The 67,976-nt window shown below is 50.1% G+C and overlaps 12 protein-coding genes across 12 annotated transcripts in view; 7 read left to right on the top strand and 5 right to left on the bottom strand.

Annotated features, from left to right (window-relative positions):
• Window positions 1-2,478, bottom strand: part of ENH_00075160 (inosine-5'-monophosphate dehydrogenase, putative) — a gene marked incomplete at both ends in the record, with an annotated part of 2,524 nt that extends 46 nt beyond the window's left edge. The window contains 8 exons of the mRNA XM_013582853.1: window positions 1-377; window positions 528-653; window positions 790-897; window positions 1,010-1,145; window positions 1,295-1,635; window positions 1,884-2,031; window positions 2,157-2,295; window positions 2,397-2,478. The exon at window positions 1-377 is cut by the window's left edge and continues 46 nt beyond it. Of these exons, the coding sequence (XP_013438307.1) occupies window positions 1-377; window positions 528-653; window positions 790-897; window positions 1,010-1,145; window positions 1,295-1,635; window positions 1,884-2,031; window positions 2,157-2,295; window positions 2,397-2,478 (1,457 nt within the window). The remainder of the gene's footprint in view (window positions 378-527; window positions 654-789; window positions 898-1,009; window positions 1,146-1,294; window positions 1,636-1,883; window positions 2,032-2,156; window positions 2,296-2,396) is intronic.
• Window positions 2,479-8,766: 6,288 nt separating this feature from the next.
• ENH_00075150 (hypothetical protein, conserved) lies at window positions 8,767-10,157 on the top strand (the record flags this gene model as incomplete). The annotated part of the gene is made up of 3 exons (XM_013582852.1): window positions 8,767-9,211; window positions 9,370-9,882; window positions 9,991-10,157. The coding sequence occupies 3 exons, from the start codon at window positions 8,767-8,769 to the stop codon at window positions 10,155-10,157; spliced, it is 1,125 nt and encodes a 374-aa protein (XP_013438306.1).
• Window positions 10,158-10,774: 617 nt separating this feature from the next.
• Window positions 10,775-13,365, bottom strand: ENH_00075140 (hypothetical protein, conserved; the record flags this gene model as incomplete). Its single annotated transcript, XM_013582851.1, has 4 exons — window positions 10,775-10,950; window positions 11,168-11,324; window positions 11,437-12,509; window positions 12,654-13,365. The coding sequence occupies 4 exons, from the start codon at window positions 13,363-13,365 to the stop codon at window positions 10,775-10,777; spliced, it is 2,118 nt and encodes a 705-aa protein (XP_013438305.1).
• Window positions 13,366-26,954: 13,589 nt separating this feature from the next.
• ENH_00075130 (endonuclease/exonuclease/phosphatase domain-containing protein, putative) lies at window positions 26,955-29,223 on the top strand (the record flags this gene model as incomplete). The annotated part of the gene is made up of 3 exons (XM_013582850.1): window positions 26,955-27,042; window positions 27,215-28,780; window positions 28,994-29,223. The coding sequence occupies 3 exons, from the start codon at window positions 26,955-26,957 to the stop codon at window positions 29,221-29,223; spliced, it is 1,884 nt and encodes a 627-aa protein (XP_013438304.1).
• Window positions 29,224-30,310: 1,087 nt separating this feature from the next.
• ENH_00075120 (protein kinase, putative) lies at window positions 30,311-32,854 on the bottom strand (the record flags this gene model as incomplete). The annotated part of the gene is made up of 1 exon (XM_013582849.1): window positions 30,311-32,854. The coding sequence occupies one exon, from the start codon at window positions 32,852-32,854 to the stop codon at window positions 30,311-30,313; it is 2,544 nt and encodes an 847-aa protein (XP_013438303.1).
• Window positions 32,855-36,158: 3,304 nt separating this feature from the next.
• On the top strand, window positions 36,159-44,924 carry ENH_00075110 (dual specificity protein phosphatase CDC14A, putative; the record flags this gene model as incomplete). The annotated part of the gene is made up of 16 exons (XM_013582848.1): window positions 36,159-36,336; window positions 36,495-37,270; window positions 37,418-37,469; window positions 37,591-37,731; window positions 37,840-37,917; window positions 38,499-38,588; window positions 38,843-39,100; window positions 39,285-39,500; window positions 39,729-39,808; window positions 42,178-42,429; window positions 42,698-43,059; window positions 43,263-43,385; window positions 43,638-43,728; window positions 43,985-44,095; window positions 44,305-44,381; window positions 44,546-44,924. The coding sequence occupies 16 exons, from the start codon at window positions 36,159-36,161 to the stop codon at window positions 44,922-44,924; spliced, it is 3,264 nt and encodes a 1,087-aa protein (XP_013438302.1).
• A 310-nt stretch (window positions 44,925-45,234) lies between these two features.
• On the top strand, window positions 45,235-46,254 carry ENH_00075100 (hypothetical protein; the record flags this gene model as incomplete). The annotated part of the gene is given in 2 exon segments (XM_013582847.1): window positions 45,235-45,918; window positions 45,922-46,254. Coding segments are annotated over 2 exon segments (1,017 nt in total).
• A 424-nt stretch (window positions 46,255-46,678) lies between these two features.
• ENH_00075090 (hypothetical protein, conserved) lies at window positions 46,679-48,104 on the bottom strand (the record flags this gene model as incomplete). Its single annotated transcript, XM_013582846.1, has 5 exons — window positions 46,679-46,796; window positions 47,114-47,171; window positions 47,288-47,349; window positions 47,465-47,608; window positions 47,704-48,104. The coding sequence occupies 5 exons, from the start codon at window positions 48,102-48,104 to the stop codon at window positions 46,679-46,681; spliced, it is 783 nt and encodes a 260-aa protein (XP_013438300.1).
• An 809-nt stretch (window positions 48,105-48,913) lies between these two features.
• ENH_00075080 (hypothetical protein, conserved) lies at window positions 48,914-50,170 on the top strand (the record flags this gene model as incomplete). Its single annotated transcript, XM_013582845.1, has 2 exons — window positions 48,914-49,545; window positions 49,702-50,170. 2 exons carry the CDS (start codon window positions 48,914-48,916, stop codon window positions 50,168-50,170), a joined length of 1,101 nt encoding a protein of 366 aa, XP_013438299.1.
• A 3,343-nt stretch (window positions 50,171-53,513) lies between these two features.
• ENH_00075070 (hypothetical protein, conserved) lies at window positions 53,514-56,950 on the bottom strand (the record flags this gene model as incomplete). The annotated part of the gene is made up of 4 exons (XM_013582844.1): window positions 53,514-53,615; window positions 54,313-54,371; window positions 54,808-55,526; window positions 56,100-56,950. 4 exons carry the CDS (start codon window positions 56,948-56,950, stop codon window positions 53,514-53,516), a joined length of 1,731 nt encoding a protein of 576 aa, XP_013438298.1.
• A 488-nt stretch (window positions 56,951-57,438) lies between these two features.
• ENH_00075060 (Chromosome III, complete sequence, related) lies at window positions 57,439-61,314 on the top strand (the record flags this gene model as incomplete). Its single annotated transcript, XM_013582843.1, is given in 6 exon segments — window positions 57,439-57,992; window positions 58,336-58,420; window positions 59,076-59,150; window positions 59,764-59,864; window positions 60,755-60,779; window positions 60,784-61,314. Coding segments are annotated over 6 exon segments (1,371 nt in total).
• A 1,176-nt stretch (window positions 61,315-62,490) lies between these two features.
• On the top strand, window positions 62,491-64,472 carry ENH_00075050 (clathrin-associated adaptor complex small chan, putative; the record flags this gene model as incomplete). The annotated part of the gene is made up of 3 exons (XM_013582842.1): window positions 62,491-62,720; window positions 63,522-63,666; window positions 64,338-64,472. The coding sequence occupies 3 exons, from the start codon at window positions 62,491-62,493 to the stop codon at window positions 64,470-64,472; spliced, it is 510 nt and encodes a 169-aa protein (XP_013438296.1).
• Window positions 64,473-67,976: the final 3,504 nt, after the last annotated feature.

Here is a 67,976-nt window from a genome sequence, read left to right as displayed (position 1 = left end):
AGCTCCTGAATGGTAGACACTCCTGCATCCTGTAGTCCATGTTTGACTCCTTGCATGACGTAAGGTATCAGGTTGCGAATTGACCCTTTATCGACAAGACACCCTGTAACGCCTTGCGCCACACGCACGTTCTGGCCCTCTGCAAAGTAACGCGCCGCGGAGCCATAGGGAGCAGCTGCTTTTGGAGTGGTGCTGCCGTCACCCTGAGGCTGCTGCGGGCCTCCTGCTCCTGATGCAGCTCGCATGGCTTCTATGCTTCCCATGCCCCGGTAGCTCTTCACGCGGGCACCGTTGTGAAAGTAGTATGCCCCTGGGGCCTCCTCCGTGGCTGCCAGTAGAGATCCAACCATCACAGTACTGGCTCCAAGGGCTAGCGCCTGCATTCATGGAAAACAAACGAGAATTCGAACAACCCAGCTTCTGATTTGAATCCAACGCTTGTGCTAGCTGAACGAGTGAGAAGCGAAGCTCGTTGGTTTCGAAGAGAACTTTTCATTTTCGGCTTCAAAATTAAGATATGAGCGCACCTTTACTACATGCCCTGAGTTTTGGATGCCACCGTCAGCGATGCAGGGGATGTTTGCCACTTCTCTTGCATATTTACTGACATGGTAGACAGCGGTTGCCTGGGCACGCCCCACGGCGCAGACAACCTGTGCATGCAACCCCAAAAAGACAATAACGAACAAATGGTTGAGTCAGTGCCGGCAGAAGATGTCTCCTATTCCTGGATGGCGCATCAGCACAGAAAGCTGCTGTCTGGACATTAGGGCGAAGACGTTTGGTCACCTGAGTAGTGCAGATGGAGCCGCTACCCATGCCAATCCGCAAGGCATCAACTCCAGCGTCTATGAGCGACTTCGCTTGCCTCGCCGTAACGACGTTACCTCCGATGATCTGTGCGCATTGGTGCCAAGACGCTTTAATCCTAGCGACCCCGTAATTTAAATCAAGGCCGGAATTCTGGCTTACGTAGCTTAGGGCTTTCTTTTGACGTCAGCTATCCTACCTGCGTGTTAGGATACGCCGATTTGAGTTGCTTCACGATGTCAACTTGGAACACTGAATCACCTTGGCTGCTGTCGACAACCAAAACATCCGCTCCAACTTGCAGCAGTGCCTTTGCTCTTTCAAGGTCCGCTGGCCTGAAAAAGCGCCAGCCTAGTCCATTAGTCCATTTGCTCACGCCCATTTGCGCCCTCGAGCCGAAACTTGCGCAAAATAGTTTCTATGGTAGTTCTGGCACTTTCACTTCGGCAGAAGCCCTTATTGGTCAACTACTCCATCGACTCACCTTGTAGAAAGAGCGGCTCCCACTAGCAGCTGCTTGTTATTATCTTTCGATGCCAAAGGATACTCCCTATTCTTTTTGAGATCATTGCGAGACACTAGGGCGACAAGCTCGAAGTTGGCATTCACAATAGGTAGCTTCCCTTTCTTCGACTTCCGCATTATCTCGTTAGCTTGGGTGAGGTTGAGCGGCTCGTGACCTACTATCAGGTCCGTTGTCATTACTTCACTCAACTGAGTGTGCCTGTCTGTGATGAAGTCGATATCTCTCGATGTAACGATCCCAACGAGCTTCCCTCCGAGTGTCCCAGTAGATGTAATGGGGACGGAGCTGTACCCGTATTTCTGAACGTTTTCATTCAAACAAAACGCTAACTGTACGCCTTATCCTCCAATCTTCGAAACAAAAAGTGCAGTTCTTTACATAGCACCAAGCTTGTCAGCTAGGTGTCTCACTACAGGTACTGTTGCTGTTTCGCAATATAGCGACACACAGTGTTGCACAATGCTTGCATAATACTTATGCGGACGCTTAGAATGGAACTGAAAGGACGTGCTGCTTTCTCAGCAGAGACAATCTTCTCACCACCCACCTTCTTGATGCAGTCAACATCATAAACAGTATCCGTAGGCTTCAGAACAAACGGCTCGGTTATAAAGCCGTTCTCAAAGCGCTTGGTCTTCCTCACTTGCTGTACCTGTTGCGAGATCTCCATATTGTTGTGGATAATTCCAATACCTCTGCAAACAGTCACATGGAATGAACCTTCAGAACTGCCACATCGTGGCCGCAGCGCAGGTGCACAGTAGACCTCACATAGTATTTACTCGCTAGCAAACCGAAACGTGCAGAACCCGAGTCCCACCCCATAAGGGCGACGCCTATAGCCATACGATGCTCAGTAACCGTATCCATTGGGGATGAAACCAACGGAAGGCGCAAGGTGATGCCCCTCGTTAGCTTCGTGGAAAGGTCTACAGAATCTATGCCAAATCCGATGTGCCCTGCACAAACACAACTTTTCCTTCTCCATCTTGCCATGAGGCACAGACAGCTATGTTTCAGGCTGAAGGTCTGCACAGTTTTGACATTCATGGTGCCTTACCCGGCATTAATATGAGATCATCATATGTAAAGCCGTACACAGTGGAGTTGAAGACCTTCTCAGCATCCCATCCGTCCGCCATCTTCCTTTATCTATATAGAAATACCTGTAGCAGCAGAGCAGCAGCAAGAATTAAATCCAAAGAAGCATTTGCAGTTATTATGCGGACTGAAATCGGGATGGTCCAGTAACCAAACCCGTCAAGCAAGGTTCGAAAAGGTGATCCCCTTCAATGGCCACGTGGACGCCGCTAGCGTTAGTTGACGGCAGTCAAGAAACGTGCCTGGGTAAGATCCACGCATGGTGGAAGGAAAGACTGACCTCCAGGGTGCCTCTGTCGAGGTACGGCTGTAATAACACGGCAATTTATGGATTCAGGAGGACTTAATGTATGTAGCTCATGCCAGAATGTGGCGCAACAAGGATAACTTAATGCTACTGAGGGATGCGGTACAAGAGCAAGCTGGACGCTGGCCATTTGAAGCGGAACTAATGATCCAGCTAAATCCTTCAACTACATGCAGATGAAGGTTGAAGCGACGAAGACTAGCTGAAACTTCTGGCTTTTACGTATGCGGAGGAGGCCTCCAGGCCCCACAGGCATGTTGTAAGATCTGGCCCACGCCACTCACCATAAACTAAAAACGGCAGAGAAGGCCGGCACATAATAAAAACTACAAAAGAAGAAAGGCTTCACTTTGACTTAAATACAGCCAAATATTCCATGAAGAAGTAGTATCCGTGATGCATACACAATCGATACTTACGCTACGACGACATTTCGACCTCAGGAGTTCTTCTAGCGAGATTCCTGCACCACAGCCATTATAGCTCCAAATATGCATATTCATCTAATGTAGGCATTTGTGTGGGTGGGAAGAGGCTTCACGTTGGTTGCATGCGGAGTTGCTCTGGCCTTACCGCTGTTGTAGGCTGTGGAAGACTGCTCGGATGCGTTGAGTTGAAGATATATGGCTGAGGAAATATCGGACTTCCGTGTGTAGATTTAAACGGGGTGTTTATGGTTTAGTCTTGACCCCGCATACGGGGCGATTTTCTGCCTATTAATTCCACGTCCGTAAAGTGTTGGAGGGCTTGTACCACGAGCTGTAAGCAGTCAACTTGTTCATTTTGTAACTTCAAGGTTTGTAATAAAATATCAACCGCTCATCTAAGAACTTCAGCTGTTTATTCTAGTTCCCTAGATTCCTTAGGTTTGCCAGTTCTTAACCGTCCCGAGGAAGCAATAATTTTACAGTCCCTCGTGAATTTGGCTGCAACTGTAGAAGCTTGGACGCAGAGTTCACTTGCCTACAGCACAACGACGGCATTTAAAAAACACAAGGCGAACTTTTAAAGGAAGGGGACCAGTCAAGGCCAGTAATACGGACGTTTCACTGAGAAAACGCAAAGAGGACGCAAGATCGGCGAGCTATTGTAGACAAGGGGTTCCGGGCCTCTGCAGTGCCCTCGAACGACAACACCAACAAAGTATTCACTTAAACGCACAGCAGAGACGTTTAACGCAAGGTCTGAGAGTTTCTCATGCTCAGGCATACGTGAAACAGTAAGCTTTGAGACTGCACCCCTTCCTAATTGCGAATCCCCGAATACAACTGTTTATCTCCATATGAGGTATTTCCGCAAACTTGTATCCTGCCTTGTGCAAGTTAACATGACGCTGTAGGATTATGTGAGAAGTGGTCATTGCATAGCGTAGTGCGACTATTATTTATGATTGCGCTTACCTTGTACATGGATGTCCTGTGTACGAATCTATGTGTTATGTGTGTCCGTGCTTCTTTCTTGTGGCATGGCTCGTAAAATACTGACATTTATATGCTCAGCGTGCAAATGACGGCGCACACGCACGGTCACTCGTGAGCCATCTTGATAAGGATATCCACAAGCAGTGGTATGCAGAGCAGGAAACAACCAGACGGCAGACAGCTATGAAATCAAAATTTGCAAGATTACAGCCTCGTGAGAGAATCCTAGGCGGCAAGAGAAGACCTGTAAGTTCCTGGTTCATTGCTTTACATGGCACTGCAACATGACTCTATGCATGCTGCAGGCTGAGTTCACATAACCCACAGTGGTGACATTTACGAGAAAGCTGTGCTGCGGCTGTGATGCATGGAGAGAAATTGTGGAAGGGTTCCTGGAAATTGTGGATCCAACTTGCGCCAGCTGTTATTGATGCACACATAGGAGTTCAGGACAAAGGGCGAGTTGCCAGATAGGAGTCTCTAATAATCGAGTAGATTAACTGCCTTGAGCTGTGTGAATCATTAGGGCTCATACAATGCTTGAAAGCTGGGATAGGCTAAACAAGCTTGTGAAGGAACAGGGTTGTCTTTCTAGGACGGCCTCAGTAAGGGCGTTATCGCTCCATAATTGGCTTTGGGCGTGGAGGGGACTGAGTCAGGGAGAAAATAGGTAGGTAGGTAGCTTGACGTGGAATCCCATGGACGCTGGCCGCTGGGGACCCTCAAAGATCCCCCTGGGATCTCCTTGCTCCCGACAGCTGTACCGGAGCCTCTCCTCGCGCATGTGAGCTCCTTTCCGCCTTCTCGCCTACGGTGGAAAAGTGCTGCAGGAGTGCTGCAGGAGGGAATGTGACTAGGTGGCCGGGCCCTGCGACTGAGTTCTGCAGCAGCAGCAGCAGTTGCTGCTGATTGCTGCGGGAGTATACGAGACAGAGCGGAGCCGAGCTTCCTGCCGCTATGCTCCAGCGCGTGCAAGCAGCCTCCGCTATTCTCCCCGACCTACTGCGCGGCTTGGAGCACCTGCCTCGCTGCCACAGCTGCAGGCGCTCCGCACCGGCCGCTGCTGTTGCTGCTGTAGCAATCCCAATACTGCTACCGAGAGAGGGCTCCAAAAAGTCAAGCAGAGAAGCTTCAGAACGCTCACGTACCATGCTGCTGCTGCTGGCACTGCTGCTTGTTGCTGCTGCGGTGTCAGTGATCGTGCTAGCGGCCCTCGCAGAGGCAGTGGAGGGCAGCTTGGAGCACTAAGAGTCGCACACCTGTAGGGGCTGTTGCAGTTGCAACTCCCCCTTGCTGCTACTACTTCTGCTGCTGCAGCTTGCAGCAGCCTTCAGACCCCTCATGGTGACCCTGCCCTGCAGTAAAGTCCTGCGTGCGGTTTCCCCCGTGTGTTGTGGCTGAGCGGGAGCCGTACCGCAAGCGCCGTACGCACAACTTCTGCTGCTGCTGCTACTGACGCTGCTCTTGGTGCTGCTGCTGTTGCTGTTCAGTGGGGAAAATCTAATTTGCGCCTGCAGCCCCTCTAAAGCAACAGCTGAATGAGGAACAAGCTGCAAACTTGTCGCAATAGATCAGGCAGCTCCGCAACTTCAGGGCTGCACATAAGAAAATGTCCAGCTATACGCTGAAGCCGTGGGTGATATAGTGGCTTAAAATGTAGTGGGAACATCGGTAAAGCCTAAAACGCAATACTGACTGCACATGAAGCCCAAACGTCGAGTGGCAAGCAGCTTTCCTTTGATTCTTCTTGGCCATACAACGTTAATTGACGCAAGTTTGCAGTCTCAATTTGTAAAAATGTTCAATTCCGCATAGTAGTCCGAAAACGCTTTCAATAGCGGGAACGGTAAAGATGGGGCAAAAGTGAGGGTGCTACTCCTTGGTAGTTAGAATGCATGCGCCTTTCTCAACTGTCAGAGTCATCATTGGACTTATTGCCTGTGGCTATATTCGAGCGAGCAGGCGAGGATGCACGGACAGCCCACTACTTTGCTGACAGTATAGCTAGTTGTTGCTTGCGAAACTGAGCTGACCGAATGTCACGTTGTTGTTAGGAGGCTTCAGTGGGAGCTTACCAAGCACAGGGAAGATATGGCTGTCATTGGGGCTCTTCCGCAGAAGCCTGACGGTCAGCTAGGAGAATGTAGCTCTATGTTCATTTTATGAGTTGAATACAGAAGTTGGGGTATTCTATGTTTCTCTCGTCTGCAGCTATTCAGAACAGCGAATACACTTAGCGTCATGTTCTGTTATCGTCCCCTGCACTGATAACTAGGTTCTCCAAGGAGCTAGGTATTAACGGTACACTTATTGTGGTCACTCTTCCACTCGATTTAAGCTAGCTCATTACATTAGTGTATCATATATTACGGGACTTTACGTGTAACCAATGCTCCACGAAATGCCAGCTGCTCACGCATTGTCCCTCAGATGCGCACAGTGGTGGTGGCGAAGCCTATCAGTTGGCCAGCTACCTTGCAGTGCCATGGCCTCCGTCCGATCGTATCAGTGTAATGGACGTCTACGAGGCCTAATGATGGTCCTCTATGCTCGTGCGTCAGAATCTATTGCTGCCCCGAAAGTGCAAACTCTAAACACTGCTAATGCAAAAATTCTGATGAGAGTTCCACCGCAGCAGCCAATTGCTGAATGGCGTTTGACTGGTTTGGAGCTCTGACTTACAGGAGACCGGTGGTGTAGCCGTGTGGTTCCGCTTCCTATGCAGCCTATTCGTCTACTTGAACCCTGCCGTCTGTTGTTCTGTTTCCTGGGATTACAAAGTTTCCGCTGACTGCGCTGTGTGAGCACTCCGTTTGCGACCTCTTTGCAGCTTTTATCGCCTGCTTGTTACGGAGGTGCATATCCGCCTATAAAGGCACACGCTTCGCACTTCTTCTGTGACTGCCTGTGTGGGGGCTCCTGTTTCGTAATGTGCTGTTTGGGCAACTGAGACATCCCCGAACAAACCCCACTTCACTAGTACCAGGCCCAGCTTAGCGTACGTAAAGATCAAATGCCGGTAGCTCCCAATATTCTTCCGCACCAAGCATCACTAGCAATAACATTGCTTGAATGCGCTGAATGCGCAAGGGTTCCACCAGTTATATAGGGTAGCTGCCTGCCACAAAACGCAGCGCTGAATGCAAAGCTCACAGGGTCTATCCAAGCCTGTCATCTCTGTAACCGTTTCCAGTGCTCAGGCAAACAGTGGCTGTAGCCGTGTACAGCTATCATAAGGTGTACAATAACGATGCTGCAAATCTATTCGTGTGATGAGACTTTGACAATGTCACTCCTGCCCGTGGCGTTTGCCTGGAGAGGTGATTATAATGAAAAGCTGCATCTAGTCCTTATAAGAAGCCTTTGGAGCAAAAGCGGTGAAAACTGTCGTGAGCCGTACGCAAAGGAGTAGCGGGAGGTACATCTTCTCAAGCACACGCAGTACGTTCCCTTCCTGGAGCACAGAGAGAATGACCTTCTCTTTTTGCTTCAGTCGCTTCATCTAGCTCCTTCTAGCTGCATTAAAGGAGTTGTAACGCTTAAACCATGCTGCGCGAGTTTATTAGCGAAAGGATCACCCTACCGAACGCCCGCAACGGTCCCGTAATACTTTAGGCCCAAAGGGCCACGCTGCTTGAAACTGTAAGTGAAATGACTTCAAAGAGCGCTCATTGCTTCGTGAATGTAATGGGATAACACCTTTGTCGCATGATGCGCTAGAGGAGAGGCCAATGGGGAACATTAGCTGGAAACTGCAGAGGGCCTATTAAGCCGCTTGCTTCATGAGCAGTATAGCAGCAATATAGGGTAGCTCTTTCCCTGGAAGCCTCTCCATAGCAGGACTGGAATATTCAAAGTTAGATCTGGTACCTGTAAGTAGCATTTTGTGCGATCCATGAGGTTGCTCGGCTCAAGCCCATGCCCTGCCATAGGCGGCAAGACGGTCTCTGCGCCAGCTGCAGCAACTTGTGGTAGGGAACGTTCACAAACCGTAGTAGGTAGACTGCATGCAATTTAATAGTTAATCTCTATGCCACAGATAGCTAAAAGCCTCCACTGGTGCTCATCAATTTTGGCTGTGGCCTGGTTATGGGCCTGATTATGAAAGGCCAGTGCGACTGCGCATAACCAATTACTGTCTCTAAATATGCCTTTCCCAACGACCCTCACTGCGGAAAAAGCACTATTTTCTTTTTAAATAACAAGATTTGGGTGAGACAAAATCGACAATGGGGTCGGCTGTGTCTCCACATCAGATCAAGTGGTCCGTCCTTTCCTCCTGGACGGTTCCAGGACGACAAGAAAGTTGGGAATGATAAAGCCGTACACCTCTTAATTTGCGCTTAGTACGTCTTTATTCTGCACTGCCTTTTTGATTGTTAGACTGCCTCACTAGGATAGGTAGAGGTCGTGAGGCGATCAGCAGAGTTTTGTCGAATTCGCACCCGCGGTAGTTCCTCGGTTACATGAAATACGCCTATAGCGAAGTGTTTTCACAGGATAAATCATTCAGACGGAAATCTTCTCCAAGTAACTGGGCTTTATTCTGGGGGCAACTTCTCTTCCTTGGAGATTGTACTTTCCAGCAGTGTTGAGCGACAATGGATTTGAAGAAACCAAAAAGGAAGCGAAGGAACACGAAACACCATCCAGTCTACCCACCTCCGCATGGCATGGAAGCTAGTGTTTCCGCAGGAGCTGAGGCATCGGGTGACAGTGTCTTGGCTGGGTCAAGCACGGACAAGCTCATCAGCCTGAAGCGTGCCGCAGCTTACTTCTTTAGAAATTATGCTGCCAGCATCGCGTTTCACGCGTACATTGCATTCCTGCCAGCACTGCTAATACCTATTCTGGGCAAGACCACTCCATTTAGCCGGTGGAGCTCCGATGCATTGACCGTTCTCACTGTGTTCGTAGCGAACGCGACGTGGATGGAAGTGCTTGGTGTTGACTGTACTGGAGATGCATGCTCTGCCTTCATGGAGGCAGCGCAAGAGAAGCAATTTAAAGAAACACACGGGTCATCTTTGCATTCCGCTAAAAAATGTAAGTCTGCGAACGCTGCATTGTCAAAACTTGTCGCCTCGTGAGGCCTTTTATTACAGCGTTTTAGGAGCGTTCCAGTGCCGTACAAACTGCTTAAAGTTCCATTACCCATTCTGCGAAACCACGTCAGCTCAACACGAATCCATTGTCTTATTCAGGGCAATGGTTCCTTGGTGGTGCGTCGGGACTCCTTGGGGCTGTAACCGTCGGTCTAGTCATAGCTGCCTTCAGTCCATTAAATCCATTCAGCGGAGTCCTGCCTCTTCCTCACGAGTTGTTTCGTCGAGTGAGAAGTGACGGGGCGTTGACGCCGTCGATAGGTATAGATATTCTGAATGCGGTGTTGACGGATGAACAAAGCGTTCTTGTTGCCTCGCACGTACAAACTGCAGCAGTTGCCGTTGTGGGTTGGTGCCCAAAGATTTTTGATCCATTTTTGCAAAACCTGCAGAATGTGCTGCTGTCATTCTCTCCCATGGAGACTTTTCGTTCCATAAGCCTATTACTTGATACGTTTCTGGTGGAGTTTTTGCTCTGCTTCATCGTCTATTTGGTCAGTTCAGTCGTCACCTCCGCCGCTTTCTATTTGGAACTGAGACATGCAAAACGAATAAACTTGGCAGTGCTTCTCCTTGCCGTCCTTGCTGGTCTTCCTTTTTGCAGGATTGTCGGTAAGTTAAGCAGGACTTAGGTTATTTTTGGAGAAACAGTCAGCAGCAGCACTAAACAGTCGATGTTGCTTGCCTTCAGTACGGCTATTTTGTATCTGCTGTGTTCAGGTGGCCCAATGCTGGGGATGTCTTTTGCTGCCTTGGTGGCGGGATCTCGGCTCGATCTCTTGTGCTTCATACTCAATGGATCAGCAGACGTGTTGGCAGCTTTGTGTGCGACATACTTTGTTTGCCCGGTGCCAAGGACTCATTGTGGAAAACAAAAAGTAGACTGAACGAACGAAGACCGGTACATGAGTTTGTCTGCAAGAACACAACTTTCGTTGCGAACTGACGCAATAGACACGGAGGGCAGAAATATTTACAGCAGTGTGATTTGCTGCTGGGAAAGCAGGCGAAAAACGCGAGGTGGCGGACAACTGGCTACATGACAGCAAAAAACGCTTCACGAAGAATTTTCCATGTTACATTTCCGGGGAATCAGTCGTGAAGGTGATTTGGCCTAGAGACATAAGATGGCTTGGTGGGGACTGCGTGTTCGGCTCAGACAGTCTCTTCCTGAACAGGCGTGACCATCTCAGTTCGATGCTCTGCACTTATCGGACGCACTGCACCAGTTGAAAAAAATCTGTCAGTAGATACGTGTTGACGGCGGGCGAAGTTGACGGAAGCCAGAAAAGGTTCCTTTTGGCTTGCGCGACTTATTCGTATCGCCTGAACAGAACTGTTTTTGGAACCCCACGCAGCTGCTCGTCCAAAGACGCAGTTCGGCACCACGTGGCCTAAATGTTGCACAGCTCTAGAAGCTTTCAACGTTTCTGAATGCACTGTGGGTGCTGTAGGAGACTGTACACTCAGCGAGGGTTGGGCTTCTGCTGAGGAGTACTGCAATTCAAACACGATGAATTGTAAACACAAACGACTTTGACAGCCATTTGAAAAGTGCCACCTCAAGAATTCGCGAGGTGTTTGCATTCCAGTAGGGCTGCAATGCTTCCCAAAAAGCAGCCACACGCATTGCTGCACTAAAGCTACTTCGGTGGAAAGTCCCAGCATGCGTTTCCACGCCTATCGAGAGAAGGCGAAAAAATGCCCAATCGCGCACGCTGTGAGGCCTAAAAATTCGGCTAGCGTATACGCCTGACACTTCGTAGACCGGGCATATCAATGTACCTATGGAAGCCATTTTGCACCGGGCTGTGGTCCACAGCTGGAGAACGAATGCGCCATTGTGTGCGTGTGGAGTGCTGGATTGTAAGACTGCTTCTACACCGCTGCGACGCACTTGCTTCGCCATCCCAGGTCGTGCTCTGTGCGACGCCTCGCAGCAAGCGTTCTGCATCGCGGCTAATGTGCCGCCGTGATTTTGCGTCCTTGCGTTGTTGCGCAATCTCTTTGCGGGAGAGTGGCCTACCTTCCAGCGGCACTTCTTCCCATGGATACTGAAATTGCAACACAAGAAGAACAACGCGCCGAAAAATTAGATTACGACGGAGTGGACACACAATGTGGGTCTCCTATGGATATGACATATCTAAGGAATAGCTTGCTTACAGGCTTGGGTTCTGCATGAGTCCCTTGGAAAACCCATGCCGCCTTCTCCCTGTTTTTCATGTTCTCAAGCTTCCAGTACTCCGAGATTCGGATGTCTGCGTCGGTGAACAATGTAGGCAACCAACGGTTGCCAACTTCTCTTCTAAAAAATTGAGGTAGGCCACTTGCGATGGAAGTAGGGAGCATGGGAGGAATTTCGCATGTTCCGGAACCCCAGGCCCCGTCTTTATCAGCTCCATCTTCTCCCCAACTTGAATCCGTGTCATCAGATTGCGTCGATGATCGGGAACGTCTGGAGTCGGTGTATTTAACCTTGGTGTGCTTCCTCGTGCTGCTCTTGTCCCAGGAGGGCCTTTCGACTGCCACACAGTTTTTATCCAGATAGTCGACAAGGCGACTTGGGATCCTCATGTTATTGTTCTCTATGTTGACTGTGGCGTAGCTTGCCGGTGCCGAGCTTCGTGTATAGTTCACCGGTGGAAGGACACAGACGTAGCGTGAACACGGCACCGGGCACTGCGCAACGCAGCAGGCACCCTTGCGATTTTTCATTACTTGCTTTGCTATGCCCCAAGGAGCACGCGGAGGGGCAGGCATGGACGCGACTCGAAAGTGAGATCCTCTGCTGTGGGATGGTAAGTCACGTCGAGAAATCCGCTCTGCAGAGCCCATGTTCGCGTCATTTGGGTCAGCACTATTTCGTGATAGCTTGGACGGCGGCAGCGATCCTCTGTCTGGAAAAGCCTTAATGGGTGATAAGGGTTCCAGCGGAGCCTGTAGTAGCTGCGGTCGGCCGACTGGCGGCTCGAGGTGCTGGATGCACGGAAGAACTCCAGAGCAGACCAAATCATCCAAGTAGGGGATCCGCTGTCTCGTGTCCTGATACCTGCGGGCAAATACCCCTACGATGCGATAGGGATTTTTCTCTTCAATCACCAAGCTGTCTCCAAAGACGTCAATTGCTGACGGTCCAAACCAGGTCTGCTTGTCCTCGTTCGCTTGATGGACTTCTTTTTGAACCTGGCTTGCGGTCGACCACTTGGACGGTCGTAGCATACGCTTGGCCAACGTATCTGCAAGCAAGTGCGCCACACACTCACCAGTCCGTGAACAAAGGAATATGCAAATGCAAAGAATACAACTACTGTGCGTGCTACAGACAGAAAAAGTGGCTGTGTCTTATTGTGTCCTATTGTGTGCACTCTGCACAGCCTAACCGCTGGTGTCGATGGTCCACTTGTCCCCAACCAAGGAATTGAGGATCGTCAAACAGTGTTTATGGAGAGAGTCTTTGACATCCCGTAACTGATGGTTTAGGTTGTCGATCTCCATTTCCACCGCATCAATCGCTGGACTCTCTGTATCGTCAAGGGCCTGCTTCTCTGCAGCTATTGCAGCCACGTTTCTGTTTGCGTTCGCAATAGCTAGTGCTCGACAAGCAATGCGAGCCTTCATGTCAGGTTGAGGTGCAGCCGGTTGTTCAGTCGGTTCTTTAGATTGCCTGCTTATAGTAAAATCTATTCTTGGGCGAGAAGATGACTCGGAGCTGCTCGACGTTGCAGCAAGTTTGTCCTGCTCATCCACGAATGAAACTCGAGTTGGCCGGCGACCAGAAGAAAGCCCGCGTCTGAAAAGTCCGCCTTCACTGACTGCGTCTGCAGAGCCGAGCAGCCGCGAGCCGCTGGTAAGCACGCCGCGGTTAGAACGAGGAGCGACATGGTTGGGACTTCGTGAGGCAGGCCGCTGAAAAGTCTTTGACCGAATCGAGTTGATTCTGCTTCTCCCCTTCGCTGTACGCGGTGCGTTTGCGGCAGCGGAACCTTGGCGCGCTTCTTCCAATACAGTTGGCTCATCCAAGGCATCTGAGTCCGACGACACGCTCAGCGAACGCGAATCAGCAGAACTACCACTCGTACGTCGCGGTTCCATTCTCGATTGTTCTTGAACAGGCAGCACGGGGGGAATCTCAGAAAGGTTGCGTGACGGGCCCAACAATCAACAAAACGTGGATTTTTCGCCCTCAACTTCCACTCGAGAAAGCCTCTTGCCTGGCCAGTACACGGAAGCACAATCCTCGAGATTCCTAAGCCTACGAAGAATTCTGTGCTCTACCACTGAAGTAAGACATCGGCGGAAGAGCGCGCAGCCTGTGAGAGACAAGATGGTGACTGCACTTGTTGGAACCAGTGCCGCGAGTTGCCCAACCTGAACGAACTGTCCTGAAGGCAGTCCTCAGAGACCCTTGAGTGAGATGTTACGTGTTTGTAGTTCGCAGCATCAGTATAGGAAGCATACCATCTGTGCGGCCGGCACTCACGGGCGCCAGATGTGAGGCTCTACTGAGCCGGAACTTCCACTGTGGAGGGTTGTGATGTGACCTTCGTGTTGGTACACTGCAGAAAGTACCCATAATATCCTACTGAGACGATAGGAGCCAATATTTTCGAAGGAGTATTAACAAATTCAGTGTTTGTTCAGAAGCCTGCCTGCTGCTCCTACGGGCAGGCGAATAGTATCCAGCCCAACATAAAATAATTGAACGTCTGCAAAAAGCCCCAATATTAAGCAAGGTAGATGCTGAGAAATATTGGTGAACAGATTGCAGGCGCGTAGAGGTGACATTCTGGTCCTTGTGATCCCGTGGGTCTCGCTCTGTCGATGGCTACCGCTGTACTGGAAGCTGAGATGCGCCTTGGCGTACCCTCCACCGCAGCTGCAAAACATCTATGGATAAACCTCGGAAAATTTGCGCATTCAACGCACTGAATGAACGAAAGAGGGGCAACATCGCAAGGTCTATTGGATAGGAATTTGGCAACAGCTCCACTGGCTTGCTGGTAAACCCTGTGCATGGCTTTCAATTCCCACTCAGAAACGGCGGCGCTAAGGCTTAATATATTTCACTAGTAACGAAGGGCATTTGAATTTACTCTATTACTAAACGCCGTTCTGAGCCCATAAAACAGTGCTTGGAGCAAATTTCGTGTAATAACCACCCAGGGCTGGCACTGACCGAAGGCCCCGACTACTTCAAGGTAAGATCCGACTCGGCTAGTACCTTAATTTTTCAACTCTGCGCTTCCTGCGTATTCGTACAGAAACCGGACTTTGCAAGGCTTTAGGACGCAATGCAGAGAAGAAAAGAGAAATTCATGGAGCCCTGTATGAGGTGCTTTGGTAGGAAACTGTTGAGGCGCCGGAATAAGGACTTCCGGCGATTTGTTTGTAGTAAGTGCACCAGGGAGAAATGGCCTCTCGGGGTTATTTTCTAGCCAGTGTAAGGGCCACACGGTTTACATGACGAAGTTTAGTTGCCGAAAGCCGGGCACCCTAACTTGAATTTGTCCAAGAAACACTACAGCCAAAATGAAAAGCCTCAAAGTGTATGGGAACTGTACAGCAGCCTCTAGAGAGTAAAACATCTGAGAAGGACCCGCCACGCATCAGGGGGGATCAAGCGTCAGAGGCAATGGCAATTTGTAGGTACAAGGAATAGTATGTAAACGAGAAATTAATGGTGGCGCGATTCCTTTTGAGAGAAACAGAGGCTGGCACAAACAGTTGGTAAGCGGCATCACACTAGTGCAAACATCATTGACATGACCGGCTACTGAGGGGTGGCGAGCGCTGCCTAGCAGCTACTAATTACGTATTTCTTAGGCATAAGCAGCGCTTTCCAGATGATTTCGGATTCTCCTTTGAAGAGCTGATCAGCCACGAGACAATGATAGCGTTAAGGGAGAAGCATAGCAGAAGTGGCATCTACGGACTAGGCAAAAAATTATAGTCACACAGAGAAGGGCATTGAAGCCTTCCAGCAAGCATTACGCAGGCCCTGATGAAGTATGGGTGGTGAAATTTGCCAAAGAAGATGCGGAATCGCACGAAGTGATGCAGCTTTTGACAACTGCTACTGCAGGATAGTTATGGCTCATGCCTTCGCCGGCATGGTGGGGCCAGATGATGAAGAAGGGCGTTCCATTCACCAGGCCTGGACTTGAATGCACACAACTCCAGTTAAGTCGATTGCTTACAAATAGGAAGACATCTTGTGAAGAGCAGAGTAGCAGATGGCTGTAGCTCATCGTTTGCAGTAAAAGGCGTATATGCACATCAATCATTAATGCCCTACTGCTTTGTGCCTCCTCTCGACAAAAAATAATTTGAAGAGGGATCCGGCGTGGTCCCTGCTGCATACCAATTTTCGCAAGTGCTGAGGAGCAGCTAGTGGAGCCAACATACGCAAAGCCATTGAAACTTTTACAGAAGCCGCCAACTCAAGCCTGCTGAAGTTTTGTATTGGCGGCAGTTTGTGGCGCCGCAGATGCTGTCCAGGTTGTCTAGGAGTATTTTGCTGCGCATCTAGGGGCTGTGAAAAGTGGCTACAACTAAAAATATATGTGCAGGCAGCATGCTGTCTAACAGGCACAAAATAATTCATTCGGATAGTGAGGCCATCGGCAAGATGTAAGATGCGCTGATCCTTTATCTTTTGTCCTGAGATGCGGAGCTACGACAAAACATTCGTGGAACCACATTCCGCGTATAGAACAAGATTTACTTTTTACTTGCAAGTTTTCTACACTGCATGCAAAAATCCCATTTCGCACACGGGGGGTCCAACAACATGGCGTCCCTAGCTCGTGTCGAACTTTCCCGTTTGTAAGGACCGTTGAGCCTGTTGCTCATTTGTAGCTCAGTCCTGAACGACAAAGCTCCTTTAGTAGTAGTGGAGCGTGGTCACTGGCTTGAAGGCCACGAAACCATTTGGGGGAGAGGCTCCTGCAGTGGTAGCGGCAAGGAAGCGGCAGAAAGACCATTGGTAGCTTTGGGAATGAATGCAAAAATCCAGTGGCAACAATGGAAGCTTATCCGTGCAGAGTCGCCTGCCTGAGTCTTTCTTATGATAAAGTGCTCCGAAATAACATGAGCAAACACGCAAACGCTGGTCCAGACTGCACATAAACACGCGTTCAAGTTGCCGAAGCGACTTGTCATTGACTATCGTTTGGCTCATCCAGGCATGGGGAGGCTGCCACGAACATGTGCAACTTTGCTCGGTACTAAGCCCAGATCCCCGCCGTCAGCATCTTCGCTTCACGGCCAAAGATTCTTCAACATGTATTGAAGCCATTGATTAAGCAGCTCTCGTAAAAGTGGTTGTGGCCTTCTTACGGAGAAAGCCTGTCTACAGGAGTGCCCAGGTATTCCGACACGTACAAAACAGCTAGACACGATAATCCTGCATAAAGGTCAGAGTTTGTAATGAGAGACAGTGCACGACGACAGAAAAGTCTTTACGAGAGGTGCAGTGCGCCTTCGTTGGCTCATCGTAATTCTTAGGGAGGAATTTATCTAAGAGGCGCTTTCCCCGGGAAATAACTCAACACCTTTCTCTTACTTACCTTCCAGAATAGTTGTTGAATAAATACAGTACCCACCTTTTGCTGCAATTCTCGCTGACAGGATTAACCACAAGGCTTCGGGCTTTGGCGCGAGATTCTGTTTAATCGCCTCCGAAATTTGAGTTAGCCATATACTTAGAGCGAGCCCATTGACATTTTATGTATTGTACACTCCCGCATAGGCGGTATAGCACACACGAAATAGTAAACATGGAGGCCAATGGTTTCTTGTATGCGCTGCATCGGCAGGTCAGTCACCTTGATAAGCCTTGTTGGTATGACTCTCTGGGAGGATTAAATAATTTGAAATTCAATCAAGCCTTGAATCGATCTCACAAAACGCTCAGGATCGCGTATATACGCTTTAAATATAGAAAAAAGAACCTGGTCACGTGGGATGAGCTTATACACGAGAGTGATGTTGCTACGCTGATTTGAGTGGAAAGAAAGATGCAGGGATTCCATGGCCTCCAAATGGTAAATGAGCAAAACCTGCATTAATGCTTTGAGACAGCCGCCTCTAGAAACGGAAAATCGATTGCGAGATTACCTGTATAAGTGTCTGCGTTTTAAATGCGTCTAAGTCTCTGTCAACGTATTTGGTAGGCCACCTGGGGGTCTACCATCGATAGTAGAATTGCCTCAAAGTCTTACGCATCTCTAAACGCTTGCCCGCATACATATGCAAGCTGACAGGAGGCACAAGGGTGGGAGCAGGAAACGCCTAACCTAGCGATACACGGCAGTCACTGGATTACAGAAAAGTGGCATTTCCCTCAACAGATCCTCGAGAACAATTGTTATCTTCTTATTTCGTTTTCAGGAACACACCAAGCGGTTGCTGGAAGCTGCCATTGTGTCGTTGCACCCAGAAGGCTTGAGGTTTTGTGCAACCCAACGAGCAGTGGCCTGCAAACACTCGCTCATACTGCAGTTCACCTGTTTCTTAGCAGCTTACGTATACATTGTAGATAGGAAGGCTTTTCGAAGCCATGGTCCAGTGTAGGTCTGCTGAGCATGTGGCACTGAATCCCAGTATCGAGTGCTCTTTTGAGTGTAGAAGCTCACTTTGTCAAGGGCAAGCCTCAGAAAGGATGATAGTAGCCTTCTGGTCTTTGCTGACAACGCCAAATAAGCGGCTGGCACAGTGCTTGGATTTTGCTTCTGGATGCATTGAAGTAAAGGCAGCTGTTCATCTCCTCCAGAGGCAAAAAGGCCAGCAAAGATGGGGAACGTTAGCCTGCACGTAATATTTCTTGTTGAGCGTACAAATGCACTGACAAGATGCTTACCTAAGTGTGATTCGTCGCCTATGAAAGTAGCAGAAACAAGTAGTGTGGCTTCAGCTTACCCGCTAGGGTGAGGAGGACAATAGTACCAAATAAAGCACTGGGCTTCTTGTGAGGAGCAACGGATACCCAACCGACTAAGGCCGTCCTGAACACCTCGCGCCTCCGACACGCCAACTCCTTCTGGGTCGAAAACTCTCCAAATGTCTACTAGCGAGAAGTCCGGTCTGAATATACGAAATTACCACAAGAAACACACCGTCTCTGCTTTAGAGACGTTCACATTTTGCGAGCAAGTACTGATTAGCCCACGTCTGAGTACTACAGTCAGGTCACATGAAGTGCCCATATCGCACTTACAAAATCAGAGCTGGTTTCTGCACTTCTCTATTTCTGCTCATTGCTTCACTGCTCTGGCATTCGGGGAAAATCAAAGTACGTTCGCATGCTTAGGACTATTTTGGCATGAGCTACATTTGCTTGGACTCTTTCAACGTGTAGTATTTAGTTCAAAGTGAAGAGACACTACTATGGCTCCAGAATAACTTTTTACGTTGTTTACTGTGTTGGTCCCTGCATGCCTGGCGTTTAATTCCTCAAGGGTTGCAGTTAACTCCATTTCTTTCGACCCCATTGACTCCGCGGACCAACCGTGGAGCCACTGAAACCTCTGGGCACATGCTTTGGGGACTGGTTCAGGCGTGGAAGACGAGTCCCAGCGCTGTGAGGTGCCGTTCACAGGCCCAGAAAAGCAGCGCTTAAGTCCATGTGTGCCAGATGCATGCGCGACAAAGTCCGTCGGGAGTGTGGCAGTAGCAGTGCGTTTAAAAGCGGTCTTGGAGTGCCACAAGCTCCCTTGGCATTGATGCGGTTGGTGTTGTTCTTTCTCGTAGTTGACACCACGGCATTTATTCTGGAATCTTCCAAGCTGAGACGTCGAAAGGTCTCCTTGTTCATTTCCTCTTTGTTTACATGGGGGTACTGGGTACATCGACTGTTGTAATTGCTGTATTTGGATTTGCAGTTGCTGCTGCACTTGTTCCTGCAGCTGTTGTTGGATATGACTCTTAAGCTGCTGCAGAATATTGTTGCACAGCATTTGGTGCAGACCGTTTGTGGGCGGAACCGAGAGATGTGGACAATTTATAGACTCTGAAGCAACCTGATACTGTTGACCTGTTGTAGTCGGTTCAGTTGGCCCTGCTGGAAGGTAAGGGTGTGTGGCGGCGTGAAATTCCAAGGACGCAGCACGGGAGCATGGCTCTGTTTGAAGTGCTGCTGGCGTAGCTGGTCGTGTGCTTGTCACTTTCTCTGACGTTGGCGCCACCCCCTTTTTAGAATTGATGCAGAGCGACAAAGATGTCTCGTCAAGCGAAACAGAGTGTTTCTGCGCGTGGCAGCACTTCTTCGTAGTTCGACTATCCAAGGAAGTCTCCCGAAAATTTGACGCAGAAGATGGCTCTGATGAAGTTGGTGGGCTAAAGGATCGCAAGCCACTTCGCTGCGTATGGCAGGGTTGAGGACTGTATCGAGCCGAAGCACCTCTTAGCTTAGCAGAAGAGGCACGGCGCCCTGCCTTGCAGGTGCAAACGGTACTAACCGGACTTGCGGCGAAAAGATTTGATGGTGGATCGCTATGCTGCTCCGTGCCACTTGAGCGCAGCCATTCCTTTTGCTGTCTTAAGTCCGGAACACCACTAAAATATGCAGGAGAGAATGACGTGCCGGGCTTTGTGAGAGGCGTTCGGCAAGCATAGGAGTTGCTCTCTGGCCTTCTCTGCGGATGGCTCCAACTAAGAGCACCTTGAGATTTTGGACTTCTCCTGATGTAGTAAGTCTGCTCTCGGCAACAACAGACGTGGCGGCGTGAATTCCTTGACCCTTTTGTACTGGGTCCTCCGAAAGACTTCGGAGTTGCCAGTTTCGCCTCTTGAATTGCAACGTTTTCGCTGCAGTGGCTTGTGATACTTATGCTTTTTGGAAGTTGACAAATTGTACAGACGCGCTTAGATGCATCGCCTGCTGATAGTACGCGTAAACGTCCGCAAGGCATGGTGTTACACGCTAGGCTGCGTGGCAGTATGGGTTTTGGCGAATCCCGAGGTTTGGGCGCTGCTCCGGTGAGCAGATGTGCTCTCATCTGTGGAGACCTCTTCCGTGCTCTAGGACTTGAGCGGGAGGAAGGACATTCTTTTTGCAAACGAGGGCTCTGCGAACGAGGGCTCTCCTGTACCTTTTGTAGAGAACTGGGAAGCGGACAAACTGTAGACTTTAGGGAGGTACCTAACCTGCAAGTAGTTAAATTCACGCGGAATAACCACTTTATACAGAATCATTAAAATGATAAGTAGGTGGCCATTCTAGGAGGCCATAAAAGTAGCAATCGTTTTCGTTATGGCAGCTCACCCAGTAGCGCAAACATGCCGAGCGCATTTGCACGCAACCTCAGTGTGTAGAAATTCTATTGCCCAATCAGCTGCAGTAAGAGAACCTTTGCTGCGCCTGTCACGGTCGAAAGCGTCACCACGAACAGGAAACGTAAGCAGACCTTTTAGTTTTATCAACAGGATTCTTCGCGAGAGTCCTAAGCTACAGACTGTGAAAGAAACATTGTGGCAACTCGTACACTAGTCAGCACCATGCAGACAGTTTACCGATCCAGCCTATTGAAGACCCTTGAAACGGCCGAAAAAGAGGGCTGCTGAAGAATAGCCATTGCTCGAGCCAAATCCGCTGAGTTGCAATGAGGACGCCCAAAGCTGACACTTTGCAGCGATGGGTAGAAGTAACTTTGGGTCATAAATGGCGTCAGGCGTGAATTCGAGCAAACGCTATGGCATGCTTGACGCCTCCAAAGCCCTAGTCCCTTTAAGCGCCTCTTCATACAGACCAAGCTCACCTTCCTTTACAAAACCTGTCTTCGACTTATCGATGCAACTAAATAGGGTACACGGCACGCACTGCCCTCTGCACCAATCACAAGCTGCAGCAGCAGCAGCGGCTATATCTGCCGCCGCTTCAACCTCCAGGAGGCCCATGTAGGCTATCAGTTCTTCTGGCTGCTCCTGGGATTCAGGGCACATTCCAGAATCGGCAGTCGAAGTGTCGCATAATATGCTTGGCCGTGTCCAGCGAAGGAAACTGTGAAACAAAAACACAGCGGTGCAGAACAAAGAAGCAAGTATCGCAGCTCTACACGAAATTCACGTCCTTATTAAACTGACAACGAGACAAATGCACTTCAACAAAACAGCTCCAGTAATTTGGAGGCTTCACTGGCAGCGAAGTTGCGTTTTCTGACTCAGCCAAAGAAACTCCATCATCTTTGGAAGAAATCCTTGCCGCCAGCAGGCGGCCGTCAAGCCCGTCAGCCCGAACGCCGTAGAGCCGTAGCAGCTTCACCCAAGCACTCGCTGAGATCAACCCAAATCTGTTTAGCTGCGAGTGTTGCTCTGCCTCCCAGTTGCACAATTTCGTCTAAGATGGAGGCAGGTTACACAGACCGTACTCATAAGAATACGAGCTGTGTCACATGGCTTCAGATATCTCAGAAACTCATGGTACGCAAAAACTAGGCGTGAGAAGTTATATCGATCATTCGTAAAGGTTCATCAGCGCGTTCTCGAAATAAAGAGGCTAGGGACTGGGACCCGTTAAGCGAGTGTTCAAGTGTTCAAACGTGAAACTTTGCAATTACCATACAAGCGAACATTCCCGTTTTCTCTAATCGCCGCGTACAGATGAGCTGGAGCGTACGGTTGGCAGCCTCGCAGCGCTCTTCGGACGCGGTCCAACTAACCTCGCAAACAGCAAAGACTGCAAGTGTTTGGGGGGTGTTCCGTTGAAATTTTCCAGCTGTGGTGCCTGGGCTACGACGTAGCCTCTTTTGCTGTCCTCTTCTTGGTAATGATACTGAACTAAACCCACTCGCTTTTCAGCGCAAGCTAAGCGCCAAAGTATAGAAGCAGCTGCCCGGCTTGGATCTGATTCTCCCGTCATCTTACACTACTACTGATGGCAAATTCAATAGCGGATTAAAAGTATGATCTGAACAACGGGAACAAGATAAGCAGTGTGCATCTGCATCCAATACCACTCTGGAGTGCCACGTGATGCTCTCAGCAGCTTAAAACGACGGTTGCGTTGCCATTTAGTCCATTCTGCAGCCAAATATCTCCAAATGGCTGTGGGCGATTTGTGCAATTTCCCCCCGCCAAATTGTCTGGTGTACGGCGTCCTAGTTCTTGGTTTGGCTTGTGAACAACGTGGGACATCAGGTTCTATGTCCCAAGTTGCTCAGCCTAGCCGAACTATGTACTCACAACTAAAGCCTATCAGTTACGTGGGGGAGAACGACTACAGCTCATCGAATCTACCTGCTTACTTGTGTCAGCCTGCCCCCCGATACCTGGGGGCTGCATGACTGGAGCACTCTTCTTGAAGGTACATCCAGTAGCAGCTCTGCGGCAACAACCAAAAATCACTTTGCACGGGCTCAAAAGAACACACGAGTCTAATTCTAGACTGATAGAACCAAAGTTACGAACTATTCACTGCTTGCTGGGGCGTGATTTTCGGAACGGCGCATACGGCGTGCCCGCAGTGTGCCAGAGGCGGCTTCCACATAAGGCACGGCGCATCTTTTCCAACACAGATGATAACAAAATGGGTTTTTGGTACCTGATATAGTTCCAAAGATGTAAGACTTGCTTTATTGAGGCAGATCGATGATGCCCTGCTTCGAGCGCTCCACTCAGCTGGTGCATGCATGCAGTTGCTCGCTTGGAACCTCTGCACAGGTGTTAAAAATATGGTAGCAAACGCCAGCACAGTCACACTTAATTGCATATTTCATAAGCAACGCCTACTGTTTTCATCTTCGTGAAATGGAGACAGTGGAAAGTGTAAGCCCTGAGGCTCTATATCATGCGTGGATTGGCTGGAGGTAGTGCATGTCTGTTCCGTTCGCACAGCAACGATCTAGCCTACAGAGCCCTATTGTTGGATTTATAATGATTGCAAAAGGTATTGGGGTTCATACAGCATATGGGTGATCTACTGGCTAGCTGCGAAACCCAGCTCCCACTTGAAAGGCCTGAAGGTGCTCGTTAGGCTTAGGGTTGAAATGTGGGGGTGAAATGTCTTCAGTTAGACGCCAAAGTATTCGAGCTTATCTGGATATAAAAGGAGCAGAGGAGAAAGAAATACTAAAGTACATCTGCACATGCGTCCCGGTTCACATAACAATCTAGGCAAGCAGCGATGCATATTTTAGTCCAGGAGTCTTATCCAGGAAAATGACGGGGCGATCCATATTAGAGGGCACGGCGTTACACAGGATTACACTTCGATGTGTAGTGTAGGGTAAAACACAAATGGCGAATGCAACGAGTTTTACAATTGACGCTAAGTGTGCAGCTCACCAGGCAGGTTCATTGTTACGTCGTCTTGCTTTCATGTGTAAGGGACACGCAACAAATATATGATTTTGTTCCTACAAAAATATAGTGTAAAAAACTTCGAAAAACTGTTATTTGGTGTAGGAATCTCAGTGGAAGGGTACGGTTTTGCTGGTTTCGGTATTTAGCCGGATTGTAAGGCGCCATTTTGTAAATATGTGGGAAATTTAATGACCGACTTTATAAGACGAAGGGACCTCACCCAGGAGATAAAACGACTTTCAAAAATTCCAGTTGGTTGTGTTGTAGGTGTTGGGGACAGATGCTGTAACAGGTGCGAGCCCCAGCCTTCGGGAATTGAGCTGCTGGGGAAAAAGGAACAGCGGCGCACCAACGAATTAAGAGCCCACATTTTAAGCCTATGAATGCCATTCAGCCTGTGTGCACTCTGGTATCACCCCTCACAAGCCTCGTAGGCCTGCAGCTTTTAATTTCTTGAAGGCTCTTCACAGTGATTGCCGTACAAACACCGAAACCTTAAAATAGAGTACCTCAAAAAAGTAAATGCCAGGAAGAGAGAGGCAAGGGGTAGCACCTCAGAAAAGTGAAACGTATGGGGTAAGAGGCAAACAAAGCCAGCCGGTGCCTGGCTTGAATCGCGCCTTTATGCGTGAGTAGTGTTCCATTCGAGTTGGCTTGATGGGCAAAATCACGACTACCCCACGCAAAGAATATTATGCCTCTTGTTGAGAAGCATAGTGACAATGATGCAAAGAAAAGAATCGTCAGCAATAGTCTAGCGAGCAAGAAACAATGCAGGAGCACAAAACGCCACTTCAGGGCCATTCAATTAGCAAAAGGTGCAACATTCAAGTTTTACTTCCAAAAACTTTTCCCCTTGCTGACACCATTTGCAAAGCGAGCGCTGCAAGGACTTTTTACTTGATAGAGAAGAAGAGCTTCCTGCCCAAGTCGCAAAAGCGTTGTACCTCTCCTCTAACCCGCAGTCCCTCGTAGGAATGTGCAAAAGTACTTTGCAGACGGCTTCCAGGTTTGCCACCGAATGCGGCTGTAGAATATCGAAGATGATCTCCACAAATGCATGGCACTGCGGCAAAGCGAGCTTGAGAAGTGCCCATTATTCCCTTTACATAAGCGTGAGGACCTTCAATAGTGTCCGTGAGGACAGGCTACAGCTGAACCAGTGGGGGGCACATGCCACCGAATTTGAGGGATACATACGTTCCAGTATGCCATGAATATAATAAACAGTTTTTACCACAGCTACAAGCTTCATTCCAATAGTAATTAGCCGGGCGCATGCAGCAAAGGAAAAGCAATAAGCCTGGAGACGTTGCTGCGAGGCAGCTGGAGGCCGAAGCGGTGCGGGTGCGCAGCTTCAAATTACGCAGTGAAGTAGAAGCAGTAGCGCCCATAGGAACTGAGGGCTTAAACAATCATTGCGAAGCCATTCCAGCCTATTAGGCGTGTTAGTCAGCCGGGGCAGTTTGATTTAGAGCCACTAAAATGGACCCTAATGAAGAGGAGAAACTAGAAAGCGCCTCTAGGGACTGCTAGGTAGCCCTTCTTTTATAGAAGAGATTTTGACAATGTGAACGATTTCAAGGCCACAAAAAATCTTGCAATGGCATAATGCTGTTCCGTTCTGTGATCTTGCATTAGCCTGGAAATATTCATGAAGATTTCGTTCGTATGGCAATATTCCGAACAGCCAGAAAGCTATGCACTGCTGGACGCTACTAGCTTTCCTTGTTTCAGTGAATGCCTCCAGAGCTTTTTCAGCCCCTTTACGCCACCAAAAGCATCTATAGTATCAGGGACTGCCTGTAATGCTTTTCAGTGTTTGCTCGGCTGCAGTGTATGATATGTTGTAGCCGCTGGGATTTTCCCCTTCAGTCTGTTTCACTGGGGGCTATCACCCTTCGCATATTTCGTTCTTGTTGGACATAATTATCAACAAATATTGCGAAACAATTGTTCTTTGAAGGGCTGCTCCATCTTTCGAAGTCGTGGTGCTGTAACGCGTAGTGCTTGCGTAGACTTGTCCTTCAAAGTTAAGCCCAGCTTCTGTCACTCACAGCACACTGTGAAGAGCACCAGAAGCGTGAAGCCCCATTAGATGAATATTGCTTAACGGTGCAGAACTGGTGCTAGAGTGCTGGAAAACTGCGCATGGCGCCTTGTCGATATTGTTGCTCGCCTTTAAATGCGCATTATGAGACAACGTGCTTCACTTGGTTGGTGTCTTGACATAAAATAGTAAATATTTCAGTGCGGATCGTCTACTTTTGCTAGCTTTTCTTAAGTGCTGTGGAGCGGGTCCCACTTGCCGTGGTTACGGCCATGGCTTGCACGAGGCAGGCAGGTGAGATCTACTGTGTTACGATCTTCTCGAAGGGATTTTATGGAGCAAATATGTGCTAATTTGCTACATAGGTAGGACGTTTGGGTGAATTTACTGGGGAGCTATTCGCCGAAGCAGCATGTACCATTGGCTCCCCCACAGGAAAGAGGCCGCTCGATCTGCTTTGGACCGCTTTCTCGACACTATCGACGCCTAAGGGACCCAAAGAACAGCAACTACCGTTATTTCATGGATAATATGAGCTTTTTTAATGGAATAATTTGTTTTTCCCTGTAGAAGTCGCATTTGCTTGAGGTCGGTGCTGGCCATTAGCTGTCAGATGTTACAGGGTACAGGCTCGACTCCCTGAGCGCTCGTGAGGCATCCCCTTGTCGCATTGTTTTTTTGTCTCATACGGTTGTAAATACGGAATTACACTCATATTGTGGCACTGGGTCGAGCTGCTTTTAACTTTTTGCCAGTGGTTCACTCCTACCATTGCCACTTAGGCAAGCCTTGCCGCTCGACATGCGCTACTTGGTCAGCTTTCTCATATCTCTTGATTAGGCAAACAGTATTCGTTGATTGGTTTTACGAAGATTTCATTCTGGAACCCGCGTTTTGGCTGATACCTCAGGAATTTGGACCCAAGTTTGCCTCGCAGCGTAATTCCCCGTGACCTTCATTTTTTCAAGGCGGATGCATGGTGCATGAAGATCTAAACGAAGCGAGTTACACTCTATAGTGATTTCCGCGTGCTTTTTAATTGCGTTTGTTCTAGCTGTTCCCTTTCTTGTGGTTCTACTGCCATTCGGTACTTGAGGCATAGGGACTCGGGACAGTTGATACGTTCACTGAACCACAAGAAGCACAACCAGCACAGACAGGGCCCGGCTGCTCATTTCCAACATTTCTGCTGCTTATTGTGGATTTCCCAATTGGTGCAGCGTACTGTGGGTATGGCTGCGTTGCTAGCCTCCCATTCCTCAGTGCGCTTCTCAGACGTCCTTGAGAAATTCTGAGCCTCGTAACCTATGCGTTTAAGGAGCCCAAGAGGAAGATGATGCACCCTGAAGAACCTGTAGCACCTCAAACTCTGGAGCAGAAGTCAACTTCGGCGTCGAATGCTGAAACTACAGCGAAATCAGGCAAGCTGTAGAACCGCAGGAGGCGTGCTGAGGAAACTCCTGTTAGCTTTGTGTGAATGGAGTCAGCCGTGATGTTTTTTCTGTTCTTGCCCAGGGTCAGTTGGGAATTTAATTCATTGGCATGTAGGCTTGGTTTGCAGGAATACCAGAGTTCTTTGGGTTTCTGTTGCAGATGTTGACAGCAACGGCATCAAGTCCCCTCACCAGACTGAACAGTCTGAAGTGCCTACTGTTGGGTCCCAGTCGTCCCAGCCACAGAGCAATGAGGAAGGAAACAGAAGCCCCAAGACGGAGGAATCCACAGGCAGTGTTTCACCCCAAGGCAAGAGTGGCCTTGCTGCGTCGCGTGTGTCTAGCCGAAGTTTGAAAAGGCCTATAAAGGGCCACGCAGTCCGGCCCGCCAGAGTGCACCCATCAAGGGCAAAGCTTAGCCGCGGCCCAGCCTCCAGAACGCAGAGTCGTGGAAACGGGAGTTTAGCTGGCGGGGCAAGGTTTCCGCATGACCACCGCAGGCGCAATCATAAAGAGCAGAGGGACAATGATTATGAACACCAAAGAGAGAACCGCAAGAAAGAACCCCCCACAGAAAGCCAGCCGCAAGAGGCCCCAGAGGCTTTACCTTCGTCTCCCTCTTTAGAGGCCCGCAGGTCCACATATTTCAGTATTTGTCTTAATGCTTCTCCTGACGAGCTCACTGTCGTGTCGTATACTTTAAGGATGGAGAGCGGCAGCGGCCTTTTTGATGATAACTGGCGAAGGCGAGAGGCTGCACTTACCCGCTATTTGCTTTCCCTGGAAGATATACACCACCCGGATGTACTTTTGATTCAGGGAGTGTTTTCCAGCTCGACCCAGCGGCTGCTGAGAAGGCTTGCCCGGGAAGAGCCGTTGTTCCCTTTCCAGACGCGGGTGGTAGGTGGTTACCCAGGATGTTGCAAGAATGAGGGTGAGGAGGGCCGTTGTTCGTGGTGTAGCCGCTGCTGGTGGTGCCAGGCCTTTCCCTCACGCAAACAAGCAAAGAAAAAGGGCGCGGCCGCTGCTTTTGTGATGAACAATAGCTGGGATTCTGTATGCGGAAGCTTTTCGCGTTTTAAGGGGAATGGTGGCATTGTCATTTTGTCAAAATGGCCAATACTGCGTCGCCACGCCTACATCTTTTCAGCCTCAGCTTATCCACAGTCACTGTCCAATGCTGGGGCGGCTTTGGTCCAAGTGGAGAAGTGCGGCAAAGTGTACAACGTGCTGGCTATGCAGCTGCAGCCTGGGGCAAATCACAATCCCCTCCGCGTGGCCCAAGTTAAGGAGGTGATGGAATGGGCAAGAACAGGGATGGAAGACATCGAGAAGGTGGAGTTCGCCTCAAGTGATGTTGACAGGGCGCTTTCCTCTCCGGGAGAAAGCAGTACAAGGACCGAAAGCTCTGTCGCCTCGGACGACTCCGCGACAAAGCCCAATCAGACGTCTCAAGCTGGGCTTCCAGAACTTGAGACAAAGTCTCCTGGGGCTGCTGAAGAACGCAAGCATTGCTACCATAGGCGTGCAGATCTACCGAAGGGCATTCTGAAAGCTACAGATCCCCTCATCATTGGAGGAAACCTGAACTTCCGCTTCACAGAAGACCGGAAGTCACTGGCTGAAGCATTAGGAATTGATGGTTTGAATGCGAACTTAGCGCTTGAAGATGCATTCATCGCGCAGCCGAATTTCGATACGGTCAACAACGACACGTGCTACCAGAGTAAGACGCCAGCGAATACGAATATACAAAGGCGTATCACGCACACTTATGTCTCTTTTAGTATGTATGTGCATGTGACAGCATATTGTGCCATGGTAGGCTTTGTGGACATGCTCATTAGCTTCTTGGCTCGTAAGACGTGAGAGTCATGATGCTGCAGCCTTCATAAGCAGCGCACCTGCTGGCCTTCGAAGCTATGTCTGCTTGCTACAGGCGAGGGATGCCCGAAGCAGCCCAAACAGGAGTTGCTGGATTATCTCTTGATATACTCTGAGCATGCAGGCCGAGTAGCTCGTGGGCAAAGGACTCTTGTGGACCCTTCTCCAGAAAAGATACTTTACCGACCTCTTGTGTTCGGCTGTCTGCCAGGCAGCGCTTTGGAAGTTAGCCATGTCAGTGATTTCTTTCCCGTTTGTGCCACCTTCGCACACAATTCTGAGTAGCGGACTCGACACGGTTGCGCCCAAAGATATGGCGAAGAATTTGGCGGGTTAAGCACGTAGCTGAGTGCAGGATTTACGTACAAACGTGTCTGTGCCATTGAAGCGCGCCGTGCCTGGTGGGGTCGGACCTGCAGCTTGTAGGGCCAGCATCAGGGAACTACTGTTTGATCGTAGCAGGTCGCGTACGCCCTCACAAAGGCCGAAGTGCGTCGGTCTTAGCTGTGTTGAGTTCGACGATGTTTCACACTGTAAAAGGTGGCAGAACTTGCGACCTTGTGTACGCATGACGAATTGTCCGTGCAAGAGTATCACGTGCAGTAGAAGAAGGCGGTTGAATTAAAAAACACGCAAACTGTCTGATGGTATGGAATATTTTGGTGGTTTTGAGGCGACCCGCACTGGACAGGACAAACGCTTGCGGCGCCATTGCAAGTCTCGGTGAACAGTTGTGCTTGCGTGCCAAGTGATTAATAGCACTGCGATGCTTTCTCTTGAGAATCTTCTGGAGCCAGTGAATTCTCGCAACTGAATCGTTGCATTTTCTGCAATATTTCTCTGGTGAAGTCGGGAGTACGATGTGCATAAAGGAGCACATCAGTTTTGAACGTAGTCGTGCTTTGTGTACGTGATTTCTTTTTCACATTAAGAGAAAGACGATTTGTTATAACACTTTTTTAAGAAGCAATTCATGAATCAACTACTCTCAGACATACTTAGGGCTTTTCAGTCTATGCGCAGACCATGTTCAGTTTTTGGAGGCTATAGGGGGCCATGCCTTCTTGTCCTTGAAACTAGGGCGCGGACATTGTTCGCCACAAATTCGAAAGTGACAGACGCAAGTTGCTGAAAGTAAGCACTAAGTGTGACGGCACTTAGTAACTGGGCAACTGGGCAAGCAATACGCCAGTTGGACTGCTATGGCACGTGCTGAGATCTGTTGAAAAGTGTGACGGCCGCTCAGTACTGGATATATCAATTAGAACTAAACAACAGGACACTCCAAATGACTGCACGTGGAATGACATGGAACTTCACGACGCATACGAAGCAGCAGAAATTGTCCGCAAGGTGCAAATATCATGGTCGGTCACTGCCACTGAGCAGCTGCTCTAACTTGCTGTGGCACGAACCTCGCGCCTTCCTTTGCTACAGGGGACCTTCCAGCGAGCGGCGGAAGTTGGGTAGGTGCTTTCGAAGGCATCGTGGTCCACGCTGTCTCGCTTGCTCGATTCTCCTGCACTGAGGCTACCGCCGCCCGTGTGGAAACATGTTCATTTGCGGAGGATAACGACTGTCCATACGGTACATTCCGTGCCTCCCAGTCAGCAAATCCACGCTTGCAGTGGAGGTCATGTGCAGGGTATGACGATGGAGCGTCTCCCAATAGCTGCTGTGGCTCGTAGACCGCACCAGAAGAACATTGCTCGCTGCTGCATGAGCTGCCCATGAACATATTTGCTTGGGGACTTGCTTGCCGCAGGTGGATGTCCTTAAGGATGTCTTCGTCGCGTGCGCTCCACATCTGCAGCACTTCCACAGCAGACGGCCTTGCTCGTGGGTCCGGATTGAGGCACCTTAAAATGATGGCCCTCGCGATGCCTCGAATCTCATCGGCGATCTCCGGAACAAGGGCTCCAGCAATAGCCTTTGATTTGAGCTTTTGGTAGATAGTGCTGGGGCTGTCACGGCTTGAAATGTGCACGTGCATCGGATTTAGAAAGCCCAACATTTCCTGAAAAACGCAGCCCATTGACCAGATATCCCACTTTTCGTCGAAGGGGGGCAGCTGTGCTCCCGAGTCGGCCATCATGGACTCCACCGGGCTACAGCGCAGCAGCTCTGCTGGAGCGTAGAACCACGTGGCACCGGAAATTCGGGATACACGCCCATCAGGAGAAGCCTCTGCGTCCCCAAAGTCGCAGAGCTGTATACTCCAGTCATCGGCTATCAAGACATTTTCAGGTTTGATGTCTCGGTGCACCACAACAGGCTTTTTGCCGGGAATAGGAGTGTGCAAATACGCCACAACTGCGGCAAGTTGGCGGCACATATACAGCCCATTATGCGGAGAAATAAAACGCTGCACTTGAGGGTCGCGAGAATACTTACGCGAGTGCAGATCGCTGCCCTTGGCTAGCTTTGTGACTAGCCACACATCAAAAGGCCCGTGAACTATACCACCAACAAGGCGGACCACATTTGGGTGCTGACACACTGAGAGAATTTGCCATTCATTTAGCGTGCGCTCCATCACCCCAGCTGGATCAGTACGCAACATGCTTTCCACCGGCACCTTAATGGCCACTTTGGTGCCAAAGTACGAACCCACAAAGACCTTCCCAAAGCTCCCCTGCTCAATTAATGAGTACTGTAGTTCCCCTCCTGGTAGCAACACTGAATCAAACGTGACACTACTGCTATGCAAGGAAGTTGATCCTTTCTGGAGCTCGACTAGTGTTTCCATCAGGGCCCAAAAGCGATCTGTGCTGTACACAGTCACCACGTCTGTGCATGGGTCTTCAGCTTCCTCTGTGGCCTTTTGGTCCCCGGACTCAGGCAACGTTGTCATAGGCAAGGTGCCACGTGACCTAGACGCTAACGAAATCGGGGAATGACGCATGGCAGAGTGAGCTTCCACGGGCTTGACGTGTGAATGCCCAGCTTCCCCATAATACAGCGGGCTTCTTGAAGGCACTGACTCCATACAAAAGCGGTTTTGGTGGCGCCCCATGACTGGAGGCACCGCAGCAGCTCCGCAGTACACAGATGCATCCGGACTTCTGATGGGCTCTCTGCAAGTCACGCCCTCCGGCTGTCGACTCCTCCATCTGAAAGAGGCTGAAATTCCTTTCGCGGGAAGCAGCGGGAAGCCTGACTCGCCGGCTTCGCGAGGCGGCGACTCAGGAGGCTCCCTGTGCAGCCAATTCCTACACGCCCGCAGCTCTCGGGTTTCCCACTGTGGCTGCACCCTTGGCACTGCTTGAAAAGGCCTGAGACGGGCTTTTTGCGAGCACTCTAAGGCTTTCAGCGCCGCCTTTGCAGGCGACTCTGAACGCCTCAGAGTTCTATTTGGCCGCCGAATGGTGGAGAGAGGGGTGTTACAGACAACTGCAAGGCCGTCAGTACCAGCTGGCAAGTGTCTACTTGGGATGAAAGATGATGCTGCGGGAAAGCGCAGTTTCTTGGGAGTTCTGCGGCGAGGGGAGCTGCGGGGGAGCACGGGGGTCTTGCAAAGCGCAGTCACAGCAGCCAGTTCATACTTTGAAGGCGACTGAACTCGGGGGGATTCTTTGAAAGAGAAACGGGGGCTCATGAGGAAGCATCCGTCGCAGCCACTGGCTTTGCCGCCAACACCTCGAGAGCACCCAGCTCTGTCGGGTCGCAAAAACTGGACACGGCCGTAGGCTGGGGCTGCCGGCTGCCCTGCTAGCGGCAGCTGGGGGCTACGTTTCAAGCTTGAGGGCCTCCCTACATATGCGCCCACAGAGGGAGTCATGGGGCTCAGCGCCGGACTCCACGCCCCGTACGCTGCTGGCGCCATCGGGCCCAGGCAAGGCGAGGCGGGAGCACCCCATTCCACGTCTAAAGCTGACAGGTCCCGAGGCTCGTCATGTACGAACGAGCCGGCCATTCCTTGAAGTGCATATACTAGCTGTAACGACTATCTGTGCACGGCGCAGCAGTTCGACCCGGCTGCCCATTATGCTGCCGGCTAGTCAGCCCCATGCAGTCGCCTCTCAGGGTTCCCGCAAACCCGCTAACAAGACAGCAAGAAGGAACAAAGGCAGCTTGTGCCAAAGTCCTAGTGCAGCAGACAGCCGTGGATTGGGCGTTCCTCTTGACAGTGGGGCGCGGGTGCTCGACAAGAGTCCTTGCGATCGTCGGCGCCCCAGACACAGGCCGCACGACAACACCTTACCTGCCGGGTAAGGCTCTGTCGTATCTTGGAGCCCTCCAGTTAGCTCCAGGAGTTGAAGAACATATAGAAGGCCATAAATATTTGGCCGTGATCTCCCAATTACTCGTGCGCTCGTTGTTTTCTCAGTGGCGGGAATGAGGCACAGAAACTAGCCACGGCTCACAAACGGATACTGCCTCTGCGCAAACATCACAGGCGCAAGAAAGCTTTAATATGCAACATATGCAGCGAATATCCTCCAAACTTCAGTAAGAACACAACGAATCCGGCCCACCCGATGTGCGCCTCAGCAGGCACGGGCAGACCGCTGCGCCAATCGTCACTGCACCTGCACAGGGCTCTTCACGGCTTCGACTTCCTTGTGATCATCCCTGTTTGTAGAGACAAAAAAGATACTTATATCAGCAGATATTTATGGGGTCTACAAGTAACGGGCTCTGTTGCATACTCGACGGAGAAGGTTTCAAAAATTGACGTTTCATGGACCGCCAGCGAGGAGTCGGGCATGATGCGAGTGCCACCTGCTACGCAGAACTTTTTGTTCTGTTCTGTTTACAAGCAGTTACCGTCATTCATATTTTCACAGATAGAATGTCTAGAAGCGGTGAAACTTACCAGTGCAGCTTATGCTAAGAAGACGGGAACATTACTGACGAGGCGCCTGTCGGTACTATCGAGGCGGCTGCAGCTCCCGCCGTAGCTGCATACGTCTCAGTAATGCACTTACTTGCTCCAAACTGCCAATATATTTAAAAGCAAAGCAATTTGGAGTGACTACTGCCACCAAACGGTTGGTCTGGAGACGCGTCCTGTAAGTTGGTGTGCAGACGAACCACAGTGGTCTGGTCGCTCACCTCTGCTCTGCATTTCATTAAGCGAAAGGCCACAACTTTACTAATCCTGCAACAATCCTTGCAACCAGAGGAGGCTCTCATTGCAGCCAACGTGTAGGCAGAATCCTCAGGCTAAAGAGAGGGCACCAGTTCCCGTTTTAATCGCTCGCCCCAATAGCTTACGGAGAACTGTACAGGGATCTAGCCATTAAACACGCAGAGGTCTAGCGGCCAACTGCATCTTACTTTAGGAAGTGGTGTTTCAGGGAGAGCTGGCGTTAACTTCTGCTCTTAACGCCAGGACACCTGCACCGCCTTCGTTCCAGCAAACCGAATGCTTCTGCTCATATGCAGCTTTCTACACAAGGGAAACGCATATATAATTAACACACTGGAAACGCATATGATTAGTATCTTGCGCCCTCATATGGGCTCTATTAGAACAGAACACGACAAGAATTCATGTCGTTTTTCCAGTGATGCATCTAATCTACTTCCAGTCTGGCACGCGAAGAACACATGTCTTCTGTGTATTTTTTTGATCTCACTTATTGAAAAAGCATTTTCAAAAAAGAGCTGACTCAAAGTGACCTCTTTGTCAGCAAACCTTCGGTGCAGTTGAAACTCGGTGGATAATCCCCAGTGTTGACTTGAATCTGAGAAGTATTCGACAGGCAAACTTGAGTGACCACACTTAAAGGTTTAGTCACTTAAATTGTAGCTTGCTGATCAGCTCACGGCACTGCAGCCAAGTCCACGACTTGAGGCATCAAAGAAGGAGTTCTTCTAACTCCTTCTTTGACAAAGATTCGGACTAAAAAAGCACATTTCTTTCCATCTCTGACCAGTTGAAAGCCTGGATGCAGCTTGAAAAGCAATGCAGATACATTCAGGGAAGTAAAGTAAGACGAGGAGCTCCATTGGTCACATCACAGGGAAGTGACACATCACTTTCGGTCGTTTTCTTTCCACATAGCCTTTCCATGCCACTAAGCTCGGCTTCAGGCTCTTATTTGTAAATGACATACGAGCTTTAGAGTTAGCTTCACTTCATCTGGCTTCGACATTCTCAGGAAAAGCTCACAACGGGCTGTTCCGCCGTTCGTTGGCTGCCCATAGCCGAGCCTCCTGCTCCTTCTCCTACAATCCGTGCCACTCTTGAACGAATTCTTCTTTTCTGAAATTCTCTGAATACTAACTCAGTCGCTGGAATACCAGCACTATGCTTTGCAGCTCAATGATTTCAGCATTTGGTGCCAAAGAGAAGGCGGAACTTAAGAATCTGCCCAGAACCTGCAACGGAAACCGCTAGAATGGCCAGATTGCACTGCAGCAGTAAACATTTCACTGGTTAAGCAGCTTTCTTCGCTGAATCTTGTGTGCAATATGCCGTGGACAGAGGAGGCTCGAGCACGTTTCCCCAAAGCCCAGTTATTTGGGCTACACCTGTTCCTTTGCAGTATGGGATCTTGAAAAATAAACGTAACACCTGTAACTTCGGCCATTTCAATGGTAGACAAGGCCAATGAGCCGTTAGAAGAGCGGTGACGACTCCTGCTGATCCTGTTCAGAGCATATGACTTCGTGACTACGGCTTCCTAGAAAGTTTCAATCCTTTTTCTCTACAGTGCCATCTATGCCGGACAGATATTATAATTTCTTACACATTTGCTACTCTTTTTTTTCAAGAAGCATCACATAGTCGTGATGTGTTGCAGCGATGGTGTTCAAGGCAGCGGTCAACGCGTGGGGCTTCTTGGCTGTGGCGACAACATTGCCGCAGGTGTCTACAGCATGTTGTTGAAAAGTTTGTTTTATTAACCTCAAGAGCTGGAAATACCTCATATTGAACAAATCGCAGCCCTCAAGAGAGCTACCAATTCGGTGCTTTGCGTTCCACATAGGAGCCAGGGCTTGTAGCCTTTCCGCCCCCAAAGGCGAGCTCATTTGAACACTAAATTCCCCCAGCTTCTCTGAGTTGAATACTTGCTAACAGTCCGCACATAGAAGGTCCAGGCGGGAAGTGACCTCGAGCTCTTTCCAGCTATTGCTGGGCTTTGCGTGACCAGAGTCGATGCAGCTGCGGCTTGGAGGGAGTTCAGCTACGCGGCGTGGCCACCTAGCGTCTTCATTTAAAGTTCTTTGGCTTATTGCTGCCAGCAGCAAGGCCCGTCTGGCCGCTGATGGCCGCTGCTGCAGCGCGGCCGCTGCTGCTGCGGCTAAACAGAATTCCTTTGAGGCAGACACACCGAAATGCCTCCACCCAAACTGGCCGCGGGGCAGCAACACGCGGCGACTTGGGCAGATCTCAGGGGCCATGCACTGTGTGGACATCACTGGATGAGTTTCGGGGCTTCCAGGGTACGGAAAAGCTTTCTGCTTCCCTCGGTCGGTGGCTACCGGTTACTAGGTGGTGGCTACGCGCGCAGTGGGCTTATATGCTCTATGCTTTCCTTTTTCTGAGAGCTGAGACATAAAATATATTAGAAATTTGAGCTGTTTATTGCATATTTCTGCAGATATCCCGGAATCCCGCCCCACGCTGCAGCTGCAGCGGCGCGGCAAGCCTGCTGGCAGCAACAGCAGCAGCGGCAGGAAACGTTCGCTTCCCCCCTGGATTTTCGCGCACGACATAAAGAACTTCACGGAGCTGCAGAGCCTTCAGCTGCCGGCCGCTGCAGACGCGGCTCAGCAGCAGCACGAGCAGCAGCAGCAGCAGCAGCAGCAGCAGCAGCAGCAGCAGCAGCAGCAGCAGCAGCAGCGCGGCAGTCTGCTGCCCCTGGCGGTGAACATAGTAGACAGCGACACGGGCGAGTACCTCGGCTGCGGCCTCTTCCACTCGCGGCCCCTCATTGCAGCTCGAGTGCTTGAAGACTTGAGCCCCTCCACTGTTCTGAATTCAGATTTCCTGCAGCAAAAGCTGCGGGAAGCAGCAGCCCGCCGCCGGGGGCTGCCGCCTGCAGTGTTTCTGTCTTGTGCAGAATCTGCTGGGCCCCACCCAGGGGCTTTTCTTGAAGATCCGGGGGCCCGGGGCCCCCCACAGCAGCCAGTGCATGCAGCGCATGCACTGCATGCAGAGCCTCCTGGGGCTGTTCCCCGGGGCTTTTACCGATTGGTTAATGCGGAAAGTGACGGACTTCCTGGACTTGTCGTGGACCTTTTTGGAGCTGCAGTGTCTGTACAGCAGCTCACAAGAGGCAAGCAGCTCCTGCTCCCCGCAGCAGCGCCTGAAGGCAGCCCCAAGTTCCACACAAGAAACACCAGAGGGGCCCCTCTGGGGCTTTTGGGGGGCCCCGTAGGGGCTGCTGGGGCTTGCTGAGTTCCGAAGGAGCCCCTAGGGGGCCCCCTAGGGGCTGCTGGGGCCTGCTGAGTTCTACAGGGGCCCCCAGGGGGCCCCTCAGGGGGCCCCTCAGGGGCTTGTGGGGCTTGCTGACTTTCACAGGGACCCCCAGGGGGCCCCCCAGCGAGCCCCTCAGGGGGCCCCTCAGGCGCTGGTGGGGCTTGCTGAGTTTTAAAGGGGCCCCCAGGGGGCCCCTCAGGGGGCCCCTCAGGGGGCCCCGCAGGGGCTGGTGGGGCTAGGTGAGTTTGTGCGGCTGCGGGTGGTGCGTGCTGCAGGCAGCGAGCTGCTGACTGCACCTTTTGTTGCAGCTCTGCAGCAGCTGCTGCAGCCCGCAGCTGTGGTGCTGCGCAACGACAGCTTTCTGCGGCAGCTGGAGCGGGACCCTTCCATGAAGCAGTATGCTGCAGTTGTTGCTGGTGGGTAGGCCGATGCTGCTGCTGCAGCGGGGCTAGGGTTTAGGGTTTAGGGTTTAGGGTTTAGGGTTTAGGGTTTAGGGTTTTGTGGGCTTTGAGGCCTGCGCTCAGGGGAACTGTCCGGTTGGCAGTGGATAGAAGAAGGCGGCAGCGCCTTCCCCGTTGATTTGCTGAACAGTCCAGACACAGGTTGGTTAGATCTTTCTCATTTGATTCTTCTTTGCTTATTATTAATCACTTCTTTTTTAATTCTTTTCGAATTGAAGGGAAATGAAACTGGCGAAGTGCTTCTTTGACAGCACTTCCATAGGCAGCTCGTGGCTTACCAGTGGCTGTTACTGGCTAGCTGCTGCTAGTTCTGGATTTGTTTCTGCCTCTGACTAGCAACATGTGGCTAGATGGTTCGTTTGTTGTGGCGAGACGTCCTTGGCTAGTGTCTGTGGCTAGCTGCTTGCGGAGAGCTCCCTTTGGCTCGCTAGCCGTGGCTAGCTGGAGTGGCCAGCTGGCTGGCACGGCTAGCTGGCATGGCCAGCTAGCTGAGGTGGCTAGCCAGCACGACTAGCTACCTTGCATGGCAAGCTGGCGTGGCTAGCTAGCTGGAGCAGCACGCTGGCTAGACCAGCTAGCTGGCGTGACTAGCTAGCTGGCGCGACTAGCTAGCTGGCGTGAATAGCTGGTGGCGTGGCTAGCTGGCGACTAGCTAGCTGGTGTGGCTAGCTGGCGACTAGCTAGCTGGCGTAGCTAGCTGCGCTGCGCACTTTTGAATGCAGGCTGGTACTACGACCGGCGGGAGGTTCGGGAGGCCGTGGCTCAGCTCGCTCGTGGCTCGCGGGTGTTGGACCTCCACTGCCACTCCGCAGGTGCTGCTCCCGCAGCAGCAGCTCGAGGCTAGTTAGTACTTAGTGCTTTGCAGTCCAGCTAGCTGCTGCAGCTAGCTGCAGCAGCTAGCTGCAGCAGCTAGCTACGTGCGTCGAGTTCTTGGGGCCTGCTCAAGCTGCGCCGAGCGCGAGCCCTTCCTGCGGCCAAAAGGTAGCGGCTGCAAAATACGTAAAATGGTGCTGCTGCTGCTGCTGCTGCTGTGCTGCTGCTGCTGTGCTGGCTCGTGCTGCTGCAGCATTCAGCATCGGGGCGCTGCGGCGAGGAGGTGCTCAGAGATGTGTCGGTGTGGACGTTTCGGGTCTGTCTCTCGAGCTCGCAGCAGCAGCAGCAAAGAAGAACAATCTGCAGCAGCAGCTGCTGCTGCAGCAGGCTGACGCCCTCCAGTGGCTGCGGCACAGAGCGCGGCCCTCCCGGCCTTCTTGTCTAGACAAAGACGCAACAGCAACTGCAGAAGCAGCTGCTCCTGTGGAAGCAGCAGCTCAAGTTCCTGCAGGTAAGTCTCGCCTGCACTGCATTTCAGTTTTTCGTTTTAGTTTATTTGTTTCTGCATCCCACTCGTTTCTTTCGAAGGGAGTGGACCATTGGTCATCACCGCTGGTGCGCCTGCAGCGCCGTTTGCTGCTGCCTGCGGCTGCTAGTCTGGGTGCCTATGCTTTGCTGCTGCTGCTGCACCTCAGAAGCCCAGTTTGATATTGTCATTATGGACCCCCCTGCACCCCACAGACAGGGCTTGGTGCAAGCTTTCACTGCCGAGCTGCTGCAGCTGGCTGCTGCTGCTGCCAGAGTCCTTAGCAGCGGAGGGCGGCTGGTGGTCGTTGAGAGCAGCAGATTTCTAGAGCTGGAGCAGCTGCTGAACATCTTAAATGAAGCAGTTTCAGCTGCAGGCAGAACCGGTGAGCCACAGCTAGCTAGGCAGCTAGCCACCCAGCTAGCCAGCCCTACAGCTACCGCGCACTCTAGCAAGAACTGGCAGACTGTGTTCGCTACGGCAGCTCCTCTCTTTCAATTCGCAGCAGCAGCAGCGCACGCTGCCTTTTTGGCTAGGCAGACCGGAATTGGACCATTGGTCCACTGGCCGCCCTCAGCAGCAGCAACAGCCACTCTGCTGCGCTGCGCTGCAGCCGCCCTCGAAATGCACGGGGGCCCCACTCTGGACTGCCCGCAAGACCTGCGCACTCAGGGCATCACGGGGATGAAGTGGGTGATCTTGCAGCTTTCTTAGGTGAACTTGTGCACAAGAATTGCCAATTCGTGAATTAAACATGAATAAATGCTTCAGAAGACTGCGCAGTAGACTGTGTGGCTCATGCACGAGGGAAGCTGCAGCGAGAGGCCGGCTTGCCCGCGGGTAGCGGATCGGCTGACCCGCACTTTTCATGTTTCTGTTGCAACTCCGAACAAACTCTTTGGAAGATAAAGTCCTTTTTGATTGTTCTCCCTTTGCGAACTCAAGAATGGCGACATCAAGTGCATGCACAAAGCACAGGTAATACACAACTGGCCGGCGCTTTCGTCTTCACCCAGAAACGACCGAAAGATGTTTCCAGCAAATGCAGCTTTCACAGGTCTCGCCGCAGGAGGCACTTGTGATGCATGCATGCAAATTTGTCGCCAAAGCACATGTATTCCATGAGTTTTCTCCCAATGAAAAACAAAACAAAAGATTTTCCTTTTCCATTAAGTACCTTCACTTCGTATTCCGCAACGCAAAGGTCGGTGCAAACACAAGCAGTGCAACCTGGCTCTTCCCGCTTCTTAAGATACGCAGCTCTGCGGAAAATGCACTTTTTATGTCCAATATATTATAAAGATACTACAAGGAAACATTATAAACATTCTACAAGGAACATAAACAGCTGCACAGGATGGCGTGGGAGGTGTTACTCCATCGGAGGCGGCCTAACTAGGCTCCCCAGAGCGCCTTCTGGAGCATGCAGCTTCCCGATTTCTTTCCATTTCGAGAACTCATGATGCTTCTAAGCAACAGAGTTCCAAAAGCAGAGAAGTCCTGCGAAAAGTCGGCTGAAGGGGCCAGGAGAACCCGCCCATTTCATCTTTTGGTGGCTGGTTTCCACTTTGCTCGACTAACCTTTATTGTCTGAGTGGGGCTGCTGATTAGCGGAAGTGCTGCACAGCCTAAAAGTGCACAAACCACCAAAGATGGCGGAACACACTGCTCGCTGTTGGCTGGCTGGCGAGCTTTTCAAAACAAGCCGAGCAGCGAGAGAGCAGCAGCAGCAGCAGCAGCTTCTTTCCAGAATAGTTCCGGCGAAGCAGCGAAAGCAAAGAAGTAGTGCAGAAGTGCTGCAGCTGGCTCTGGAGTTCAAACCAAGCAGTTCAACGGCCAGCGCTAGGCGTGTGCAGTGTCTTGCTGGAACAGCTGAGTTCCCCGGCTGAACGGTCTTCGGGAAAAGTTTTGCGAGTTGCTTTTTCAAGTTAATTGTCGTGGAAAGTGCAGGAGCGCGGGAAACCCGCAGAAGACCGCGGGGGAAACGAACTAGCCAGCGGTCTGCTGCAGCCGCCGCAGGCGGGCTGCGCTGGAAGATCTGGCCCCGGAGTTAGGGCCCTCTTGAGCTTTTCTTGCGAATTCTTTCGGAAAAAAGGAGATGGAAAGCTGAAGTGTGGAAAGGAGCGCGGCGACGCGGCGTGGAGGAGTCGCGATGGAGGAGGGAAGCAGCGGGGTTTGCGTGCAGGTTTCGAGAGGATCTGAGTTTCCTTCGACTGAATTGTTTTGCATTCAGTGATTTTCTTTTGTTTTTCGCATTTTGCCTCTCCGAAAGGCGGAAAAAGGCGTCTTGAACTTGCTGATCAGCAGCGGGAGCGGGGCTGCCTCCAGCCTTACGCGGCACTCACCGCCCGCTGCAGCGCCGCCGCCGCCGCATCGCCAGTTTCCACAGTTTGTTCGAACTCATTTTTGCAATTTTTTCCTTTGCGCAGCGCCTTTCAAGAAGGCGGGGCGCCGCACCTCAGCAGTGTGGCTGTGAGTCACTCAAGCTGCGCCGAGGCAGACAACCCGCTGCAGTGTTCCTGTGCGCAGCTGCGGCCAGGCGCAGCGCGAGACGCCGCAGCAGCTTCTTAAGGGTCTTTTTAGGCAGCAGTGGAGCTTTGTGGGGCACTCGAAGCAGCAAAAAGGCCGCTGCGCGCAGCAGGGGGACGGGAGCAGCGCAGCAGCTTCCCAACTGCAGCAGATGGAACCCCTGCGAGCCGGCGCTCTGTAGGCTGCTGCTGCTTCTCTTCCCAGTTGCTGCACCCAAGGGGCTTCCAGGGGGGGCTTTGGCCGGCGCAGCGGCGCCGCTTTCTCGCCTTCGCCGGCCTGCTGCTGCGGCGCTGCTGCAGTGCTGCTGCTGCAGCGCTGCTGCAGTGCTGCTGCTGCAGCGCCGCTGCTGCGGCCCGTGCGCAGCTCCTCCTGCGTTTGCTGCAGCAGCAGATCCTGGCCAACTCCTCCTCTTCGCGCTCGGGAACAGCCGCGGCCTCTCGCTCGCGCTATGGGAGTTTCTGTCCCACCGTCTTCCGCCGTCGCTCCCGCTGCTGCTGCTGCTGCTGCTGCTGCTGCTGCTGCTGCTGCTGCAGCTGGCGAATCCGCTGCTGCAGGGGAAGGCGCTGGTGCACTACAGCTCGTACTCGCCGCAGCACGTGACGAACGCCGTGCTGCTGCTGTGCAGCTTTCTCGTTGCTGCAGCAGCAAAGTCTCCAGATGAAGCTCTTGAGCCTTTTTTAAAAACAAATATTTATTTAGCTTCTTACAGAGACGCCACTTACTCGCAGTGCAGCTTCCGCCTCACAGTGCTGGACTGCCTGCAGGGGCTCGCCTACGCCATGCAGGTCCGCTAAAGTCTTCTAAATTCTTCTAAATTCTTCTAAATTATTCTAAATTGTTTTAAATTATTCAAAATTATTCAAAATTATTCAAAAATAATTTAAAATTGTTCCGAAATTCGCAAAAATTGGCCAAAAATGTTCCAAAATGTTCAAAATTTTCCTAAGTGAAGCTGCGCGCGCGGCGGCTGCGCGCGCCGGACGCGTGCGCCAGGGTTTAGGGTTTAGGGTTTAGGGTTTGCTGCTGCTGCTGCTGCTGCTGCTGCTGCTGCAGCTGGGGTGGTTCAGCCTGTCTTCTTTCAACCACGCCCAGTATGAACACTACGAAAGACTGGAAAATGGAGATATGAGTTGGGTAATTCCTGGAAAGTTTTTGGCATTTAGCTGCCCCTCAGTAGGTGCTGCTGCGATGTGCCCGCGGCGCAGCAGCGACTGCAGCAGCAGCAGCAGCAGCGGCAGCAGCAGCAGCGGCAGCAACGGCGGCTGCAACCCCTCCTACTATGTCCGCGTCTTCAAAAAACTTAACATCAAACTTGTCATTCGACTTAACAAAAAAATGTACGACTCTGAAGTCTTCAAGGAGGCGGGCATAGACCACCAAGACCTTTTCTTCGTCGACGGCACCTGTCCCCCCAGGTCCCCAAACCCTAAACCCTAAACCCTAAACCCTAAACCCTAGTTAGCGCCGGGCCCCGAGCAGCGGCGCCTGCAGCAGCTGCTCGCCCGCGACCAGCAGGCGAGGGAGTGGGGGGCCAACGCGGGAGGCTTTGCGCGTTCGCCTCTAGGGTTTAGGGTTTAGGGTTTAGGGTTTAGGGTTTAGGGTTTAGGGTTTGCTGCAGAGATATTATGGACAAGTTTTTGAAGCTTTGCGAAGCATGCGACGGCGCGGTGGCTGTACACTGCAAAGCCGGGCTTGGCCGGACAGGCTCTCTGATAGGCTGTTACGCAATCAAAAACCACAAGTATTTAAACCCTAAACCCTAAACCCTAAACCCTAAACCCTGATTCGCGAGCCGGCTCGTCCGCAGCGCAGCGCACATGCAGCACGCTGGGGCTGAGGTGTACGTACACCCGAAGCTTGCTGCTGCTGCTTGTGGTGTACGTACAACCGAAGCTTGCTGCTGCTGCTTGGGGTGTACGTACACCCGAAGCTTGCTGCTGCTGCTTGTGGTGTACGTACACCCGAAGCTTGCTGCTGCTGCTTTTGCTTTCAGATTTCCAGCACTTCCTTGGATTGGTTGGAACAGAATTTGCCGGCCAGGAAGCGTCTTGGGTCCCCAGCAATACTTTTTGTGTGCCATTGAAGTGAGGAGGAAGGGTTTAGGGTTTAGGGTTTAGGGTTTAGGGTTTAGGGTTTAGGGTCTGGGGTTTGGGCTTCCCTGCGAGCAGCGACGCTGCTGCGGCTCTGCAGCAGCGCCGCTGCGGCGCTGCTGCGGCGCTTCTGCGCTGCTGCTGCGCTGCTGCTGCGCTGCTGCTGCGGCTGCTGCTGCAATGCTGCTGCTGCGCTGCTGCTGCTGCTGCTGCTGCAGCGTCTCTGTTTGCTTCTTTGCTGCTGCTGCAGAATGAACTCATGAAAAGAGAAGCAGCTCCAGGCTGTCCGGCGGTGCGGCACCGCCCGCGAGAAAGAGTGTCAGAAGACGCGGAGCTCGAGACTCTGGCCCTCAGCATGAAGGTCCCTAAACCCTAAACCCTAAACCCTAAACCCTAAACCCTCAGCTCTAGAGCTCAGTGCCTAGGCGGTAGAGTGATGGGGGGTTGCGCTCGGGGCACGAGGAGTTATTTGCTGGTGTTCAGGGTTTCAGGTTCGGGGTTTAGGGTTTAGGGTTTAGGGTGTAGGGTTTAGGGTTTAGGGTTTAGGGTTTAGGGTTTGGGCCCGCGCAGGACATGCAACTTGAAGACAGGCGAATTGCGCAGCAGGGAGACGAGGGACAGGGCGATCGGCTTATGGAGGCAAAGAGGTGCGCTAAACCCTAAACCCTAAACCCTAAACCCTAACCCCTTGAGTCTTAGAGCTACAGGCTGAGAAAAGGGGCCTTTGCTGCGTTCAACGAAGCCCGTATCAGTTGCTAGGGTTTAGGGTTTAGGGTTTAGGGTTTAGGGTTTAGAGCCGTGTCTTGCACAGAAGGTCGAAGCCAGCACTGGGCTGCAGCGCGAACGGCGAGGCATCGCAGGAGCCCCTAGATGAGAGGCCTGCTCTCCGCAGTGATTCTGCTGCTGCTGCTGCTGCTGCTGCTGCTGCTGCTGCTGCTGCTGCTGCTGGGGATTTGTCCACCTCCTCCCGCTTCGACGCAATAGTGCGCAGCAAAATTGCGGGGCCGCTGGTGCCCTCGTTTGCAGCAGGCGCAGCAAGTGGCCGGAAAGGCGGCAGCAGCTGCCACGGGCCTGCTGCAGCAGCAGCAGCAGCAGCAGCAGCAGCAGCAGCAGCAGGGGGCCCCTCCTCCGGCATGTGCGTCGCTTCCTCCTGTAGGCCCGCTGGAAGCAGATCCCGAAATGATGTCTAGTAAAGGGCTTTACTTTTTAAGCTGGTCGAGCCGAGCTGCAGCACGCCCTCACTCTGCTGCTGCTGCTGCTGCTGCTGCTGCTGCTGCTGCTGCATGCATGCAGCAGTGCATGCATTTGCTGCGACGCAGCGACGCAGAAGAAAGGGAAGCCGCTCGAGGCCCGATGAGTGTGGGGCTTTACAGACAGTGGGCGCTGGGGTGTATGTACACTTCAGCACAATTAACTTTTTGCTAAACGCTCTCAGGGGTCTTACTAGAAGCAAAAAAGCCCCTGCTGCAGTCCAACTGTACTCCCTACAAAGTCCCATGCATGCATGCATGCATGCATGCATGCAGCAGCGGCCCCCAAGCTGCGCTGCACAGGGCTCAAAACGCATTGTTTCTTTTTATCTTTAGTGTGCGCTGGGCTGCAGGGCCTTCTGCGCATGCACACTCTTTGAGGCTACACAGAAAGTCGCAGCGAATCTCCCCAAACAAGAAAGCCCCTAAGGGGCCCCCAGGGGGGCCCCCCTGGGGGCCCCCAAGGGGCCCCCAGGGGGGCCGCTGGGGTCCTCAGGGGGCCCCCAGGGGGGCCCCCGGGGAGCAACGGGGATCCCCAGGGGGCCCGCTGGGGACCTCAGGGGGCCCCCAGGAGGGCCCCAGGGGAGCAACGGGGGCCCCCAGAGGGGCCCCTGGGGAGCTCAGGGGGCCCCCAAGGGGGCCCCTAGGGAGCTCCGGGGGGCCCCTGGGGGCCCCCCGGAGCTCCCTAGGGGGGCCCCTGGGGGCCCCTGGGGGCCCCTGGGGAAGCCCCGGAGGAGGCGCTAAGGGGGCCTCTGAGGAGCCCCGGCGGGCCCCCAAAGCTCCCCGGGGGCCCCCAAAGGGGCCCCAGGGGAGCTTTGGGGGGCCCCTGGGGATGTACCAGTGGGGGCCCCATGATCCATTGGAGGGCCCCGGGGGGCCCCGGGGGGCCCCAAGGGGGCCCCCGGGGGGCCCCCGGGGGCCCCCTGGGGGCCCCTAAGGGTACTTCCGTAGAAGTTGCTGCCAGGAAGTAGCACAGAGAACAGGTTTTTTCCAGGATAGGGCCCCCGGGAGTGCGCAGCAAATGGGTGGGGGTGCTGCAGCAGCAGCAGCAGCAGCAAACACCCCGGCAGGTGGCTGCTGTTGCAGCAGCAGCAGCAGCAGCAAACGCGCCGACGGGTGCCTGCTGCAGCAGCAGCAGCAAACGCACCGGCAGCTGGCTGCTGCAGCAGCAGCAGGCAGCTGCCGATACACCGCAACTTACACTTCTCTAAACGTACTCATCGAAACCCTAAAAAGGGTTTTTGAGAGGGTTTGTTGTGGCGGGGTCTAGGGTTTAGGATCTAGGGTTTAGAGCTAGGGTTTGGAGCTAGGGTTTAGGAGCTAGGGTTTGGAGCTAGGGTTTAGGAGCTAGGGTTTAGGATCTAGGGTTTGGATCTAGGGTTTGGAGCTAGGGTTTAGGAGCTAGGGTTTAGCAGCTAGGGTTTAGGATCTAGGGTTTGGATCTAGGGTTTGGATCTAGGGTTTGGAGCTAGGGTTTGGAGCTAGGGTTTAGGATCTAGGGTTTAGGAGCTAGGGTTTGGAGCTAGGGTTTGGAGCTAGGGTTTAGGAGCTAGGGTTTGGAGCTAGGGTTTAGGAGCTAGGGTTTGGAGCAAGGTTTTGAGGCAGCAGCAGTGGCAGTTCCGCAGCTAGTGCGGGCTGGCCAGACGGCTCAGAGCCTAGGGTTTAGGGTTTAGGGTTTAGGGTTTAGGGTTTGGTCAAGGACGCAGAATTCGTTTGCGCAGCTTTCCAATGCGCAGCTCCGCAGAAGTCTCGAGGTGGCTTTCCGCAATTAGCGAAAGGCAGCAAAGATATCTTTCCACAGTCCCCACTCCCCTGCAGCAGCAGCAAAGTCCAATAATTCAATTGCAGCAGCAGTAGCAGCGGCAGCCATTGCTGTAGCAGCAGCAACAGCAGCAGCAGCAGCAGCAAGTGTTGCTGCAGCAGCAGCAGCAGCAGCAGCAGCAGCAGCGTGTAGCGCACCTAGCTCAGCGTCGCGGTAAAGCTGGTAAGTCCGCAGCTGATGCGTAGATGTGTCCCGCAGCTGCACTTCACGGCGGCTGCTGCTGCAGGCGAATTCGTAAGCCAAGTACTCGCAGCAGCAGCAGCAGCAGCAGCAGCAGCAGCAGCAGCAGCAAACCAAGTCCTCTCACGCCGCGTTCGGTCTGAGTCCAGTCGTCGAAGCAATTCGAATGCCAGCAGAGGGACGACCTGCGAGCAGGCGGTTGCATGCGCTTGAATGCATGCACAGATCTGCTGCTGCTGCTGCTGCTGCAGCAAAACAGCAGCAGCAGCAGCAGCAGCAGCAGCAGCAGCAGCAGCCTTACAGATTGGGACTAAGAGGCGTCGCTGGGTGCGTTCTTGTGGACTGCTGCAGGGCTCGTGAGTCCTGAGAAAGTTTATTTAAAAAATGAAAAAAGACTTTTTCCATTTTAGTTTATTTTTAAAAAATGAAAAAAAGTATTTTTGAAATTTAAAGCTCCAACTTCAAAGTGCATGCGTACCGCGCAGACGTCACACTGACCATGGAGCGGAGGGCCCACTGCTGCTGCTGCTGCTGCTGCTGCTGGTGCTGCTGCTGCTGCTGCTGCTGCTGCTGCTGCTGCTGCTGCTGCTGATCAAGGGCGACATACAGCTCGGATGCGGTACTGGGAAGGGCGGCGATGAGTTCAAGGAAAGTGCAGCAACAGCAGCAGCAGCAGCAGCAGTAGCAGCAGCAGCAGCAGCAGCAGCAGCAGCTTACCTCGAGCATTGGCTAGCTTCGGGGTCGCTGTACATGTTGTGTAAGTGGCTTTGAGAATCTTCTAGGGCCCCAGGAGTCTGCCTGTGAGGCTCTTCAGGGGCCCATTCTTCTGCTGCTGCTGCTTCTGCTGCTGCTGCTTCTGCTGCTGCTGCTGCTTCCCCACATTCTGAGGGGGAACTGCTGCAGCAGCTGCTGCACCTGCGCTTGGGGGGCCCCTGGGGGGCCCCCAGCGCTTCGCCGTGGCTCTGCCACATTTGCAGCTTCGTCAGCTTCTGGCGAATCCGCGAAAGCAGCTCCCGCACTTCGGACTCTTGCTGCTTCCAGTCCACTGCAGAAACCCAACTCCGAGCATTTTCCAAAGCTCTGAAGTAAGGAGAAGGCAAAAAGAAGCTTTCTGCCATTCTGGCTGGTTCTCAAGAAGCTGCTGCTCACGCGGTGCAGCAGCAGCAGCGCCAGCAGCAGCAGCCGAAACGAATTCAAGTTGGGAAACAAAGTCTTTTTCTGAAGCGATCAGCCGGGAAAAACGGAAATATTTACTATTTTCAACAGATATGCGGGAGAAAAAACAAATTTCGTGCAAGTTTTATCCAGGAAAGTTCTTCTGGGAAACAGTGAAACCTGCAAGGCGGAACTCCGCGGTTTCTGGTGTACGTAAGCCGCGGCGCTGCAGAAGTTCCCGAGGCAAAATCGACGAATTTTGGCTTGAAATAAAGGGAAATAGAATCAAAATAAATAAATAAATAATTAAAAATATTAGACAAGTTTGATCAGAGCATTTCCTGGCTTTGTTGCTCTCCGCAATGTTGAATTCAGCATTCGCCGCCGCGCCTGAACAGACCAGCTCACCAGTGGAATGCAGCGCCGCTGCGCAGCAACTGGACGCCAAATTTCTCCCAAACTTCTTTAACTTTCTGCGTTTTTGAAATATTAAATCAAAAGAAAAAACCGAAGACAAAAATACTCCATTTTGTTCTTCTCTGGCGACCGTCGATGGCAGCGGAGGGGCCCCCTGCAGGCGCTCGAGGCGGGAGGGGCCCCCCTCGCTGCCGATTCCTCTGCGCCAGTGGCTTTCCCGCGGGAAAGTCTGGACAATTTCCATTTGAATTATTTATTTAAATGCTAAATTACATTTTTAATTATTTCGAAGCAAGAAATGAGTCTTGAAATGATATTCTGAACTCCCTGAGGCGCTGATCTGGCTGTCTTTGGGATGTGCCGGCTGCTGCTGCGCAGCTCTTGGCCCCAAATTGCCCTTCCACTTTGTTCAAATTCACCTTTTCGGGGGCCCGCTGCTGCTGCTGCTGCTGCTGCTTCTGCTGCTGCTGCTGCTGCATGCAGCGCTCTGCAGCAGCACCCCCAGCCATTTTACCCGCAGCAGCGCTGCAGCCCGCAGCAGCAGCGTGGGCACTTGCTGCGGTCCCTGTGTAGTGCTGCAGGAGGCCGCTGGAATCAGCACAGCCACCAGCAGCAGCAGCAGCAGCAGCAGCAGCAGCAGCAGCAGCAGCAGCAGGGGCGGAAGGTGTGCGTAGAGTCTGTTCTCCGGGCCTTCAACCTCGAGGGCCTCGAGGCCCACAAAGCCTCGTGGGCCCAGCTGGGCCTCCTGGGGGCCCTCAGGCTCTCTGGGGGGCCCCCCAGAGGGCCTGGGGGCCCCCAGGAGGCCCAGCAGGGGGGCCCCCCCCGAGGGCCTGGGGGCCCCCAGGAGGCCCAGCAGGGGGGCCCCCCCCGGGGGCCTGGGGGCCCCCCGGAGGCCCAGGGGGGGGCCCCCAGCCAGCAGTTCTATGGGGGCCCCCGCAGGGAGCGTTTGCTGTTCTTGGTGGCGCAGCAAGAAGCAGCAAAGCTGTGGTGAGTTTATACTTTTCCTTTTGCTGCTGCTTGCTGCTGCTTGCTGCTGCTTGCTGCTGCTTGCTGCTGCTTGCTGCTGCCTTGCTGCTGCGCGCGGTGTACGTACACCCCAGCAGCTGCGCAGGTGTACGTACACCCCACGCTGCGGGCCTGCAGGGCAGCAGCACTTGCTGCGCTGCATGCAGCAGGGCTGCGTTTGCTGCTGGGAGTTGATTTAGAATGGAGTCCTGCTGCTGCTGCTGTGCAGCAGCAGCAGCAGCAGCAGCAGCAGCAAGCGGGGGCTGCAGCAGCAGCACCTCGAGTGGCGCTGCTGCAGCTGTGCGTAGAAAGGCAGCAGCAAGGAGATGAGTGGCCCCCCTGCAGCGAAGCAGCAGCAGACGAAACTCCCCTTCCAGCAGCAGCAGCAGCAGCAGCAGCAGCAGCAGCAGCGTGTGTATCTGCGGAAGCAGGAGCTTCTGCTGCAGCAAAGCAGAATGCTGCGCTGCTGCATGCAGCAGCAGCTGCTGCTGATCTTGGCTTTGTGCTGCTGCTGGATTTGGCTGAAGAGGCGCAGCAAATCATGGAGCATCTCAAGCCGCTGCTGGAAGACCCCAAGCTGCCTAAAGTTGTAAACCCTAAACCCTAAACCCTAAACCCTAGAAGGGAGGTTTGGGACTTCAGCAAATTCTCTGTGGGCCTGCTGCTGTTGTTCAGGTTCCTCTTTTATCTCTCGCCTTATTTATCATTTATTTATTATTTATTTATTTATTTATTTATTTATTTATTTATTTATTTATTTATTTATTTATTTATTTATTTAGGGTTTAGGGTTTAGGGTTTAGGGTCTATGGGAGCGGCAATCTGCGCTGCAGCTTTTCTGATTTTTGATTTGCTGCGTCACTTCTCTTTCTTTTTTCAATAATTCCATTTTAATTACTTTAATTAATTTAATTTAATTAAATTAATTAAATTTAATTTAATTAATTTAATTTAATTTAATTAATTAAATTAAATTGAATTTAATTAATTTAATTAAATTAATTAAATTTAACTATATTAAATTAATTATTTTAATTATTTTAATTTTGCAGATTCATGACTGCCGAGAAGACAGCGCCATTTTGTTTTCAACTTTCGGCATTTATTTGAAAGGCGTTTTCGACTCTGCGGTGAAAACTTCAAAACAATTAAATTAAATTAATTAAATAAATTAAATTAATTAAATTAAATTAATTAAATTAAATTAATTAAATTAAATTAATTAAATTAAATTAATTAAATTAAATCAATTAAATCAAATTAATTTAAATAATTCAAAATAATTAATTCAAATAATGGCTTCAAGCGGCAAATGAAATCTGTAGACTTCTAGACTTGCATGCAGTCGTGTGTTAGTTTTGCTGCCAGCAGCAGCAGCAGCAGCAGCAGCAGCAGCAGCAGCTGCTGCTGCTGCTGCTGCTGCTGCTGCTGCTACAGCTTGGCGCAGCGAGCGCAGCTGTTTAGACTTGACCTATGTGGACTGAGCAAAGGCGGGAAATATAAATAAATAAATAAATAATTAATTAATTAAAAAAAGAAATAAATAAAAATCAAATAATGCTTTTTGCTGCTGCAGGCAGCAGCAAAGAAATAAATGAAAAACAAATTTTGCTTTTTGCTGCTGCAGGCAGCAGCACAAGTGCTGCAGCTGTCGAGGGGCTCTGAAGTCTTTCAGCAAAATTTAAATGACTTGCTTTTGGAGCGGCTCAGAGTGGCGTCAGCCACCCCTAAACCCTAAACCCTAAACCCTAAACCCTAAACCCTAAACCCTAAACCCTAGGCCCTGGGGGCTCCCGCGGCTCCTTGCTGCAGCACAAACCCTAGCTTTTGTGGCAGCATTTAATTTGCTGCTGATCCTTTGCGTTCGCGGCCACGCAGCACTCAGTGCAAATTCAAAGAAAAATTCAAAACAAAAATGGAAAAAAACTATTTTTTAAATTAAAATTAAAATTAAAAAATAAATTTGCTGCTTTTATTTTCAGAAATCCTTTTAAAAACAAAACTGCTGCGCTGCTGAGGCGGGACCCTTCGCTGTGGCTCGCGCGGCCCCTCAGCCAGGTGTACAGACACAGCATGCAGCAGCAGCAGCAGCAGCAGCAGCAGCAGCAGCGGCAGCAGCAGGAGTTGCTGCTGCTGCCGCTGCACTTTAGGGCCGAAGGGATGTAGGGGGGTTCATAGGTAGTGCTGGCGGCGGCGGCGAAAGCAGCAGCAGCAGCAGCTGCTGCTGTTGCTGCGCGCGCTGCTGCTGCTGCTGCTGCAGCTGCTGCAGCTGCAGCAGCTGCTGCGGCAGCCGCTGCAGCGGGGCAGCAGAAGCAGCTAAATGCATGCGTTCGTTTGGGGCTGCATGCATGCAGATGCTGCTAAAATATGCTGTCTTTGACGTGCTGCACTTGCCTGCGGCCAGCCGTTGCCTGCGTTTTTCTATGAGTAAGCATTTCTGTCTGCAGCAGCAGCAGCAGCAGCAGCAGCAGCAGCAATAGCAGCAGCAGCAATAGCAGCAGCAGCTGCTAATTTGTTGCAGTTGCATGCATTGGAACACCGCGGGCAGCCTGCGGCACTCCCAGCTGTACGTACACCCCAGCTCCCCCTGCTGCTGCTGCTGCTGCTGCTGCTGCGCTGCTGCAGCAAAGGAGCAGCAGGTGGAATGCGCCCGCTGGAGCAGCAGACACGTCGACTACTGCCTCCTCAACCGCCAAAGAAGCCCCCAGCAGCAGCAGCAGCAGCAGCAGCAGCAGCAGCAGCAGCAGCAGCAGGGGCAGGCAGTTGCCACTCATCCCGGAAGCGAAATTGAAGGAATTGTTGCTGCTGCATGCAGCTCGAAATTAATAATTAAAATAAACACGGGAGACCCCCAAGTTGTTGCTGTTGCTGATGCAGCAGAGGCTGCTGCTTGCCTCAACAGGACGCGTCAGCAAACCCTAAACCCTAAACCCTAAACCCTAAACCCTAAACCCTAGCGGGCGGATCTGCAGCACCGGCTGCTGCAGCTGCCTCCGCCGCAAAAAGGAAAAATGCAGTTGGAAAGAATTAATTCAAAATGGCATTAATGGCAATAAAAGCTGCGAGCAGCAGCAGCAGCAGCAGCAGCAGCAGCATGGCAACAATGGCAAAAAACGCCAGAGTAATAATATGAAAGTGAATGCTAATAATAATAATAATAATAATAATAATGATAATAATAATAATAATAATAATGATAATAACAACAATAATAATACTAATAATAATAATAATAATAATAATAATAATAATAATAATACTAATAATAATAATAATACTAATAATACTAATAGTAATGATAATAATAATAATACCAATAATAATAATGCTAATAATAATAATAATAATAATAGTAATAATAATAAATTAATAAAAATAATAATAATAATAATAATAATTATTATTATTATTATTATTATTATTATTATTGTAATAAATAATAATAATAATGAAATGTTTCAATTTGCTGCTCGCAGCAAAAGTGGGAGACAAACTGAGGCTTCTCGTCAAGGCCAAAAGAGCCCGCAGCAAGGCAATTCTAGTGGGCGTCTTGCCCCCATAGCAGCAGCAGCAGCAGCAGCAGCAGCAGCAGCAGCAGCAGCTGCTGCTGCTGCTGCTGCTGCTGCTGCTTGAGGCGCGTAAGCAACAGCCGGGAGGGAGGCAGCTGCAGCGACAAGGCGCGACCTGCTGCTGCAGTAGCTGCTGCAACAGCAGCAGCTGCAACAGCAACGCGGGGAAGAGCCTAGCTCGGCCTAGGGTTTAGGGTTTAGGGTTTAGGGTTTAGGCCATTGGGGGGGCTTATGCCGGGGCGCACTTTGAGGGCCTCTTCTTCTTCCATTAACAAATTTTCTGCCTGCGGATCAAAGGCCAAAATGCATTTAAATGAAACAAAAATGTTTATTTATCAAAGTGAAAAACATTAAAATTAAATAAAATGTTTTTGCATTTCTTTAATTCGTTTTTCTGCTGCGCGGCGGCTGCGCTGGGGTGTATAGACAGCTCGCCTGACGCTTCGCCGGCTTCGCAATGAAGAGCCATCCGCCTCTTTCTGGCTGCAAAAAAGAAAATAAAAATAAAAATAAATAAATAAATAAATAAATAAATAAATAAATAAATAAATAATAAATAAATAAATAAATAAATGCATTTAATTGCCAAAAGTATTTCGTTTGGGGTTGGTTTGGCTCGTTTTGCTGCAGCAGCAAGTGGCGTTCAGTTGCTGCAGTGGTTTTAAATGCGGAGAAGAAATAAAATAAAGTAAAACCATAAATTGCATTTAATTATATAAATAAAATAAAATAAAATAAAATAAAATAAAATAAAACAAAACAATAAACTGCATTTACTTGTTTCAAATGTTTATTTATTTTTTAGTCGCGGACGGCGGGGTGTACGTACACCCCAGCAGCAGCGGGGTGTACGTACACCCCAGCAGCTGCGGCGCTGCAGCAGCAAAGACTTCTCTTTAGTTTTCTTTTTGAAAAGTAAACAAATATATTTGTAATACTTTGCATAAATAATAAACATTTATAAAAAACTAAACAAATATATTTATGATTAGATAGATAATCCATAAATATTATGCCCCTTTTTAGTTTAAAAAAGAAATTTATTTATTTTGTAATTTTTAAATTAATTTTTTCTTTTTTCCTTTTTCTCGGACCCTCTGCAGTGTACATACACCGCATTTATCTGCTTTTCTTTCTAAATTCTTTTTTATTTTTATTTTTATTTCTTTTTTTATCTCACCGGCTGCAGCAGCAACTCGGGGGACTTCAGCAGCAGCTCGTTCGTCTCCAGCAGCTCCCCTGGCGCAGCAGCAGCAGCAGCAGCAGCAGCAGCAGCAGCAGCAGCAGAATCAAATTTCCTTTTTCAAAGGGCAAAAAATAAAAGAATTAAGCTACTTAGACATTTTGCTGCTGCTGCTGCTTCTGCTGGTTTTGCTGCTTTTGCTTCTGCAGCTGCTGCTGCTGCTTTTGCTGGTGCTGCTACTACTGCTGCTGCTTGTGCTGCTGCTGCTGCTGCTTTTGCTGCTGCTGCTGCTTCTGATGCTGCTGCAGCTTCTTCGCGAAGCAGCTGCTGCTGCTCTAAGTGGCAAATTCCTGCCCCCCACTTTGTGTTCTTTTAATTAATTTGTCGAATTAAATTTATTTATTGTTTTTACTTTATTGTTTTATTTTATTATTTTTATTTTATTATTTTTATTTTTATTTTTATTTTAAAAAAACTTTCTTAATGACCCACCTGCTACACACCCAAATATATCCGCTTGTACCTCCGGGGGGCCCCCATTGTGTGCAGCGCAGCAACTTTGCTGCTGCTGCTGCTGCTGCTGCTGCTGCTGCTGCTGCTGCTTCTGCTGCTGCTGCTGCTGCTGCTGCTGCAGGGTGATGGTGCCTAAGCGCATGCGCGGGTGCAGCTGGAGGGCCCCTCTTTTTCTTTTTCCAGAAGCTGCGGAGTTGAGGACTTCAGTTTTGAAATTAATTTTAAAAATATTTTTTTCTTTTTTTTCAAAATTCTTTTTTTCTTCTCTTTCCTCTTTTTCTCCAAGAGATGAGGAGTCCAGCAAGGGGTTTGGGCTCTCCGCTGCTGCTGCTGCTGCTGCTGCTGCTGCTGCTGCTGCTGCTGCTGCTGCTGCTGCTTCTGCTGCTGCTGCTGCTGCTGCTGCTGTTCCCGCTGCTGCTTCTGCTGCTGCTGCTGCTGTTCCCGCTGCTGCTTCTGCTGCTGCTGCTGCTTCTGTCGGTCGTCCCGCCGCCGCTGCTGTTACTGCTGCCTGTCCTGCTTCTGCTGCTGCTGCTGTCGCTGCTGCTGCTGCTGCTGCTGCTGCTGCGTCTGGCGCTGCAGCAGCAGCTACATTTGAGTTAAAAGTATTTTGGATTTCTTTTTTATTTTTTTCTTTTTCTGAAGAAGCTCGAAAGGCCGCCAGCAAGAAATGGGACTGGGCTAAGGCAACAACCATGAGGCTGCAGAAATAAATATTTAATTCAAATAATTAAATTAATTAATTAAATAATATTTTTTAAATTTAATTAAAATATTATTTTAATTAAAAAATAATAATAATGGAGTTGTTTAAATTCAATTCGAAAATATATCACTAGTTCCAGAAGAAAGCGGAAAAAACAGGACAGCTACGCGTTGATCTGCGCTGCTGCTGCTGCTGCTGCTGCTGCTGCTGCTGCTGTTGCTGCTGCTGCTGCTGCTGCTGCTGCTAGAAGGCCATTTGTCTTTGTGTCTCAAGAAGCCCAAAGGAGGAACAACAAACAAAAGGAAGCATTCTAAGGAAACAAACAAACCTCGAGTTGCCCTTCTAAACCCTAAACCCTAAACCCTAAACCCTAAACCCTAAACCCTAAACCCTAAACCCTTCTCACCCGTTCTGGTGTACGTACACCGCGAAGTCCGCGTTGCTTTTGTTGTTTGCATTTAATAAAAACTTTACTTTGCAATATCTTTTTGTCACTGAGGGCAGCAGCAAACCCCAGCAGCAAAAGGGGGCCCCCCGCAGCTGCTGCTGCTGCGCTGCAGACACAAACCCTATGCTTTGCAGCTCCTGCAGCAGCAGCCCCTTAAACTTCTCCAAGGGGGGCCCCCCGGGTTGGGGGGCCCCCTCGGGCTGGGGGCCCCCGGGGGGCCCCCCACACTTGGGGGGCCCCCCGGGGTGGGGGGGCCCCTCCGCTTGGGGGGGGCTCCCGGGCTGCTGCAGCTGCTGCTGCTGCTGCTGCTGCTGCTGCTGCAGCTGCTGCCGCTGCTGCTGCTGCTGCTGCTGCTGCAGGGGGCCCTCCCCAGCCCCGCTTGCTGCTGCTGGGGGCCCCTGGGGGGCCCCCAAGGGCTGGGGGGGGCCCCCTAACTCGGAGGCCCCCCAAACTTCTCTTAGAGTTGCTGCTGCATCTTGGCCTTCTTGGAGGGCCTTTGGAGTTGCTGCTGATAAATCCAAAGAGAAGCTGACAAAAGAAACGAGACGCGCTGCTGCTGCTGCTGCTGCTGCTGCTGCGGCGGTTGCTGCTGCTGCTGCTGCTTCTGGTGGGCTCGCTGCTGCTGCTGCTGCTGCTTCTGGTGGGCTCGCTGCTGCTGCTGCTGCTGCTGCTGCTGCTTCTTCAGCTGCTGCTGCAGCAGCTGGAGCTTCGGCTTCTCCTGCTGCTGCAGCAGACGCCGCAGGGCCCTCCCCCCCGTTGGGGTGTACGTACAGCGCAGAGGGGGCCCCCCTGGGGCCCCTCCTGTGGGGCCCCCTGGGGCCCCTTCTGGGGGGCCCCTGGGGGCCCCGGGGGGCCCCCCCGGGGGGCCCCTTAGTTGCTGCTGCCTCCTCTGCTGCTGCTTCGTGCAGCAGCAGAAACTCCAGGGCGGCTGTGGGGCCCCTGCTGCTGCTTGGGGTGTACAGACAGCTCATGGGGCCCCGCAGCAAACCAGAAAAACCCAAACCCGCCGATTTGCTTCGACAAAAAAGAACTATTTGAATTAAAATGAATTAAAATGCATATTCAAATATTAAATTCGCATTTAATTCAAAAATCAAATAAAATAAAATCCAAATTAGAAGCAAAACAACCGGCGGGGCCCCCGGGGGGCCCCAGGGGCCCCCAGGGGCCCCCAGGGCCCCCCAGTGGCCCCCAGGGGCCCCCAGGGGCCCCCCAGGGCCTTGAGGGTCTCGAAGTTGGAGGAAAATATATTTTTTGGATTAAATGAAATAAATAAAATGGGATTTAATTAATTTTGTGGATATTTGAACAAATGGAAGAAAATAGTTTCGAAAGTTGGGACTCTGGGGTGTCGGTACAGCCGAAAAAGCGGAAAAACTTGGAGTTTTTTGGCGAATTTGAGTTCATTTTTGATTATTTTTAAATCCAAGTTTTATTTTCTTTTAAATGAACAAATAAAATGCATTCTTGTCGCTTTTTGGCGCCCCTTTTGGGCCCAAAAAGGGGCCCCGGGGGCCCCCTTTGGGGGGGGGCCCCCCGGGGGCTGCGCATGTACCCCCCGCCCCACAACAGGCGCATGCACAGACACCCGGACCCTGCAGCAGCAGCAGCAGCTCCTCCTCCCCACATTCCCCTGCCGCCGCCTGCCCAGCAGCAGCAGCAGCAGCAGCAGCAACAGCAGCAGCAGCAGCAGCAGCAGCAGCAGCAGCAGCAGTGGCAGCAGCTTTCGTTTGCAGGCGCTCCAGCGTCTCCGGCTGCAGCGGCTGTTGCGGCTCCCACCCCTGGCTGGCCCACCGGGGGCCCCCTGGGGGGCCCCCTGGGGGGCCCCCTGGGGGGCCCCCTGGGGGCCCCAGGGGCCCCTGGGGGGCCCCCAGAGGGGCCCCCAGGGGGCCCCGCTTTGACTGATATTATTAAGGGCCATGTGGCGGCGCAGCGGTGGATGCAGCAAAGGATGTGGGGGGCGCTGACGCGGCGTCAGTGGCCGCTGTTGGAGCGTTTGTTTTCGAATTACTGGTGAAGGAAATGGAAAAAAGGGGATTAAATGGATGAAATTGATGGAAATAATCGATTTAATTCGATTAATTGGGTTTATTTTATTCTTTTATTCGTTTATTTCGCTTAATTTGGATTTAATCTCATTAATTTGGTTCATTTTGTTCTTTTATTCATTTAATTCGCTCCAGTCGCCTCTTTTCTCCGGCGCTGGGGTGTATGGGCAGGTGGTGTACGTACAGCGCAGCGGAATGAACGTTTTGACTTTTAACATTTCATTTAATTTGAATTAAAAGTTTTAATTTTTATTTAAATTAATTAATTTAAAACATTTAATTCCATTTATTTGCATTTGCGCATGCAGGCGCTGCGGGCTTAACTATGACGAGGTCACTTACACCCTAAAGCTGCATGCGTACATTTTGAACCACCGGGCCAAGCCCGAAAAGGTGGAAAAAGAATTTTAATTAATTTTAAAGTTTAATTTAAAATATAATTAGTTTTAAATATATTTAATTTTAAAAAGATAAATGTAATTAATTGCAAATAGAACGTTATTTGCGCAAAAAGAACAAAAGGGGAAGCTGATGGGAAGAAACTCGAATTAAATTGATGTATGTGAAGTTAGATGAATAAAATAAATTAAAATTAATTAATTTAAATTAATTGCGGCCAAATAGAATTAAACAAAAAAGAAATAAACAAAAAACAAAATGAGCAATTTGCCACAATACACCTGAGCGGCCTGGTGTACGTACACCTGAAACGAAGCCAGTCGTCGCGGTGTTCGTTTTGTTCCTTCATTTTTATTTGGACTTCTCCAATCTCTATTTCTTTGTTTCTTTTGCTTCATTTGTTTAGTTTTATTGTTTTATTTAATTCATCTATTTGCTGTAACCGCAGCCAGTGCAGCAACGGGCGCAGAAGGAAAAACTGAGGGTTTAGGGTTTAGGGTTTAGGGTTTAGGTAGCTGGAGCAGCGCCAGCGGGGCTGATGTGCTGCTGCGCAGACGTTGAGGATTCATTTAATTGCATTTTAATTGTATTTTAATTCATAATTATATTTTAATTCATTAATTCATTTTGTTTTGATAAATGTCTTCAGGCTTTTCTGGTTTTGGAAGAAATGAAAGCAGCAAATATGCACCCGGCGATTGTGCGGCTGAACGAGGTGCTGTCTGTACACCTGAAACGGCGCTTGCTTCTGCATGCTCTCTTTTGTTTATTATTTCTTTTTGTTTGCTTTTATTTGCCCTTTAAATTCATTTATTTTTAATTTATTTCATTCTTTTTTCCATTTAAAAGCAGCTTTCAGCGAACTGAAGCTGCACTGGTGAACCCAAAAATGCGAGTGAAGCTTCAGGTGTCTGTACACCCTAAAGCTGCATCTTCTTGCTTTCTGCCGAGCTTCTAATGTGCACTTTAAATCCTTATTTATTTTTTACATTGATATATTTATAAATTAATATTACTTAGAACTATAGATCTGTCTTTATTTGCACCTTTCTGCATTTCTTTATTTGCAAATTCTCGCAAAGATAAATGCCTGGTTACGGTGTACATACACCCCAGCCCACAAAGGCAAAACGAAATTGTTTTCCTTTCTTTTCGTTTTTTCACCATTAAAGTGTCCTGTATCCCCATATATATATATATATATATATATATATATATATATATATATATATATATATATATATATATATATATATTGTGCTATATTTATTAATTATATTATTTATAAATTAGTTTTTAAATTATTTATTTTAATTTTCTTTTCTTTTTTGTCTCAGGGGATCGTCGTCTCCCAGATGGAGCTGCAGGACATTTTCTGCGCGCTGCCTTCGGCGGCTTACCAGAACCTCGCGAGGCTTTCTTTTCACAGTTCTGTGAAGTAAAACAAATTAAAATAAAAAATAATTAAAATAAATTAATCTAAAGCAACTGAATTCACTTTAGTTTAATTTAAAACTAATTTAAATGCTAATTTCCAGAAAAAAGGAGAAAAAATGATCCAAAATGACTTTCTGGAAACGAACTAGCAAACAGAATTTAAATTTGTTTTTAATATTTCTAAAAAGAATTTATTTAATTAAATATTAGTTTGTTTTAATTACATTTCCTAAGATTGAGTTTTGTTTAATTAAACATTTATTATTTAATTATATAGTCTAAAAAGGGTTTTATTTAATTAATCATTTATTTATTTTAATTTTTTATTTCTTTCGCTCATTTTCTTTCACGGGCTTCTTGGCCGTGCAGATTCAGGTGTACGTACACCTCACACTTGCTTTGGCCTGTATCTTCCGTCCCTCAAATTATTTTATTTTTATTTTTTTCCTTTTAACTTTTTAATTTTTATTTTGTTTTATTTTATTTTAGGGTCCAAAGACAGAGGCGCATTCGGCTGAGGGAGAAGCTGATGGCAATGCCTCAAGACGAACTCTTCGCACTCTCCTACAAAGTGCTGCTGCTGCTGCTGTTGCTGCTGCTGCTGCTGCTGCTGCTACTGTTGTTGTTGCTGCTGCTGCTACTGCTGTTGCTGCTGCTGCTGCTACTGTTGTTGCTGCTGCTGCTGCTGCTGGCGTCCCGTCTGCCGTGTGGCAGTCTCTCTTCTGCTGCCGTTGCCGCTGCTGCTCTTCTGCTGCTGTTGCTGCTGCTGCTGTCCCAGTTGGCTGTGTTGCAGCTGGCGACTTTGCGCTGCTGCTGCTGCTGCTGCCGAAGCTGCTGCTGCTGCTGCTGCCGAAGCTGCTGCTGCTGCTGCTGCTGCTTGTGGCTGTCAGGACGTGCTGGCGCTGCTGGACTCCACTGAGCGCTCACTTTGCTTCCCAGAAGCTTCTCTGAGTCTCATTGCTGCAGAGCAGCAGGCGGAGTTTGCTGCCATTTCAGGTGTACGTACACCTGAAAACCAGCCCCTAAACGCCCCCCTCTTGGCTGCACTGACGGAAGCTTTGGGCCTTCAAGAAGAACTTTCTGAGAGCAGCGCAGCAACAAGTCACGAGCTGCAGCAGCTGCAGCAGCTGCAGCAGCTGCAGCAGCTGCAGCAGCAGCACGGGCTGCAGCAGCAGCACGAGCTGCAGCAGCAGCAGCAGCTGCCGCTCGCAGAGCTGTCCAGACACTTGAGCGACCTCGACGAAGCAGAAGAGGGGCCCATTGATGCCGCAGAGTTGGAGTGTATGTACACCTCAGAGGAGGCGATGGGGGCCCTCCCAGGGCCCCCACCAGCTGCTGCTGCAGCAGCAGCAGCAGCAGCAACAACAACAACTGCTGCTGCTGCTGCTGCTCCGTCTCTGTCCGACCTGCAGCCCCTAAAGCCCCGCAACAGCCGCGGCCGCGGCAGCTGAGCTGCAGCTGCATGCATTTTAAAAAAGAATTAATTTTTAAATTTAATTTTTGAATTAAATAAAACAAATTTATAATATATATAAGGCAATGCATTTATAAATAATGTGCATTTTATTATATCTTGGTTAAAGTCTATGATACTTAGAAACTGCATTTGTAACAATTGCATTAAATTCAAATGCAATTTTCTAGCTGAACAGCTGCAGCAGTTAACTAGTCAGCAGCAGCAGCAGCAGCAGCAGCAGCAGCAGCAGCAGCAGCAGCAGCAGCAGCAAAGGGAAGCCAGAGCCTGTATAGAGAAGTAGAGAGAAGGGAAGGGGCTGCGGCGAGGCAAGTGAGGAGCTGCTGTGCGGGCTAAAAGGGCTCAAAGAGAAGCTTAGATAAATAAATAAATTAAAGAAAGATTAAAGTTTAATTAAAAAGAAAAAAGAAAGGAAATAATTCGAGAAAAGGAGAAGTTCCTGAGGCGCCAGCGAGCGCCAGCGGTCGGGTGGGCTGTGTCTGCGCGGCAAGTTGCTCTTTTTTAGAATAAATTGTCCATAAATTGATGAAATGGAGTTTTAAATTTAAAATAAAAATGAATTTGAAGATAGTTTGCGTGAAAACTGAACGGGGGGAGTAGCAATTTCAGGTGTATGTGGACCTGCCGCTGACCGCATGCGCCGCCGCGCAAGATCGCGCGAGTTTGGGAATCTTTTCCGGATTAAAAGAATAAATATTATTAAAATAAAGTTCTATTCGATGAACTTGAACAGAATATTTCTTTTTTTCTGCATTTGCGTCGCATTTTAGCAGTGGATCGCCGCCGCGAACTCGCGCGACACCCGGGCGGTCCGGACTTGCAAAAACTTGAATGGATGGATTTTTGCGATTTAAAACTTCTTTTGGACCATTTTTTCTTTTCTTTTCTTCTTTTCCGGAGGATTTGGAGTTAATTTCGGAGTTGGGGCTCCGCGCTGCGCTCAGTTAATGCCCCAACTTGAACAGGAGGAATCTCGCTGAGTTCGGCCTCCCCGGCGCTGCAGACGAGCCGCTGCTGCTGCTGCTGCTGCTGCTGCTGCTGCTCGTTGCTGCCCGCAGCGCAGGCGGTGGCGCTGCTGCAGGAGCTGCTGCGGGAGGCGCTGGTTGCTGCTGCTGCTGCTGCGGCGGGCGCAGCAGCAGCAGCAGCTGCTGCCATGTTCCACTTCCTGCTTCTGGTGTCTAGACAGGGCAAGGTCCGCCTCTGTCGCTGGTTCGGAGACTGCGAAGCAGAAAAAGAAATTTCTTCTTTTTTGCATTTTGCTGCTCGCAGCGCAAAAGCTCGAAATGAACTCATCAGAGACGCAGCAGCAAAAGTGCTGCAGCGCAACGCCAGGCAGTGCAACGTCATTGAGTGGCGCGAAGACACCAAACTCGTCTTCAAGCGGTCTGCTGCTGCTGCTGCTGCTGCTGCTGCGGTGCTGCTGCTGCTGTGCTGCTGCTGCTGCAGTGCTGCTGGTGCGGTGCTGCTGCTGCAGTGCTGCTGCTGCTGCAGTAATGCTGCTGCAGTGCTGCTGCTGCTGCAGTGCTGCTGCTGCTGCAGTAATGCTGCAGTGCTGCTGCTGCTGCAGTGCTGCTGCTGCTGCAGTACTGCTGCTGCAGTGCTGCTGCTGCTACAGTACTGCTGCTGCAACGCTGCTGCTGCAGTGCTGCTGCAGTGCTGCTGCTGCTGCAGTACTGCTGCTGCAGTGCTGCTGCTGCAGTGCTGCTGCTGCAGTGCTGCTGCTGCTGCAACACTGCTGCTGCTGCTGCAGTGCTGCTGCTGCTACAACACTGCTGCTGCTGCTGCTGCTGCTTTGCTTCTACTTGGTGCTGATGCACTTGCCAGCTGGCTGTTTTGCTGTTCCTGTATATTAGTATATATATTATCTGTATGTAATATATAAATATATATATTATGTATATATATATATATCAAAATGCTAGAATTTGAAATCTTTTTGAAGTTTTATTTAATTTTTGATTTTTAATATTTAATACTTAAATTTAAATATTTAATATTTGATATTTAACTGAAATAAAATCGAATTGAGACAGCGAGCTCCACGCCGCCCCCAATTAATTGACATATATAAATAAACAACTAAATAAATAAATAAATAAATTCATTAATTAATTAATTAAAATAAATAAATAAATAAATAAATAAATATAATAATTGCTTTTGCTGTTTGTTTGGCTTTTGCAGATACGCCAGTCTGTTTTTCATCGCCTGCGTGGACGCGAACGAAAACGCACTTCTAGTTTTGGAAGTTGTGCACCATTATGTCGAAGTTTTGGACAAATATTTCGGAAATGTTTGCGAATTAGATTTAATATTCAACTTCCACAAAGTGCGCGTTGAAAACGCGCGTTCAGAGCTGCCTGTACACCCCAGGAGCTGCCTGTACACCCCAGGAGCTGCCTGTACACCCCAAGCAGCTGTCTGTGCACCTGGGACTTCGCGCGTGTTTTTGTTTGAAATAAATCTGCAAAAGTGGTTTTATTTTTTTGTTTTGCTGCATTTAATATTTGGGACTGGCTGGGTGCAGCATTTCTCTTCTGCTGCATGCAGCATTAGGTTTTGCTGCATGCAGCACTGCCACTTTGCTGCATGCAGCAGCAAGTTTGTTTGCATGCATCCTCAAGTTTGTTTGCATCTTCTTTAACTTTGCTTGCATGCTTTGCATGCATCCTTCACTGCATGCACCCTTAAATTCACTTGCATGCATGCACTTTGCTTGCATGCTTTGCATGCATCCTTCACTGCATGCACCCTTAAATTCACTTGCATGCATGCATGCACCTACAAATCCATTCGCGTGCATGCACGTTCAAATCCAATTGCACGCACGCATGCATGCATGCATGCATGCATGCACGTTGAAGTTGATTTGCACTTATGGATGCATGCATGCATGCATGCATGCATGCATGCATGCAAGCACTTATGCATGCACTTATGCATGCATGCACTTATGCATGCATTTATGCATGCATTTGTGGTTTGGTGGGTCGCATGCAGGCGTACTACTTGCTGGACGAAGTGCTGTGCGGGGGCGAACTGCAGGAGTCGAGCAAAAAGGCCATTTTGAGAATTGTCGGCGCCCAAGACGCCCTCACTGAAGAGACCAACGCAAAACCCTCCAAACTCCACTGAGCTGTACAGACACCCCAACGCCACGGGGTGTACAGACACCGCAGCTGCAGTGGGGTGTACAGACACCCCAACGCAGTGCGGTGTACAGACACCCCAGGAAAGTGGGGTGTACAGACACCGCAGCTCCACTGAGCTGTGCAGACACCCCAGCTGCAGTGGGGTGTATAGACACCGCAGCTGCAGTGGGGTGTACAGACACCCCAACGCAACGGGGTGTACAGACACCGCAGGGAAGTGGGGTGTACAGACACTGCAGCTGCAGTGGGGTGTACAGACACCCCAACGCAACGGGGTGTACAGACACCCCAGCTGCAGCAAGGTGTACAGACACTGCAGGTGCAGTGGGGTGTACAGACACCTCAGGGCAGTGGGGTGTACAGACAGCTCGGGGAGTGGGGTCTGCAGACACCGCAGGGCAGTGGGGTGTACAGGGGGGTGGGTGTACAGACACCTCAGGGCAGTGGGGTGTACAGACACTGCAGGTGCAGTGGGGTGTACAGACACCGCAGGGCACTGGGGAGTACAGACAGAGCAGCCACAGGGAGGTGGACTGACACCGCAGGGCGCTGGGGTGTACAGACACCCCAGGGCAATGGGGTGAAGAGATGCAGCAGCTGCCGTGGGGTGTACATACACCGCAGTGCAGTGGGGTGTACAGACACCCCAAGGCACTGGGGTGTACATACACCGCAGTGCAGTGGGGTGTACAGACACCCCAAGGCGCTGGGGTGTACATACACCGCAGTGCAGTGGGGTGCAGCGGGGTGTACAGACACCGCAGCTGCAGCGGGGTGTACAGACACCCGAGTGCGCTGAGGTGTACAGACACCGCAGGGCAGTGGGGTGTACAGACACCGCAGGTGCAATGGGATGTACAGACACTGCTGCTGCAGTGGGGTGTACAGACACCACAGGTGCGCTGAGGTGTACATACACCGCAGTGCTGAGGTGTACAGACACTGCATCGGCGCTCAGGTGTACAGACACCGCAGGAGCAGTGGGGTGTGCTGAGGTGTACAGACACCGCAGCTGCGCTGGGGTGTACAGACACCGCAGCTGCGCTGAGGTGTACAGACACCGCAGCTGCGCTGTTTTGGTCTTTTCCGACTGCGGCTTTCGAGGCCAGCCATTTTAGGAGAGAATTAATTGCAGCAATTTAGCAGCACTTCAGTTTGAAAAAGAAATGCAGTTTCTTTTTTAAATGCAATTTATTTCCTCATTTAATTGAAATTATTATTTTTGTTTAGATGCCCTTCTTTAGTGTCTTGTTGTGTTTGAAGGAGCAGCTGAAACGCGTTGCTGCAGCACTTGCTGCTGCTGCTGCTGCAGCGGCAGCAGCAGCTCGAGGCAGCAACAGGGCCTGGTGGCTGCTGCAGCAGCAGCAATGCATAGCAGCAGCAGCAACTCGGAGCAGCAGCAGCAGCAGCAGCAGCAGCAGCACTTGGCCTCCCTATGCATGCGCGCTTCCTACTTTACCTTCTTACAGTGTAAAGCCTCCACACGTGCATGCACACTATATATATATATATATATATACATATATATATATATATATACATATACATATATATACATATATATATATGTATATATTAGATACTTACACATATCATGCTTATATGTGTAAGTATATATATACATATAAATATATGTATACATACGTATATATATATATCATTTATATATATATATACTTACATATACATATATATATATGTATATATACATGTACATATATATATATATATATATACATACTTATATATATATATATTGTATATATATATATATATATATATACATATATATATATATACTTATACATATTATGCTTATATATATATACATACTTACACATATATATATGTATACTTATATAAGTATATACACTTCATGTATATACTCATATATATATACTTATATACGTATATATATATATACATATACATATATATACATATATATATTAATATATATATTTATATACATAAAAGTGCATAGAATTGCTTGCATTTATGTGTTGTATAAGTGCATGCAAAAGGAGAGTTTGAAAAGAGTAAAAAGAGCAATTATATAAACGCATGCAGAAGCAGCAAAGGGTTTGTATTTGCTGCTGGGTGTGCAAGTAGACAGCGAGGGTTTGCAGATCTGGGGGTTTTGGGGGTTGTTTTCCGTCTTTCTGCTGCCGTTTGAAACAAAAAATAAAATAAAATGAAATAAATAATTAAAAGAACTCCGAAAAGCGAAAAAAAGGGAAAAAAGAAAGGTGCAGATACACCCGGGGGCCCCCGGGGGCCCCCAAGGTCCTGCGGCGGCGACGGCGCCGCCGCCGAATTTCAATTTGTTGAAAAGTTTTGAATTTTTAATTTAAAATTTGAAAATAAAATAAAAATTGGAATATTTTGAAGAATTAATTTGCAAAATAATTCAACTGCGGGCTCGGGAGGCCCGGGGGTTCGCCGAGGTGACCTCGTGGCGGTCGCGGGCGTTTCGTTGCGGAATTTCGCGGATTTTTCCCCTTTTTTGGATTTATTTTAATTTATTTAAACTTTTTTTTGAATTTTATTTCATTTAATTCCACTAAAGATCCAACTTGGTCTTTTTTCCGGCGTTGCTGCGCGAGATCAGCCCGGGGGGCCCCCTGGCCCGAGACGCGATCTGCTGCTTTATTTTTCCGTTCTTTTCCACTTTTTTGCAAATTAAAACATTTAATTGAATCCATTTAATCAAATTATTCATTTAAATTATCCATTTGACGCAAACAAACTAACATTCGCCTCGCTGCAGCCACAGCCACGCGGTGTGCTGCTGAGCAGCTAGGGTTTAGGGTTTAGGGTTTAGGGTTTAGGGTTTAGTGAGGACTGGCCGAGGCTTTTTTCCTCGTTCGAAGCAGCAAAAGCAGGGGGAGTCTGGAGAAGAAAAAGAGAAAAGAAATGAAAAAGAAGTTCAAATAAACTGAACAATTAAATAAATAAATAAAAATAAAAAACTGAAATTCAAAACTGAAATATGACTGAGGGGGAGCTGGAGCGCTGCAGGCTGAGCTGTCTGTACACCTCGCTGCGGCGCGCGGCGGGAAAACGCGAAGTGCGAAAAAAAGAGGAAAAGAATTAATTCTTTTTGATTTAAACTTTAAAAGAATTAAATATTTTAATTCTTTTTAAAAATAAACTTCATTTAATTCCAAAGTCCTTCAAAATGCACAAATATAAAGTCCTCGGAGTCATTGGAGAGGGCGCTTACGGCGTAGTGCTCAAGTGCTGCAACAAGGTGGGAACTTGAAAATAAATTAAATAAATTAATAAATTAAATCAGTTTTCTTTTTTTTATTTATTTTGTAAATCTCAAACAACAAAACCTTTCAATGGAAATAAAACTACTCTTTTTCCCTCAAGGGAACAGTTGCGCATCGAACGCAGTAACGCATCCTCACCGAGGGTTTAGGGTTTAGGGTTTAGGGTTTAGGGTTTAGGGTTTAGGGTTTAGGTTTTGCAGTGCAGCATT

Source organism: Eimeria necatrix, genomic scaffold (genome assembly GCF_000499385.1).
Source record: "Eimeria necatrix Houghton genomic scaffold, Enh_scaff76, whole genome shotgun sequence".
Taxonomy (NCBI): Eukaryota; Apicomplexa; class Conoidasida; order Eucoccidiorida; family Eimeriidae; genus Eimeria; species Eimeria necatrix.
The sequence above is the reverse complement of the archived record's forward strand: the minus strand, read 5'-3'. Positions and strand labels throughout refer to the sequence as shown.